Source organism: Papaver somniferum, unplaced genomic scaffold (assembly GCF_003573695.1).
Source record: "Papaver somniferum cultivar HN1 unplaced genomic scaffold, ASM357369v1 unplaced-scaffold_10, whole genome shotgun sequence".
NCBI lineage: Eukaryota > Viridiplantae > Streptophyta > Magnoliopsida > Ranunculales > Papaveraceae > Papaver > Papaver somniferum.
This window is the reverse complement of record NW_020618825.1, coordinates 17472998-17545086: the sequence shown is the minus strand read 5'-3', so window position 1 is coordinate 17545086 and position 72089 is coordinate 17472998. Positions and strand designations below refer to the sequence as shown.

Sequence of the window (72089 nt, the reverse complement as noted above, 5' to 3'; positions counted from 1 at the left end):
TTAGGTTACCCCCTTATCCAAAATCAAGGGTCCGTATAGCAAGTATCCTCTGGGGCATTTTCCGCACTTTTTTCGGGGTTCCTCCGGGGTATTTCTGGGATACTTCCGGTACACTTCTGGGGCGCTTCCGGCACTCTATCAACGGAGGTCCAAACGCCGCATTTTCAGCCAATTTCGCCGCAAATCCTTATTCTTCTAAAAACACCTACAAATAAATAAAATAACCAAATAAGTATAGAATCGAGCACTAACACTATATACAATAGATATATATTAGACACATAAATGCGTCTATCAGTATATAGGTAGACAAAGCCAAAGTTGACCTTATTAAAACTTTACAGGTCCCAAAAACCATAAAATATATTAGGTCATTCCTAGGGCATGCAGGTTTTTACCGTCGATTCATTAAGGATTTTAGCTTGATTTCTAGACCTCTTTGCAATTTGCTTGCAAAATATGTTAAGTTTGTCTTTGATGATGCTTGTTTAAGAGGCTTTTGAGAAGCTTCAAACTTTACTCACTACTGCCCCGATAGTCAAGGCACCTAAATGGAACCTACCCTTTGAGATTATGTGTGATTCTTCATATTATGATATAGGCGTCGTTTTAGGACAATGAGAAAACAAATTACTTCATGTGATTTATTATGCTAGAAAAACTCTGAATGATGCCCAAATGAATTACACAACTACCGAGAATGAACTTTTAGCCGTCGTGTTTGCCTTGGATAAGTTTAGGTCCTAACTATTAGGTTCTAAGATCATAATCTATACAGATCATGCTGCTTTGAAATACCTTATAAGAAGGATACCAAAGCTAGATTGATTAGATGGATCCTATTGTTACAGGAATTTTCCCCAGACATTAGAGACAAAAAGGGTGCAGAAAATGTAGTAGCAGACCACTTGTCTAGGCTAGTTGTTAGTTCCCTAGTGATTCCCTTCCTATAAGGGATATCTTTCATGATGAACAATTGTTCTCTGTTTCCCAATCACCTTGGTATGCAAATATAGTGAATTATCTTGTTACTGGTCGAACCCCTCAACACTGGGGTAAGCAAGATCGTTCTAGGTTTTTAGCCGAGGTTAAGCATTTCTTTTGGGACTATCCTTATATGTTTAAGTATTGCCCGGACCAGATTATTAGGAGATGTGTATCTGAGAGTGATCAGTCCAGTATTATCTCCTTTTGTCATGAACATGCATGTGGGGGTCATTTTAGTGCTAAGAAGACTGCTGCTAAGATTTTGCAGTGTGGATTTTACTGGCCTTCGTTGTTTAAAGATTCCCATAGTCATTGTGTTTCTTGTGAGTGTTGCCAGAAGTTAGGAACCATTTCCCGTAGAAATATGATGCCTTTGAACCCTATTTTAATGAGTGAGGTCTTTGATGTGTGGGGCATTGATTTTATGGGTCCGTTTCCTATTTCGTTTGGTTATCTTTACATACTTGTCGCTGTAGACTATGTGTCTAAGTGGGTTGAGGCGGTTCCGTGTAAAACGAATGACCACAAGGTCGTAGTCCAGTTTTTAAAGAGAATATACTTACACGTTTTGGTACGCGGCGAGCTATAATTAGAGATGGAGGTTCACACTTTTGTAATAGACCGTTTGCTCTTTTAATGAAACAATACGGTATTACCCATAAAGTAGCAACCCCATATCACCCTCAGACTAGTGGTTAGGTAGAGGTTTCCAATAGGGAAATTAAACGTATTCTAGAGAAAACAGTTAATCCAAATAGAAAAGACTGGTCGTCGAGGCTTACTGATGCCTTGTGGGCTTACCGTACTGCGTTAAAGACACCCATTGGAATGTCACCTTATCGTTTAGTGTTTGGCAAGGCATGTCACCTGCCTGTTGAGTTAGATCATCGAGCTTATGAGCTCAAAGAAAGCTCCAGCTCAATGAGTTGGACGAGATTCGTATAAATGCATACGATAGTGCTAAGGAGTATAAGAACAAAATGAAACTTGTGCATGACAGGAATATTTTACGAAAGTCATTTTCTCCAGGTCAAAAAGTTCTTCTGTATGACACTCGTTTGCATCTATTCCCCCGGGAAGTTGCACTCTCGGTGGACCGGTCCTTTTGTGTTCCGTATTGTTTTTCCTCATGGAGCTGTTGAGATTGAGACACCAGATGGTAGTACTTATTCAAAGGTTAACGGTCAGCGATTGAAGCCCTTTTTAGAGCCTTTTCCTACAGGTGATGTTGAGGAGGTCCCTTTGGAGGACCCTGTTTACCTTGATTGACCATCGAGGCGATTTTGTATGTTGTACAATATTTTTGTAGGTTTTTGGTTACACTTCACCTAGGTACTATCTTTCCGACTTATCTCTTTACTATTTCCTCATGTTACTTATATTTTTGGTACTGTTCTTTGATTAGAAACATTGAGGACAATGTTAGATTTAAGTTTAGGGGTGGGGTAGAACTTTTTGTTACCTTTTCGTTGCAATAAATAAACTCCAGAGCCTAGAAATTTATCCCTATTAAGGATGGCACTAACCAATCTAAGTGGATGGAAGCATTTTGGTTGTAGGAGTTGAGGAACCAATCTGACTAGATGGCAACATCTAAAGAGTCTATTCATAAAGGCACATAGCTCAGGTGTTAGAAATAACATGATAGTTTCACCATATTTCGTTGAGTCCTTTTCACTTCTGTTTTTTTTGTTTTGTTTTTAAACTATGTTTCTCTAAGTGATTACGTGGGGCTCATAATTCAAGTTGTTACCAATGCTAGGGTGAATTAGAGTGATTGAGATACCGAACAACTGGAATAAATTCAATAAAGTCGACCACTGGAAGAAAAAGAGACCAGACCATCAGACCAACTGGAATAAATTCAATAAAGTCGACCACTGGAACCCTTGTATATGCCAGTGTGTTGATATTAGTCAGACCGGCATCTCAGTCCATTAGGATAGGTTCATTTTGGCGGAGGCCTTCAGACAGATATGAGAAACACCGTTCACCTAGTAAACATCAAAACCATCTATGTTTTTTTATATCCATCTTCTTGATCTATCCATGTGATTTTTTTTGACTCCGGATATTGATGTCCATAGTGCGACTATCTGAGTAGAGCTCTGTCACTTCATATGAATTTTAGTATGCTTGAGTGCAAACTCGTGTACAACAATTGGAATTTCTCATCAGGGTACTTCCTCCTTTAGTCAATAAGTATGCCAACCAAGGAGATTCTTTAGTGCCTTCCAAGGTTCTGTGTGGATAGTTAGGGTCTGGAGTATAAAGGTTTTGTGGGTATACCTCTGGTAAGCCCTCCGGAGACAACACTCCGCCACTAGGGACACCTAGGGGTTTAAAGGCTTATTACATACGCTAAATGCAATCGACGATGCCTGCGACAGTGAGTTAGGATTTTATTTCTATTTTATTTTTGCTCGAGGACTAGCAAATAATAAGTTTGGGGGTATTTGATAGACACATTTTTGTGTCCTATTAGTCTCGATTCTATATATTGTTAGGGATCATTTTTGTACTTATTATGGTGTTTTATTTTTTTGCTAGGTATTTTTGGCCAATAAACATTTTTGGAAAAAATTGGCTCGAAAAGTTGTCGGAAAGCACCCGGAGGACATTTGCTATTCTGACTCTCACTTTGGATAAGGGGTAACCTAATTACTAAGGGGAATCCCATTTCCAGGCAGTTGCTAATCGCACCCCTACTCTGGATAAGGGGCAACCATCTTCAACATTTCAAAAACCAGGTTTTTGGCGGGAAAATAGTGCAGTGAAGAACAATTTTGGCAATCGTGATTTGGAGGAGTTTGAGGTCGATTAAACCTCTGATTTTCATAGGATAGACTCCTTATGTGTCTAGGAATCTGATATGGGTGTTTAAATCGAATAGACTGGGCTCAATCGACGGATTTTTCTCACAACAGAAAATATGGAAAGTCACGTGTGTGACCTGTTTTAGGGAATTTTAGAGAGATTGAAGCGCTGTAAACCTTCCCAAAGATTTGTATCTATCTAAGGAAGAGTTTAGAATAAAAAGGAAAGCTCAGAAACTCGTAGAAATTCTAAAACGAGAAATTTCCGCAACTTGGCCGTGAAGAGAAGGAATGAGATTTTGGAAGATTTGGGAGAGATTTAATCGGTATTTTTGATATAAATAGATGTCTTGGATCATATAGAAGAGGTGTCGATAGTTTGGGAACCTAAGGAGAGCCAGATAAGAAGAAATCAGAGCTTTACCAAACTCTGTTTCTGCTGCTGCTGCTGCTGAAGAGGAAGAACGCGAAGAACATTGATGCACAGGAAACAGTCGCAGAACAGTGTCGTTGTTTAACAGCTGAAGAACATTAAGTTGTGCAGGGCAGTCGTATTTTAGGGTCTTAAAATCAGCGACAAAGCAACAGTTTTTCTGTAACAGTTCCATTGTAACAGCTGTTTTGCAACACCAATACACTGTTGCAAACAGTCTGTGTTATTACTTTTCACTATTTTAATCATCTTTTGAGCAACAAACACATATTTTGAGATCATGATTAATATGAGGAGCTAAACCCCATTGCTGAGGCGATAGAGGAAGCTATTTTTCCAACAAAAAGTGGTATATTCTATTTTATCTTTTTATTTGCAATAATTATATGATTATTTGCCTTGAACTATTATTGAATATGATTTTTATTTGAGTGATTGTGATCTATTTTGATGGAGTATGCTTAGTTTTAAGACTTTTGATGCTTCATACTTGGTATTTACAATTATTACTTTTGAAAATCTACTTGTTGCAATATTTTAGAATCAAATTAAACAAGAAAATTGCATAAATATAAGTATTGGTTTAATCACTTTGAACTTGGAAAATAGTGGAATCTTAACCTCAGTGTTTCTTTTAGTATTGATATCATCTTTGATTGAGTTTTCTATAATTTTTAGTGAGTTTTCTATTTTAATATTAGAATTTAAGTCTAATTAATATCCTTCACAAGTCTGAGAATCGAACCACTTTTACCACTATCTACAAATCACATCAGGAGGCTGAGTAAAACCTCAATACAAACCCCTAAGATTATTTCATAAGTATAACAATTTCTATTTTGCAGTAAATAAAATCAAAAAGAAGCAGTAAGCACCCTTCTTAGTGTTTCTATGGCAACCTCCATTAAGTTTTCAAGATATAAACACCTCAAATTCGCTTTGTCTCGAGAGGAGGTAAGTGCTATGGAGAGTCTCGTGCGTTCTCTATGAGCCTTGGCCAGATCAGACCTTAACTTGGAGATGGTAAATTGATGTGACTTTTCAGATTCGCAAAAAAGGCATATAAATTATTATAAGGAGACAATTTCGCAGCAACAAGATTTGAGTCATGAAAAGAGGAATAAACTGAGGCAGTCAGCTCAGTGTGACTACCTTCCCTCTGATAAATGAGGTATTGAGATAAAGCGAGACCACTACTTTTCCAATTGTCCATAACCTTATCAAAATTATCACCTACTAAACCTTGGAGACGAGACCGATGCTTCTTTTCATCTTGAGAAAGAGAAACCTTTTCCTTTAAACGGATGTCATAAGACCTCTTTAGTTGTGTTTGTTGTTTTCGGAGTTGGTTCATTTTCACAGTCAAATTCACCTTACTTTGGATGATTCTCTCATTCTCCAAGGTTAATTTCTTCATAGACTCATCATGCTGAACTCTTAACGTACGAAGAGATTCCTCTTGATCATCACAAATCTTCTGAAGAATAAGATATTGACACGTAAACATCGCCTCTTTCTTTAAGAAATACCGCTTCTCTGCGGCCAAGACCTGGTTCTCATCTGATAAAGTTTGATGTCTTAAATCAGTGATATGCAACATTCCAGAAAGATGAGATACTTGGGAGCCCAGAGATTCATTTTGATTAATTAAGCAAAGATTCTCATTTTTCAGGTTTTCAATCTGGTCAAGCGAATTTGAATAATTATTAATTAATTGATCTATTTGATTCTGCAATCTCTTATTATCCGCACGAGCATCTTCAGCAGAATGTTGAAAATCAAATCTCTCCATAACGGGATTCTGATTTAAATCTTAACAGACGCACGAAGAAACTTAAGACGTAAATATAAGTACAAGATTCTTTTAAATGATTAACAAGATAAAGATAAGCATACCTCTCAGTTCTTGATTCTTAGTGCGAAGATTTTGGTACGTAAGAGATTCAACTTGAAGAGCGGCCTTCAACTTAGAAACCCGATGGTGAAGCTCTTGGATGGTATTGCTAGACTCAGAAAATCCCTCATCCTGGACTAAGCAGCGACGAGAATCCTAAAAAAGGAAATAATTTAGATAATAATATGAAAACACCAACAATTAAAACAAAAAGAAAATGACGAGCAAAAGAATACTTACCAGAAGATCAAAATCGAGATTAACACTTGAATCCAGTTGTGAGAAGATTTCTCTCCTGGCAGACTTATATGGAGGAGAATCACCTGGTAGCTTGACAAGAGCATCACATATGCGAACTTGGGAAGGATCGTTAACAGAAGAGCGAGCAATAGGGCTGTTCATGGTCTGTTTCGGCTCGGTTTTAGGAAAAACCAAAACCGAAACCATTACTTTCGGTTTCTAATTTTCCAAACCAAAATGGTACCATTAACCATCGGTTTCGGTTTGAGTTTTACCATTTGGTTCCGGTTTTTCCCACTCGGTTCCGGATAACCGATTATTCCATCAGTGCAACAAAAAAAAAATCCATTACATTCTGGTAAGTGCAACAGCGAAAAAATTCAATTACACGTATATCAGGTATAATCATTTGAAATAAATCTCCACTAAGAATTAACTTGCAATTTGGATTCTACATCATACAGTTAGTTGAAATTCATACTAAGAATTAGCTTCCTTTTAAGAATCAATCTCACAAAATTGAAAGTAAGATATACATCATATAAGCAAAAAAGGTTCCCAAAGCGTCTTCACATAATAATCCACTCCCTGCAACCACACAAAATCCATATCATCAGTCAAAAGAAAACCAAAATCTCATGAGATCAGATCTTTCCTAAGATCCATCATCAAATCGAAATTCAACAATTGAATTAAAACAAAAGTAAACAAGCCCATGACTTATATCATCAGTAAATTCCTAAATCCACATCAGAAAGATTATGTCACCATACTTACAAAAACAAAATTGAATCACACATATCTGTTATTAATATAGATCAAAAGAACAAAAATAGGGTGGAAAATTGAAAAGCCCCTTACCTTTTCACCTGTAAAATTGTTCCATGTTCCAACCTAAACCCAAAGTTCTACTGATAATGATGTAGTCTTATTCTTGATGGTTCGTTAACACATCTTAACATCAATAAGGAGGAAGATAGTTCTGTGACTGTGAAGAACAGGGGTGAAGAAAAAACCTAGAGAAGAACCCACCGGAATAAAAAAAGGTAAATAGTAGTTGGGGGTGGGAGTGGAGACGTTCAAATTTAGAGAGGAAGAAAGAGAGAGGAGAGAATGATGATAACTAGGGTTAGGTGTTTTTATTCTCTGAATTAACGGCTATGATCAAATGCATCTATAATCTACGGTCAAAATTAAGTATAGAAGGATAATCGGTTTCTCCATTGGTTTTTGGTTCGGTTTTATGATCACACCAAAACCAAAACCATTAGCTCGGTTTTTAAAATTTAGAATCCAAACCAAACCATTAGTAAATGGCTCGGTTCATTTTTCTCCTTATCGGTTTGGTTTGGTTTGGTTCCATCGGTTTTCCGTGACCATGTACAGCCCTAGCGAGCAATGCTAATGATTTTCAAAAGAGGCTTGACATCATAAGGAGAAGAAGAGACCACGGAATGAAAAAGAGCGGTTATTACAACATCCGTAGCGGAATCGGTAGTAGTACCCTCGAAAAAGGTGCAACTATATCTCCCACAGATGCGGTTAAATACGCTGAGGCAGGAATATTCACAAAAGTGGTGAAAAAGTGGGGGTCTAACAACACCATCCAATATTTCGCTTAACAATCTGTATGGACAAACTCGAATATACTATTAAGAGAATCAACAAGACTCAATCAATTAAAAGTACATCAACGAGTTTATATCTCTCTCTCTTGATTTGATTTCCTCAAACAGAAACTGCGAGTACTAATCAAATTCAAGGAATAACTTGGATGGTACCAAAGACCAATATCCAAGGATCAATCAGTGACAATCAACAACCAAAGGTTGTATTACTATAATTGATGATCTAACGCACAACCTGTATTATTTCAATTATAAAGATAAAACAATATAATGCGGAAACTGAAATAACACAGACACCAGAAATTTTGTTAACGAGGAAACCGCAAATGCAGAAAACCCCGGGACCTAGTCCACATTGAACACACAGTGTATTAAGCCGCTACATACACTAGCCTGCTCCAAGCTAACTTCGAACTGGACTGTAGTTGAACCCAAATCAGTCTCCCACTGATCCAAGGTATAGTTGTACTCCCTATGCCTATGATCCTAGCAGGATACTACGCACTTGATTCCCTTAGCTAATCTCACCCACAACTAAGAGTTGCTACGACCCAAAATCGCAGGCTTTGACAATAAACAAATCTGTCTCACACAGACAAGTCTATCAAAGGATCAATTTGTCTCCCACAAAAAAACCTTAAAGTTTTTGTTCCGTTTTTTGATAATAATCAAGGTGAACAGGAACCAATTGATAATCCGGTCTTATATTCCCGAAGAACAGCCTAGATAAATCAATCACCTCATAACAATCTTAATCGTATGGTAGCGAAACAAGATGTTGCGGAATCACAAACAACGAGACGAAGATGTTTGTGACTACTTTTTATATCTTTCCTATCAGAGATATTAATCTCAAGCCAATCAATCTGATTGTACTCGTACGATAGAATATGCAAGATCAGATCACACAACTACGATAAAAGTAGTATCGGTCTGGCTTCACAATCCCAATAAATTTTTTAAGTCGTTAACCTGGTTTTAGAAGAATAAAATCAAAGGTTAAAGGAGAAACTACTCTAGCACGCAAACTAGTATCACACGTGAAGTGTGGGGATTAGTTTTGCACAATACTAGATGTCTCCTTTATATAGTCTTTCAAATAAGGGTTTCGCCTTGGTCACAAAGAAAACTATATCCACCGTTAGATGGAAACCTGATTTAGATTCAAGCTAATATTTCTCAAGCGTTAGATCGAAAACTTAGCTTGTTATGCACAAATGAAATGCACGCTTCTAGGTTTGTTAATCGTACCCAAACGTGTAAATTGTTGGTTCAACAATAGTTAACCAAAAGCTTAGCCATATGAGCATTTCATACCAACCATATTCTTTTTCACCGTAGCTAGTTCTAATGACTTCAAATGAACTAGTTAGAGAGTTGTTCAATTGCAAGAAAATCTTATGTACTACACAAGACACAACTGAAGCAAAGATGATTTGATTCACTCGAATCGGTTCATGAACTTTATAGCCACGGTTTGCAAATTGCATTCCTTAGTCTTTTTAAGTTTAAGTTCAGAAATCATCTTCAGATATATAAACTTCTTAAGTTCGCACACTAGGTTCGCGGACTTAAGCAACCGGGCAGAGTTTACAAACTCCAGCAGAAAATCTCGGCAAAGAATTTCCGCCGGTTCGCGGACTGAGTTCGCGGACTGGTACTCATGAAACAAGTTTATCAACTCCAGCAGAATTTCTCGGGATGAGAAGTTCGGAAGTTCGCGGACTGAGTTCGTGGACTTGGCAACAAGCCATTCTTCCGGTTTCTCTTGATCAACAAAGTTCGCAAACTTTGGTTCAAGGGATAGGACTTATGCACATATGTGTTTCCACAAAAATACTTATGTCCATCATTGGTTATGTAATCTAAATTATCATTCCAACCATTGAAACATTCTTAGAGGATGTTATATAGTTGTTACACCATTTCTGGTCAAAGCAATTTTCAAAGTGATTGAAACATATCATGAATTTCGTCACTAGGTAAAGATAAACATGGTCGAAGTGAAACTCTTACCAACACATATTTCGTGATATAGATAGGCGAGGTATATACTCGACTCGAAATACCAAATGTGTATAATCTAAGTCTATATATAGCATACGACTTTTTGTCTCAAGAAGTAGGAGATAGAGTAGATAGACTTTTGAGTGACAAATAAGTTCAAGTCTTCACATACCTTTTTGTCGAGAAGTTCCACCGGTTACCTGAGTAGTTCTTCTTCTTGTATGATGAATCTCCATGAAGTCCTTGAGCTCAACTAAACTTTATATCATAGTCTGAGACTTAGCTATAGTAGACTAGAAATCAAGACTTATAGTTTTGATCACTAACATTGACAAACATGCTTGAGATAGAAACGCATGCGATTTCGACCGAGCAATGCTCTAACAAGTGGAAACGGTAGAACCACTACTAGTGCAGCCAAAACCGCTCCCTGATGAGTGCTAAAAAGTGCATATTTCTATATATTTTTGTTGGCATTTAACTCATCTTTTGTGCATTAATTCTACATTTTATCCCATATTCTGTATTTTCATTGTTTTCAAGAATAAATATTTTTCTTAATTAATTTTGCATTTTTAGGTAATAAATAAAGTCTGGATAACTTGCGGAGCGGAAAAGAGTTGAAGAGTAGTGAAAAGCCGGAAGAAATTACGCAAGGAAGCCGCAAAGAATGGTGCGCATAAGCCCAAAAGACTAGAAATGGGCTCAAGAAGGAAGAATTGTTCTTAAAGAAGATATGGGCTTGGCATACCCAAAGCCCAAAACCCTTACCCAAACCCATTTTCTATATCCATACCCGCCTCCATTATCAACCGTTAGATTGGATCCAACTCATAATCCTACGGTCGCTCATTCATAGATCATCAAAATCTGAAGTCTCTGTCAAACACCATAGTGCCTAAATTCCAAGCCTTCAGATTAGATTGTAGTTGAATCCAACGATCGCTTCTTTGCCTGCGCATCAAACCCAGATACTTCCGCTTAACACTACAACACCTAACTCCATCTGGCGCCGTTAGTTCGTTGTATATCTGCATCCAACGGTCGTGCCAGCATCTTCACTTTTATCCGTTAGATCAATCTTCATCTCACACCCCACGGCTAAGCATCGCAAGACATCGAAATCTGATGAGCCCGCCTCACACTCGAACAACCTAACCCTATACCCATCAAACCAAACAGACCTTACCCAAATTCTCATCTTCCTCCTTCGAGCAGTCGAGCTCTGCTCCTGCCATGTCCGCCACCTTACCCTGCCCCGCTCAACCACCACCTCAACCACCACCATCTCTCTCAAATCACTCAACAACCCTAACCCACATCATTACTTCCCCTTCACCAACTCTATGTCCTCCTAATCACTCAATTTCACGCCTCTCCCATGTCAGGAACCCTAGAGGTGAAATTGACAAATTAGGTGAAATAGAGTTGCAATTGGAGGCGTGGATAACATCAGGAGAACAATTAGAGGCGTGGGTCGAAGTCAGTAGCGTGTAATCACATCACTATGGGTAAGAATTACCAAACCCTAAATTTTCTGATTTGGGGGAATTATTAAAGAACCCTAATTTTCTGTTAGGGAGAGTATTGGAAGATATGGGTCTGATTTGTACTGTCAAATAGGTAGAACAATTTACCTAATTTCTGTTTGATTTTAGGGATTTTTTGTGTAGAACCCTAATTGTGCTTGTAACTATAAATAGATACTGTGGGTGTGATGTAAAAAACTTATGCCTGGAATAGCCGGCGTCCAGAACTTAGTTCTGTTAAATGTTCATTTTGCTGTTCACTGTTTATCCATTTTAATGTTTTGATTTTCTCCATTTTATGTCACTGTGATGTTGTTATGTGTTGTTCCTGTTATGAACTCCACTGTTTTGTTATGTTTGTTCTCTGCTGTCACTCCCATATTCCTGTTATGTTATGTTTCTGTAATGTTTGTATCATGTCTCTAATGTTCTTGTTATGTATGTTCTAAACCTCAAATGCTAGGACTAGATGAAACCATGAATCAATAAGATAGTCTTCATCATGTGCAGCTCTTGTCCAATGTTGTTAAGCCCTTAGACTAGTTGTACTTTAATCAGACAATTAGTACTTTGGTAACTATTTTAGCTGTGAGTAGAATATCCCTTAGGTTAATGGTGGATTCAACATCCTAGTGTTCTTTCATCACTCATGTTTACTGTTTTGTGTGATTGTTAGGCTAAAGCCTTTAGAGCATTGTGTTGATTGAGCAGTGGGGAGAAACTAGTGCTCACTAGTGACTGTGAGAAAACTAGTTCTCTTCCCACTCTAGTTGTATGCCTAGGCTCTCTTGTCTTGTCAACTGTTTAGGTTTAGTTTTGTGTTTAATCATGTTTTGTTCACTGTTAGTGGCAGAGGTTTAGCTTTGAAGCTTTGGATTGATTGAGCAGTGGGGAGAAACTAGTGCTCACTAGTGACTGTGAGCAAACTAGTTCTCTTCCCACTCTAGTAGTATGCATAGGCTCACCTTCACCATTTCACCTTCACCATCTCCCCTGCCCTTGGCTAAAACAGCCTTGGTTTGTTCCATTTCCTCCATTGTTTCCTTGTTACTTTTGTTTTCCTCCACTGTCATTGATGTTCTTTGTTTTGTTTTCTTTGCTATTTTGTTAGTCTTCTTTACTTCATTGTCTTTGCTTCTTTACATTTTATTTATTGCATTGTCTTTGCTCCTGCTACTTCAACTTCTCCTGCTGCTGCTCCAGCTTGCTTCTCTTGCCCTGTGCTACAGCCACTGCTGCTGCTGCAACTGAGCTTGGCTCACGGCTCAAGGCCCAGCTCATCATTAGGTTACCAAGCCCAGTTCTCAGTCATTACAAAGGCCCAGGTCACTTTTAAAGTAAAAGCCTGATTCAATCAAAGCCTGAACTCAATTAAAGGCCCAGTCCAATTCAGGTTTAAGGCAAAAGCCTAATTCAGTCCACCAAAGGCCCAGTTCACTGTCAAGGGTACTCAAATCCCATTGACATTCAAAGCCCAGTGCACTTCAAAGGCCAAGCCTAGTGCACTTCAAGACCAACTGAGCCCAAGCTCAGTTCACTTCATTATCAAACAAGCCTATAATCCAAAGGTACCCTAAGCCCAAAAGGCTTCATAGTTAACCAACAACAACTTAGAAGCCCAAAATAGCTAAACACTACAAAACACACCCAGTCTCTGTGGATCGACCCGTACTTGCACGAGCTACAACCGACGACCGTGCACTTGCGGTATTACTGTAGGCCCGTTTCATTTCGCTTCAATTTTATACGCTTTTCCGGGCCCACCACTCCCTTAGGGGTAGATTTTTCCTTTAAAGACGCAAAAGCATCCAAAGAGGCTGAGGCAATGAAGTCTTGTGAGGGTGCGTCAACAGAGGCCTCAGAACCCTTCTTCGTATAGTTGAATTTCGATATTACAATAGAAATGTTGACCGTGGAGGATTTGAGAACTTCCTTAACCTTTTTCTTCTTCTCGTCATCAATCTCGCTCTCAGTATCCTACGAAGAACAATGCAGATAAGAAACAGAGGCAACAATATTGTTTTACATGAAAAAGAGTATTCTTACTGCTTTGTTATGCGAAGGCTTCCTCTTGCGAGACTCATCATCTTTGATACTCGAAGAAAATTTAGGATTTGGAACTATAAAACGAATGTTACCAGAAGAAGAATCCTTACTGAAAGAAAACTAGTATGGGAATATGAAGAACAGTAGTATAACAGTAACAACACAGTTGCAAATCAACAATAGCAAATTGAAAATTCAAGGGAAAGAAAAATACGAAAAGTAACAAAAGCAAAATATATTAACCTCAAATGAGAATCCATAGAGCTCAGAAAATAACAACACTGGGTAAATCTTTATGAAGAAATAACGAAGACTTCGAGAAGATGAAGATTTGCAGATAAGATGAAGATCAAATAAAGATTATCTCTCCTAACTCTGGTCATTAAATAGGAAAAAGAAACAACCGGTAAACTCAAGACCTGCCGGTTAAAAAGGGAAAAAGTCAATAGATGTAGATGTTTAAGCCCAATTTACGGAAACATGTCGGTTGAGAAGAATACGAAGAGATGAACGGGTGCGGCAAAATAAATCAGAATTTCTCATACCGCTCTTTTTACCAAAAGAACAATATGAGAAGAGGCAAAATGTAGATACAAAATACCACACACTCGTTTAGTATGCGAAGTAACTCCGTAAGTGATAAGAGAATACGATCGCATACAACATATTCAAGATGACGAACCAGATGACGAGTAAAATGTGAAGATCTGTGCGGCAGTAAAGAAATCGTGTAGCAATGGTAAATCCCTATGCAACAGTGACGCACGTCAGATCCGAAATAAGGAGCTTTGTTAGCTGTCTTCCACTATGTAAACTCGTATATAAGGAACCGAGCTCCTCTGTAAAAGGGAGAGATCTTTTGAGAGAACTTAGACAAGAAATTTAAGAGAGAGAAAGCTTATTTGTTTCCCAAGTGAGGGTTTTCTTATATCTTTGTACTTGTTCTAAGATTTTAATAAAAGTTCTTGAGATTCTTATGATGATTTCTCCCGACTACAAAGAAAGTTCCAACTTAAGCACAACTATTTGCCCGTCTAGCTATTCTTAAATACATCTCTAATGTGGATTACCTGTATAAGAAAGGCTTTCAGATTCAAATAACTAATTTCTCCTGATGCATTGGTGTACAAAAACATACCAGCCACATTCAACTTCACTGTCAGTTCTCTAAAGACAGTAGGGATTATTTCATTCTCTCGGTGGACTCAGCTTGAGTACATAAGGTTGAAATAAAAGATCAATTCCTACTTTGTCATACCAATACCTGGAAAATTTAACTAAGAAAATTCTCATATATTTTTGCTTTTGCAAACTATTGAGCCTTATGGGGAGAACGAAACAGAAGAGTCTCGTATATCATCAAAGAAATGAGGGAGGATCCATTAACAATTTTATATGGACACCATCCGTACAAAATTGAACCAATTTTTATTTAAAGTACAAATGTTAATGAATTTGAACCAAATATTCTAATGGTATATTATTCTTATTGAACCCTATGTTCTTATCAAAAATGAGCATAATTCGATATACGAAACCTCACCATCTACCGATTTTAATTTCGTCCGTTAATTCTCAACGGTTGATTTTCAAAGTGATAGATGATGATGTTATACATTTCGGATTGTGCTCATTTTAGGTAGGAATCTAGAATTTAATAAGAGGAACATATCATCAAAGTATTGGGTTCAAAATCATTATCATTTGTACGGAGTGAGGATCCCAATGGGCTTCACTAACTTTTTCTTTGTTCTTTTTTATTTTTGATAAATTTTATTATTAGATACAAAGTATTATTACAAGAAACTAGTTGGAAGCCTAATAAGCCAAGCTCTAAAAACAAACTACTACATTAGTTGAATATGTTGCCGTGCTAGCCTACCAGCGAGCCTCATGAGGAACCAACCAAGGGAGCTGAATTGAGAGGCCAGAATTCCTTACATAAGGGCTAAATTTTGATTGTAGTCTTGGGCTCAAATTCTGGGCGTAAGTTAATTGTATTTGGGCTGAGCCTGAGGTAGGCTCAGCTGCATTTTTCTCTTTTCAATAAAATTTTAGCCCTTTTCATACAAAAAAAGAAACGAAAAGCATATTATACGCCTTGAGCCAAGGACCAAGTCACCAAGGTAAGCATATCAATTGCACGCCTGACGCTTCGATCCAAGAGTGTACACTTGTGATTTTTTATTTATTTTTGGTACTCATGTACACTTGTGATAGATCGGTGACAGTAGCCAGAAAGGTTAAAATTATTTCCAAGAGTACGCACTTGTGATCGACTGGTGTCTGGTGAGTGGTGACACTACATGCATGTTGGAAATTTTGGGTTAAATAAGAGGATGAAAACAGAAACAGAAAATGGTGTATCCCTGACTTCAAGGCTCTTTTGATTCTTTTAAACAATAATTCGACCTTTCCCAATGAATTTGGCGAGTACAAACGGTCTCTCGAATTATGCCTTCAGGATTCAATGAAGCCCTAACACCGTAATCGAATTCAAGGATTGTATTTCCTTGACCCGACCAAGAATCACACTGTATAAGGTTCTGATGATGCTTTTTAGAGAAGAAGAAAACAGATTGTTTTTTTGATGATCTTGGAATGGGAGAACATCTTTGCTACTTATAGTGATATTCATGCATGTTGGTAGTGTCGTTTCATCACCAACAGACGCTTCCAAAATCCATTAATGGTGGCTTATGGGAAGAGACGCGTCTGTTGAATTTTTAATGGGAACTTCTAGGTTTTACAAACTTCTAGGTCGATCACCGTATAACTCTGTGTAGCGGCAAACCTTGAAAATATCCAACATTCTCCCCCTATTTTCAAAAATGAGAAAAACACAAAAACACAAAGTAAAAAAAAAAAAAATTAAATCAGAGTGGATGCATCACTAAAGTGACTGCCTACGTACCCGAGTGGGATCAAGCCAACGTAGTTCACGCTTAGTTTGGGAAATAAGCATCATCGTTGAAACCAATACATAAATGATCGATATCTTTTGGATTTGAACCTTCACTTAGTGTAAGAAATTCAAAGCCTTATCGAGGTTCAGTGGTGAAACTAGTCTTGAACCAAGTACCCCTAATGATAAAACCGGAATTTCAACACATATTGATTTCTGAGAATAGTGTGTTCTGTAGCTCGCACATTAATGGCCATGTGCTTAAATCCTGGATTCATGAGTCTTCTTTAGAGAACGGTCTTCTTCTCTTAGGAAACGGCCTGATTTCCATACTCATATAGGTAAGTCTCGAAGGTATTTCTGCGAGACACCTTGTGATAAAAGTTAGACTTATTAAGGATTTTCATCCATCCTGTTTTATTGCAGAAAACCAATACTAATTAGAAATGGGAAGTTTTGTATTAGTGCTCCATAATCACCTTCATAACTTGTTGGTACCACATTGAACCTTGTTTATCCTTTCCAAAACATAGGTTGGGTTTCTGCTATGGGCGATCAAACTTCATTCACAGACCTTAGTCCCATTTCATTACACTTTATTGAAACCACTGTCTTTGGTAGACTTTTTGTAAATGGGTCTTCCAAGTTCTTACTTGTTTCAATATAGTTTACTGCAACTACTCCTCTTTTGAGTAATTGTCTTACCATTTGATGTCTAATACTTGCATGTCTTGACTTTCCATTATAAGTCTTGTTAGAGACATTATAAATAGTTGCTTGATTATCACAATTAATCAAGACCGCTGGACATGGCTTCTTCCAAAATGGGATTTCAACAAGTAAGTTTCTAAGCCATTCCGCCTCCTTACATGCATCGGTTAACGCTATCAATTCTGACAACATTGTTGAGTCAGAAATAAAGGTCTTCTTCTTGTAACTCCAAGACACAGCAACACCTCCTAATGTAAATATCCATCCACCAGTCGACTTGGATTTGGATTCTACATTGTTCCAGATAGCATCACTGTATCCTTCTAATACAACGGGATAGCCGTTATAATGCAAACCATAGTCAATGGTTCCTTTCAAGTAAGCCAAAACTCTTGAAACTTCTTTCCAGTGTTCAAATCCTGGGTTACTTGAGAAACGACATAACAATCCCACGACATGAGATATGTCCGGTCTTGTGCAATGCATAACATACATAAGACTTCCAATAATACTAGAATACTCAAGTGGTGCATGAGTACGCCCAGTGTTCTTCATTAAATTTATAGTAGGTTCTAAAGGAGTAGGGGCTGGTTTGTCATCAAAATGACCATACTTCTTGAGAAATTTCTCAATGTAATGAGATTGGGTTAAAACCAACTCATCTCCCTTTCTTAGGATTTTGATTCCCAAGATTACATCAGCCTCCCCTAAGTCCTTCATATCAAATTTAGAGTTAAGAAACTTCTTTGTTTCTTCCACACGAGATATGTCATATCCAAAAATAAGCATATCATCAACGTACAAACAGAGAATCACACATCCAGAACTATCATGCTTACTATAGATACATTTATCAGCATCATTTACAACAAAACCATGTGACAAAGCTACTTTGTCAAACTTCTCATGCCATTGCATGGGAGCTTGCTTCAATCCATAAAGAGATTTTACCAACTTGCAAACCTTCTTTTCTTGGCATGGCAATATGAAACCTTCGGGTTGTTCCATATATATATATCTTCTTCTAAATCACCATTTAGAAAGGCGGTTTTGACATCCATTTGATGTATAATTAACTTCTGTGTAGAGGCAAGTGCAATTAAACAACGAATAGATGAGATGAGAGCAACAGGAGCATATGTATCAAAATAGTCAATTCCATGTCGTTGTTTATAACCCTTAGCAACTAGTCTGGCTTTGAACTTATCAATGGAACCGTCTGCATTCATTTTTCTCTTGAATACCCATTTACATCCTATAGGCTTTACGCCAGGAGGTAAATCACAATATATCCAAGTACCATTAGACAAAAGTAAATGTTTTTCATCATTGATAGACTCTTTCCAGAAAATAGCATCTCTGGAACTCATTGCCTCAGCATAAGTTGTAGGGTCATCATCAACATGCATTACATATCTAGTCATACTAAGAATTTCATTCTTACTACCTTCTACAAGATATTGTACCCATTCTGGACCAAAGCTTTTCGCTTTCCTTGCTCTCTTACTTCTTCTAGGTTCGATATCTTTTATACTTTCAGAAATATCTTGTATGTTAGGAGCAGAATGTTCATCATTGTTATTAGTCTCTATATATTCTAGACTAGGTAACAATGGGTTTTCTATGGGTTGCATTTGGGAACTATTCCTATTCAAGTTCTCAAAAAATTCCACATCTACAGATTCTATAATCTCAAAAGTGTCAAGGATTAAAAATCTGTAAGTAATACTGTTAAGTGAATAACCTACAAAAGCACATTTATACGCCCTATTTCCTAACTTAGGTCTTTTAGGATCAGGCTTCCTAACATATGCTAAGCAACCCCAAACTTTAAGTCTTCTCAAATTTGGTTTCCTATTAAACCACAATTCATAGGGAGAAACATTCTTCTTTTTCAAAGGAATTCTATTCAAAATATAACATGCAGATAACATAGCTTCACCCCACAAGGAATTAGGCAAATTAGAACTAATAAGCATAGCATTAACCATCTCAACCAACGTTCTATTTTTCCTTTCCGCAATACCATTTTGTTGAGGTGTATAAGGTGCAGTAAATTGATGAATTAAACCATGCTCTTGACAAAAAAATTTAAATTCATTAGGAAAATACTCACCACCACGATCAGAACGTAAAATTTTAATTTTATGTCCTAATTGTATCTCCACTTCTTATTTGTATATTTTGAACATATCAAAGACTTCATCCTTAGATTTCATCAAATAAAAGTAACATAGTATTTGTTTCCACCACGAGTCATATGATTTTTTAAATCACCAACATCACTATGTACTAATTCAAGCAAGGAAGAATTTCTAACTACAGACTTAAAGGAAATTCTATGTATTTTTGCTTGCACACATATTTCACACTTAGAGATATTATCAAAATTTCAATCAGAAATTAATCCTAATTTTCTCATGTTTTTAAGGGAACCATAATTCACATGTCCTAATCTACCATGCCATAAATCAACGGAGTCAATAGTATAAGCGGAACCATTATTTATTAAATTAATCTTAATCATCCCATTACAAGCATATCCTTGTCCAACAAATACACCATTTTTGGACAATACAAACTTATTAGACTCATAAGTCATCTTGAATCCGGCCTTCATAACGAGGTCTCCAGAAACAAGGTTTTTCACAATGTCAGGGACATGTAATACATTAGTAAGAGTAACAGTCTTTCCTGAAGTAAAGGAGAGATCAATAGTGCCTTTTCCAATCACTTTGCTGTGTAAGTTGTTTGCAGAGACAACTTCGTTTCCTTCGCCAGTAAACGATTCATATGTCTTGTAAAGATGCCTGTCTTTACAGATATGGACAGTTGAACCATTGTCGTACCACCATCCACTCTCATTGTTAGAAACGGGGTTGGCGGCTTGCACTACAATAACAAGTTTGTCATCGACCATATTTGCCTCCTTTTTCTGTCCTTGTTGTTTTCTTTTGAGACGACAGTCACGAGAAATATGGTCGGGTTTATCACAGAAGAAGCAAGGCCCCTTCTTCTTACTTTTCTTGTTGGGATGTTTCTTCTTAAACTGAGTACCATTATTAGGTTTCAAAGCATTTGGTGTCTTAGAAAAATCTACACTGTTAACCTTAGAATGATCCTCAGTTTGCTGACTATCCTTAATTTCTCGTTTACGAGAGTCCTCTTCTATACGAAGATGACGCTGTAAACCTTCTAAATCATAGTCAGTCTCAGCATGCTTAAGTCTTCTTAAAACCATTCCAAGAAGGAGGAAGACGAGAAATAATGACTCCGACAATAAAGGCAGAAACAAGTTCAATTCCAGCATCCTTAAGATGATTAACAATGAGTAAAAGTTCACTGACCCGGAAAATAATTGACTTACTGTCAACCATTTTAAAATCCATGAAGTTGCAAATCAGGAATTTCTTGTTGCTTGCTTCAGAAATCTTGTATTTGTTTTCAAGCGTAGTCCATAATTCCTTTGCAGACGAAATACTTCGATGGACATTGTAAACACTAGTTCCCAGGGCGTTCAAGATATGACCATGACACATAAAATCATCTTCCTGACGCTTCTTTCTTCTGGCCTTCAAATCATCAGTGTCTTTGTCTGATGGTGCAGGAATTTCATCCAAACCGTCTTCAAGTATGTACCACAACTTGATGGTGATCAGGAAAAATTTCACAGTCTCTTGCCAACGAGTAAAATTATGACCATCAAAACGTTCCAATCGAGTTAGGGTTTGGTTCATCACTTGCAGAGATGGAGCAGTTAAATTCGAATTTGAAGATTCACCCTCCACTGTCAGAAATTTATTGTCTAAAAGAATCGAAAGAGCCTTGAAGTCAGGAGTACACCATTTTCTGTTTCTGTTTTCATCCTCTTGTTTAACCCAAAATTTCCAACAATGCATTGTCTTGTTGCAAATGCTAAATACCAAAACACGTACGTATATGCATATCATGTAGTGTTCTTCTCTCCTAGTTTGCAAGTACTGCAATGCCAAATTAGAACTGTAATGAAAAGAAAACAGATCATATGAGAGAATTAATATCTTTCTTTAATTTCATTCACTCATTACTTAGTTATATGTTTTGAAATCTAATTCTATAAATAGAGAAATTTATAGCCAATAGACACCAATATTCTCTTCTTCACCAGTATAATAGATACAAACATACGGCCTTTTTTCTCGGTAATATACAAAGATGGAGATGATTAAATTCAAGCCAGCAGTAACCGTAATCATCATAATGTTAGTGCTTTCAGTGACATTCTCTTACTGTATGGGAAAAGCGGCCGATTCAGGTGAAGATATTGGATTGGACGCAGTATCGAGCAATCTCAAAGCACGGAAATGGCCAAAGATTTCCTTTCCTTGGGCAATTCTTTTTTTTGCAGTTTCTTCACTGTCTTCACCTGGTTGAATACAAAAAAAGAAACTGCAAAAAAGAATTACCCAAGCACAACGTTCTATCCACTGCATCTAAAGACTTAAAGACCTAGATAAATAAAGCTTCCACGTTGAACGGTGAGAAAACTCTCATTTCTTATTGGTCGAAATAGGTCTTTTTTGAATTTTGTGTAACGAGCATTTTGGTGAGGACACTTGGCAACGTATGATTGATTTAACAAGATAGGAAAAAGATACAAAAAAGGAAACCAAATTCAATTTGGAATTCATTAGTGATATTATTTGGGTGAGTACACTTGGCAACGTGTAATTGGATTAAAATCGAATACCTACCATATTAGGACACTTTTTTCCTAAATTAACATATAAACGGAAATACACATATTTCACACATATTCTCTACGAAAATAAAAGGAATAAAAAAATAAAATCTACACATATTTAATGTATTTGCCTCGCCGCAACAAATAAAAAATACACCGCCACGGAGCGGGGCACGTCCCGCTCACACCAAATAAAAATATATCGTCACGGGACGGGCAAAGCCCCATGTATACCGAATGAAAAATGGCTCGTCACGGGGAGGGGAAAAGCCCCGCCCACATTAAGTAAAAAATGCATTGCCACGGGACGGGACGAAGCCCCGCGTACACCAACTCAAAAATGCATGGTCCGCCTTTTATCAAACTTAACATAAAGGAGAAAAAAAATCCACATATTCTCTACGAAAATAAAAGGAATAAATAAATAAGATCTACACATATTCAATGTATTCGCCCCGCCACAACAAATAAAAAATACATCGCCACGGGACGGAGCGAAGTCCAGAGCACACCAAATAGAAAATGTATCGCCACGGGGCGGGGCAAAGCCCCGTGTATACCAAATAAAAAATGGCTCGTTACGGGGCGGGCACACTACATAAAAAATGCATTGCCACGGGGTGTGGTGAAGCACCTGGCACACCAAATCAAAAATACATGGCCACGGGGCGGGGCGAGGCCCCGCGCACACCAAATCAAAAAATGCATGACCACAGGACGGGAAGCTCCCGGCACCCCAAGTTAAAAGAAAAAAATGCCCGGTACATAGCACGGGAAAAAATCTAGTATGGTCTAATATTCAGATGGTAATTTGTACGCTACTAGTCATCAGACGTATATCACGAGAATAATTATAATAATATACTAGATGACCGCTGTCACGGTGGGACGACCGATCGAAGAAATCGGCGCGAAAGTATCATTTTTCCTGACACAATCCGAAAGTATCATTTTTCCTGAAACGGCGTGAAAGTATCATTTTTCCTGACACGGGGTGAAAGTATCATTTTTCCTGACACGGGATGAAAATATCACTTTTCCTGAAACGGAAAATTAGCCGATGCATAAACCAAAATATGGCTGCATAATGTGTTATGCATCCTTTGTGATGGTTTGCAGAATGGCTATGCATTCAATTTTCGAAAATTGTGCCTATACTGAAAGTATCACTTTTTTTGAAACAGAGAGAGTACATCGTTTTATTAGTTGTGACAGAAAATAAGCTGATGCATAAACCAAAATATGGCTACATAAAGTATTATGTATCCTTTGTGGTGGTTTGCATAATGTATATACATTTAAGTTTCGAAAATGGTGCCTAAAATGATAAACACCTCCAAATTTTTGGTAAAAAACTCTAAATTTGATATTGTTGTTTGTACTCATTGCATAGATTTTTTTAAAACCATTTCAGCGAGATAAAATTTGTAAAATTACAAAACACGGATTTTTAGATATGGGATATTAAAATTTGACTGCCAATTATATCCCTGGAAAAATGGAATACATAGAGTTATAGTAATTGGAATAAAAAGGAAGGGCAATTTGGAAATTTGAAGGATATGACACCAAGTTGGAAAAAAAATCATATCGCACGTGAACACAAAGTCACCATAAATAGAGTCTTCCGTCTAATATTTTTCTTTTGATGAAAATGTTATCTTCTTCCCCGTTGAATAACAATTTTTATAGGAAAAGACTTATCCTTCAATTTGATGAAGACCTTCACAATACATACTCGTTCTATATACATATCAAGTATATCACTCAAGCCCAAAGCCAATATACAAGAACCCAAAAACAGATCCAAATTAGAACCAACCAAAGATTCAAGATAGATTGATCGTGTAATCTCAGAGGAGACGTTCGTGGTTTCTGTCCATCCATTGGATGAGTTCCTCCTCACTCAAATACCCAAACAGAGAAACAATGTTAGGTTAATTAATTAAAAACCCTGATTGACTAGAGTACAAAATTAAACATAAGAAATGGAGAAAAAAGAAAATCAAGCTAAACCCCATTCTCAGGATCATCTCAATCGTGTGAACCAAATCTGAAATCCAGCCTTGACAAACTCCGAAATTTCAGAAATTATGAAATCATGATTTAGCAAGAATCACTTGATTAATAAGAAGAACTAAAAAGATGATGATGTTTGGAGGTGGTGGTGGTGATGCATCATGCACTGGAAGAAGAAGTTGATTGATGTACTTAATTGAAGAAGAAGAAGAAGAGTACTGTTGTTGGATCCCTAACTCTAGCTGCTGCGTCGTTCAAGTGAAGGAGAAGCGATCGATTAATAAAGATCAGGGCTATAAGGATATTTTTGTAATTACAGCATCAATAATTGACCAAAGTAAATGAAAATTGACTTATCTGGTGGGACCTGACAGGGAATGACGGGTTTCCTAACCACATGGCTATTTTATTAATAAATGATTCTTAACACACCGCCCCAAAATCTCACCCAAAACCATCATGTGAGAGAAGATGGTGGGACCTATGGTGAGGGAGTTAGCAGGGGGTCCCATTAAAGTGGGAGCTGGGCCCACCAGCCGAGTCTAGGCAGTTTTGGGGGGCGATCGGTTAGGAATTTTTGTTTATTAAATACGAAAAAAACGTAGACATTTTGTTAAATGCATTTTTCCATATGGGAACTTTTTTTATTTTTCATATATAAATCAGATGGCCAGAAGATCTTATTATCACCATCTGCTCTGGTGTTTGCTGTATCAACTTTGACAAAAATAAATACTTTAAACTTTTATTTTACCGTTAAAACTGAAATTATGGTTCTTTTGTTTTACCTTAATTAACCTGGCTAAATTGGGGCCTATGCCACTTAATTGGGGCCTATAAGTACATAACAAAATAGGGTCATTATGAAGTAATTTGTAGAAACCCCTTATCCACTATTTTTGTTAATGTCTAATATACCCTTATTAAATTAGTGATGATTAATTAAGTTAATATTTGTTAAATTAACAAGTGTTTTAGTGGAATTATAATGTTTGGATTAGAGCAGAAATTCATTTTCTTTTTTAAGATTTGGAGGGAAAGAAGTAGAGGGAAAAAAGGAAAAAAAACTAGGGTTTATGATTTTCTTAGCAAAAATGAAACTTTATAGTGACGATGAAGACTCTAATAGTGATGAAGAAGTGGGTGCATCAGATTATCATGATTTCGATCCTACCGAATTGGATAATTTGTTGAATGAAGAAGAGAAAGTCAACAAAAGAATGCTTGAGGATATTATTCAAGCACAAGAACAATTTCGTCGGGATGAAGAACATGATAATGCTTCTAATAAACAGGTATGAGTTGTAACGATCTACAAACATGTATTTTCATGTCCCAATCGCCCAAAAAGGGAAAAAAATTTAACCCAGAATCGGTTTAATCGATAGCATGCCATAAACTGATTCTGGGTAAAATCCCTAAATTGGGTACAGAAATCGGTCTTTGTTCATCACCACATAAACCGATTGTAATAAATTTTTGGCGCGATGGGTACGTGACGAGAATCGGTTTTTGTTGGTGATGTGCATAACCCGATTTCTTCACTTGAATAATCACGTTGAATACACGAAGTTAAAAATCGGTTTATTTTCGTATATATGTAATCCGATTTTGGAGAAAAAAGTTCCAGGAGAAATGTGAACAACAATCGGATTATATGACACGAGACATGATCCGATTGTAGACTTTGAAATTTTTCGACAATTCTTTAATCGGGCTTTATAGTTGCACATATAATCCGATTGTTGAAAATCGGTTTAATCGACTGTAACATATAAACCGATTTTGAATCATAAACTTGTCGATATTTGTTGTGGCGTTTGAAGAAGATCAACCCAAAGCCGTATCTCTGTTTGGTCCTGATACCTCTGCCCACTATTTCACCGATTTGGAATGGGAAGGCAGAAACGATGCAAAGCAATGGTTTATAGACAAGGTAATAGAGATCAAATGCGCGTTAGTTTTAGGCCGTCATTCAAGTAAAGATCGTTTGGAAATTGTTTGTGAGAGAGGTGGAAAGCAAAAAAGTCACTGGGCAAAGGAAAGAACGTACATGAAGAAGACGACAAGGAAATACATTACTAAATCAAAGAAGTATGGTTGCATGTTTAAGATTATAGTTAATGGACCCGAGAGACCCTATGGTAGTAAGGTATACAAGCTCTCTAAAGTGCTGAATGGTTGTCATAATCATGATGACCAGAATCTCTTGTTGGCCACGCGGCCGTTTGTGGGTTGAAACCACATCAATTGGAAACGGTGAGGTCGATGAAAGCGTGTAAATCATGTGACGTCCTTAGGAAGATTAAAGAGGATGATAATAATAACTTGTCCACTTTGAGGAAAATTTACACGGCAAAAGCAGCCTTTGGAGGTGGGAATGGGATGGTAGAGTGGTTATGGAGTATTACTCGAAACTTCCTGAAATCATTAAGCCATATGTGTTATCCACCGACGACGTGGATGCAGATGGGAATTGTGGTTATCATGTGGCGTCGGAACAAATAGGCCATATAAGTTTGGCGGACGATGAGAACCTAACCCAATGCCAATACTTTAGAAAGATGATGGCCTTGCGCCTACAAAAAGACAAGGAATTTTACATATCGATGATGAAGGAAGGAAAAACAAGACAAGACAAAAAAGTGATTTTTGAAAAATTGGTTGCTAGAGTACAAGGGCCAATAGAGAATGGACCAATTACCCGAGATCATTGGATGCGTATGCCTCTATGTGGTCATCTCTTGGCGGAAATGTGGAGTTGCGTTGTTCATCTATTTGGTAAGGGATCATGTTATACATACGCACCAAAATACACCCACTACACCATTTTTCCATATTAACAACAACTTTTAAGACGTTGCTAATTCGCAACTAGTTTTGCAACAGCTGAGAAATTCGCCATTGCTTTCTGCAGTTGCTAAATTTGCAACTGCTCTACGGCTGTTGCAATTGGCAACTGCCGATCCTACCACATGTGCTGCCCAACCGCGTGCAAAGTAAGACCTAATTTTATTGTGTTGTACATGTGCGACGAGTTTGAGTGGATGGTCACACTACCTTCGATGGTTAAGATTAGTTGGATCAAAAACTCAACCCTATCATTATCCCAAAGAAGAGAGACCACACCTTGTTCTTTTCGCCTCTATCACTCGCTGTCTCTCTTTATTCTTCTCCCCCACCGCCATCAAACTTCTTCTTCTCCCTCACCATCATTAAACCTTCGAACACATCCCCTTTCTACAAGATCAGTTAACTATTTTCTGTCTCTTTTCTTTCTCTATCGTATTGACTATTTTCTCTTCCACCTTCTCGTGCAAAATTTTCTACAGGATCAGTTAGGGTTTTCAGTTTTAAAGTTAGGTTTGTAAAACAAAAAATTCCCTATTTTTGTTTTTCATTCTGGTTCCTCTTGGTTTTTTTATTGGTTTTCATAATCAATTGTTTTTGTTTGTTAACAGGGTTTTAAGAAGATCATTCAACTGGTTAAGCATTTTCAATTGATCTCGAAGATCATGAGGTATAATCAATTCACTATGAAGATCATCATATTTGTAGTTTCTAATTGTTTTGGGAGATTCGATATAGTTCAGTTATTCTCGGATTTTGATGATATTGGTTTTGGTTTGTGTTAGATTCAGTCAATTCTGATTCGATATAGTTCAGTTATTCTCGGATTTTTATGATATTGGTTTTGGTTTGTTTAGATTCAGTCATATCTGATGTGTATTAGGTTTGTTCATGATTTTGTTTTCGTTTTTGGCGCATTTTTGATGAATTTGGGGATTGGTTTGCTTGTTATGTATCGTCTTGAGATGTGGATTTGTTTTGGTTTTGAATTTTGATTGGGGTTCAATTTTGGGTTTAGAGTTTTGGGTATTTTTGTGTGTGAAGTGTTGATTCAATAATGACTGAATCTTATTGTTTGAGTTTTTTGAACTTGTTTTCCAACTGATTGTGTGCATATTTACAGAAAACGACACATCCAAGTCCAAAAGTTTGTTCTTAATATTTCTGTTGGTGCATCTGGAGATCGTCTCACCGGAGCTGCTAAGGTATCATTGACAACCTATACACATCTATACAATCTCTTGGATCTTTCAATACTGTCGATATGGTTATTGCATCCTGTGGATATATATCTGATAGACGAGCCGAGTGCTTATCTTGATTCAGAGCAGCGTATCGTTGCCTCAAAAGTCATTAAAGAGGTTTATCCTCCACACAAAGAAGATTGCTTCTGTCGTTGAGCATGATTTCTTAATGGCGACTTATCTTGCTTATTGGGTGATTTTGTTTGAGGGAACACCATCTATCGAATCTACTGCCAATGCTCCCCAATCTTTGTTGACAGGGATGAACCTTTTCCTATCCGTAAGTTTCATTTCTATCTTGTTAAGTTACTTTACATATTTGTAGTTCAGGTTATATATATGGTTGGTTTGGGGTAACAGATCATCAGTAAAATAAATTGACATCTTTTAGACTTGAAAGGTTACAATAAGCTAGAGAAAATTGTAAGCAACCATATAAGGTTATTAGCACAGTTATCTGCTGAAATTATTTGATACTCTGTAGAAATTCTTTTGATTCCACCTAATATATTTTCTCCCCACTTCTTTGATCGAAGATTAATGCTTCTACTAATACTAAATTTTGGTCAATGTGCAGCAGTTGGATATAACATTTAGACGGGACCCTACAAATTTCAGTTCGCAGATTGACAAGTTGGAGTCCATGAAAGACAAGGAGCAAAAAGCTGGTGGGACCTTTTATTACCTCAACTAAGGCATACCAGAGGTTAAGTTCCATGTAATTTTAAATTGTCTATCATAGACTCACAGGTCACCTTGACCTCCGGTAATACTAGATATTTTGGTTTGTTCTTGGATTTAAGTAAGCCGTTTTCTTGTGTTTCAAAGTTACTGCATTTACATGAAATTTTTAGTTCATGTTTAATTGTGAATGATCTGTGTGTTTGAATGACTTAGGTGCTGTTACACTTCTTTGACTCAATAAGTTTCTTGCAAACAATCATTGTTGAAAGCTTAAACTGAATCTCTGACGAGTGGAGTTCTGTATTTGCAGTGCTTGTGGTATAGCTAACCAACTTATTAGCCTATGAGAGACAAATGCAAATGAGCAAGATGGGAAGTGGCAAAGTTCTCAGGCGACACATCAATGAATCAAAAATGATGCATCACCATCTTCATGCTCTGTAATCCATGTGAATTGATTTGATGGAGCATCTAGTCGAGGTGGCTACTACTTGTACCTGCTATAGCGATTACCGATAGAGGTGAATACCTAGTCCTTGACCAGTAGTAAATCTGAACTGATCTGTTACTTGTGTTATGTGTATAACTTTTGATGATGCTAAATTGATCTAGACAGACTAAACTTGGAATCCATCATCCTAAATCTTAACTTGTGTATAATTATTTCTGTAAATCTTTGATACTTAATCCTTATTAGTATATCAATTGCTTGTCATTAATGTGAATTTGAGAGACATACCTTAACTTGTGTATATTGCTTTTTCTACAGGAAGTCATTGGTGTTGAAGTGTTTTTGGTTTTTTCCTCAAAATTGTAGCTGCAATTAGGTATATAGTTTTCATTTACACTGTGTTCTTACGATCTTCATTCATTTTTGGTTATGATCTTTGCATATTGTGCAAGATTCTTGGGAATGAACATCCTTCTACTCAAATCTGTTTTGTCATGAAGACCACCAATGCTTGGTGAATTCCATCAAAACTGCATGTGATTGAGTTTGGTACTCAGCCAGGTATGCTAAAGAACAACCCTAAGATCAAGGTCCTTGTCCACCTATATTTTACAATTAATCATATATGAACTTAAAGACGTTTTTTTGGTTGTATTTCATTCTTTAGAAACTTGAGCAATGTAATCTGAATTTTTTATTAGTAATAGAGAACTTCTTTGTTCAGTGCGACGTGGATGTGTATCTCAGGAGTATTCGGCCTGAAAATGTTGCAGGGAACTCTTGACTAGGTCAACAATAAGTTTTCCCTGTTGCAAAACTTTAGCAACGGCGGGGTGCAGCTGCAACTGCTCTGTAGCAGTCAACAGTTGCTAAACATATTCGCAACATCCCAAAGCGTTGCTAAGGCGGAGAAAACACCTGGGTGAACCGAAAATCATTGCGAAAAAAGTTTCGCCACGGCTTAGAAGCTGCTGCAAAAATTATGCAACGCCATATTTCCCAACGGCTATAGACTGTTGCAAGTGCCTTTTGCAACTGGATTCAGCCGTTGCTAATCCGGAAAAAATGGTGTAGTGACCATTTGGGATGAATCGCTCAAGGATCGGAGAATTGTTTTATTCGACTATAACAACATACATTATATCGGTATTAGAGTACGTGATGATTTTCCAGTACCACCGGGAGATAAGTTTAATGAGGTCACGGAGGTCACCAAGGAGTGGCTAAAAAAATACGATCCCAACATGAGGCGATGGAATGAGTTGATCGAGCCGGATCAATTCGATAGTCTCCATTTGTTGGAATGAGATTTTCCTTATGTTAAAAACTTGATCTATCGGATGCTTATATTTTGTCGCTTTCTTATACTGTATTTTGCGAACTTGAACCAAGCTTAATGCATGAAAGTGGTTTTCTTTTTTTGGGTAACTTGGACTCATGAAATTTGTAACAGAATCAGACTTCTAATAAATTTATAAAGTCCGATTCTGGAGGTAGTTTATTGCAGCTTTTTCAAAATCGGTTTATATGGACGATAATGTAATCTGATTGTTGGTACTAACTACACAATCGGATTACATATGGTCCAAAATGATCCGAACAAGAAGCCAGAATCGGTTGATGTGTATTAATGTAACCCGATTATAATTGATGTTCATCACATCAACCCAGAATCAGGTTATGTAGGTTCACATAAAAAATCAATTAAGTTTACAATCAGATTACTTTGGTGAACATATAAACGGATTCTGGGTGGATTTTCAGAAAACCTGATGAGTGAATTTTAAAGATTTAGAGGTAAATCATTATAGAGTATCTCTTAGAAGAAATGGTTTAAAGGGATTTAACTCAATCACTTGAATTGTCTGTTTTTGGGTTTTCTTTTTATTTAACAAAAGGAAATTAGATTTAATTGTTGTTTGTGATTGATTAGGATTTAGTTTTAATTTTGATGGAAATTAAAAAATAAATTGAGTTTTTATTAATGATTTTTGTATTTGTTAATTAAGTTATGATTTTGTATTTGTATCTATGTTAGAATAATTAAGGATTAATTTAGTATTTTTACAATCTTTTAGACACCCCTTATCATTCTCTATTAGGTGGATAAAGAAATTCACAACTCCATGCCCCAATTTAGCCAGGTTAATTAATGATACAAGGCCAACATGAAGGTGCCAAAAAATGCAACCAAGCATGCATCAGTGCTTTTAATACGGTTCGTTGTTGCCTTACTAATACTTCTACGAACGAAAATTGCCGTGTCTTTGACAGCGGTGAATTTCTAATTTCAGAAATGTGCACAAAATCTTGTCAAAATCAAATAATTAAGAAGTAAAACAATTAACACTTACTTATTTGGAATCCGATGACGTACCTGATTTACGTTATCTGCAATTGAACTCAAAAAGAATATAGTTATGATCAATATCATTCACAAATTGATAAACAAGTGATTATAAACGTTGATGTGCAGTTAATGTAGATTATACATACCTTGTCGTTGTTTGGCATCACAGGGCACAGAACACTTTCCGTGATAAAAGATATCGCCGTATCCATCTGCTTTGCATTTGTCATCACATTCTTTCATACATTGTTTATAAACTTCACCTACACTGTCAGCTTTGCAGAACTGAAAAGCCACAACAAAAACTAAAATGCACATAAGATACAACACTGCGACATTCTTAGTTTTGATTGCCATTTTGAGAGAAAGAGAGAATGTTTATTTAACAATGTAAGGCTGGTGAATCTCTCTCGCTCTTCTTTTCCTTGGTTCTTTGAAAACTGTTCAGATTTTATAGTCTAAATTGGTTATTTATCCTTGGAGTAGCAAATTTTAGGGTACCTAAAATTGATCATGCCAACATTACCGTAAATTGCTAAATTTGGATGCTTTAAGAATCTGTGGAAATGTAAGTTATGTAACACAATCAGAATGAACATTTTAAATTTGTAGTAAGTTTTCATTTAGACAACTTGGTGAAATCAGCACATTCCCAAGAAAAATAGATAAGGATTTTTATTCCAGCATTGTTGACAGTTTTATGCCTCAAAGAATCTATTCTTACTTATTGGAACAACAAAACAAATATTAGTACCTAACTCTCTCGTTAAAGTAGAGACATCATATCTAGAACAATTTCCAATGTTTCAGTGTACTAGGCATATGTTTTTGTAAGTTCATCATATGTTGTTGCAGTACCATGCATAAAGTACTATTGCATAGCATCAATGATATGAGGATCTTCATTACCTTGCTCGTGCTGTTGTTGTTGTTAGTGCTATCCCAAGGGAAGCAACTGCACCAGAACCGTCATACACTTCAGGTGGTGAAGATTTTCTTCAATGTCTAAATGTCAATCATGTTGCCAAGACACCAACAATTCCAATCTATACCCAAAACAATGTATCTTACAAAAACATCCTTCGATCTTCTGGAAGAAACTTCAGATTCTTATCCACTACAAAACCGAAGTTTATAGTCACACCAACCCATGAATCCCATGTTCAAGCATCTGTTATTTGCTGCAAGAAATATGGTTTAGACCTTAAAGTTCGAAACGGTGGCCATGATGCAGAAGGGATGTCTTATGTATCCGATGCTCTATCATTCGCCATCGTTGACTTGACTCATTTTCGAAATGTGGCTGTCGATGTTAATGGTAGTACTGCATGGATTCAAGCTGGAGCTACCCTTGGTGAAGTTTATTATAATATCGCCAAGAAAAGTAAGACCCATGGATTTCCAGCTGGGTTTTCTCCCACAGTAGGCGTTGGTGGGCATATTAGTGGAGGTGGATTAGGTGCCTTGGTGCGAAAATATGGCCTTGCAGCTGATCGAGTCATTGATGCCTACATCGTGGATGTTAATGGGAAAATTCTTAACAAGAAAACTATGAGTGAAGGCTTATTTTGGGCAATTAGAGGAGGTGGAGCAGCTAGTTTCGGGGTCCTTCTCTCATGGAAAGTTAAGTTGGTTCGCGTACCAGCTACTGTAACTGTTGCTATGGTCCAGAAAACACTAGAACAAGGTGCAACAGACATCGTTCATAAATGGCAATTCATTGCTGACAGGCTCGATAAAAATGTCTTTATTGGACTGAAGATATCTTTGGTCAGTAACAATAAGATTAATCTTGGGGACGAAAGAACAGTGCAAGCTGAATTCTCAATCTTGTTTCTCGGGAATGGCGGTGTCCCAAAACTTCTCCAACTATCGCAAGAGAGCTTCCCTGAGTTGGGTTTAACAGATAAACATTGCTCTGAAATGACTTGGGCTGAATCTCATCTATACTTCTCTCATGAACATGGAAAACCGTTAGAATTCTTATTAGCCAGGGATGATCCGTCAACAGAGAACTTCTCCAAGTCAAAATCTGATCATGTCAAAGTCCCAATATCAAAAAATGGATTGTTAGAGCTATGGAGAAGGTTGCTAGAACACGATGATATTATGCCTACATTGATATGGACACCTTATGGTGGAAAAATGAATGAAATCTCGGAATCTGAAATTCCATTCCCACATAGACGGGGTAATATTTACAATATTTTTTATGTCGTAAGCTGGTTTGAAGACGGTGAATCAGAAAAGAATTTGGATTGGATGAGAAATTTATATGAATATATGACTCCATATGTATCTAAGTCTCCAAGAACTACATATCTTAACACAAGAGATCTTGACTTGGGGGCGTATGAGAATGGTCAGTCTATTAGTTACTTGAAAGCTAGAGAATGGGGTAGAAAATACTTCAAGGATAACTTTGAAAGATTAGTACAAGTTAAAAGTGAAGTTGATCCTGGAAATTTCTTCAAGAACAAACAAAGTATTCCTCCAATTAGACTTATTTTGATGGGGTTAGAAATCATTGTTCGGTTTGAATGAATATTATTATATGCATTCTAGTTTTTGTTTAGTTTTTCGTGTGTGGGTGTGTGATTTTGAAACCTAGATAACATATATATTTTTTTTGACCCTTAACCTGGATAACATATATAAGCAAGTCCTATGGTGTTCAAGTTCCATCTTCCAAACTTGTTGCCACGCCTCCGCACTTGGAATAAAGAATGAAGTGCAGGTGTGCAACTTTTATAGCCGATCTTCCAAAAGCGTCAAGTGACTTGCCTCTCCATCTTATAACCACAATCCACAAGATATCAAATTTCAACAGTAAGATAAGCAGTGGCAAGTGATTTGATTCTGCTGCAAAGCGTTTGGATTCCAAGGCTTCACACTTTCCTAGCCTTTGGATTCCAAGTGTTTGTTATAAAATATGAGTGTATTTTATGTTTCTTATTGGTGTGCTCAATGGATCTATCTTGGGCAACCAACAACAAGCAAGAAAAAAGGGAAAGATTCGACTTATCGTGAGGTAAACTAGCAATATCTTCTGAGTCTTCTGTCGGTGTATAATTCTAAATAGTTGTAGTCTACCAACTCTTTTTTGAATTTTGCATTTCAGTACTGATAAGCACTGTAGTTAAGAGCTTGTACTGTCCCTGCAGGCGTTCACTAAAGTTCGTAGTGATTCATACTCATACTAAAATCTTGTTCTGTCGACGCAATATTAGTCCTTGCAGAAAAGAAACATCATTGTATTAGAAAGAGTACCGACTTTCTAGATCATACACTGTTCCATTTTGCCAAGTGTTCGCGTGACGGTGACGTGACCCAAACAAAATGGGTTATGTACGTAGGCGAAAATCTACTCCTCTAACGTGACCCGATAACTTTGCACTGGGATGTAAAATCTGTAGTACCAGTTTACCACTCCTGTTACTCTAACGTGCATGGTGATTTAAAACCTTAAAGACTGGATCGTTACTCTACAGTAGGAATCAAAATGTACTACATGACGTAAAATATAGGTCATAACTCTAGATCATTGTGATCCAAAAACTGCACTGCCTTCTCACCTAAAATTTGCTCTGCAGTTCAATAGTTGCACCACAATCGAAAACCTTCAGCTACAACCCAAGTTTTGTCACTTAATCCAAGATGGGCTTTTTGACCAAATCTATCTCATGGTCTGAATTCAGGGGCAAAGGCCTAGGAATCTAGTTATGAGGACTAGGGGTGAGCATGGGCCGGTTTTCGTCTCATCCGCAACCAATCCATTACACTATGGATTGCAAATTTGGCATCCGCATCTAATCCATATCCAATGAATTTGCATCCAATGGATGCACGGATGGACGGATTGGATGCGGATAATCCAATGGAATTGTTTTAGTTAAAATTTATAGCAAAGAAAATAAAGCTAACCTAAATGACTCCTTATAAAACCTACGTATCCTATATATGTATATAAATATAAAAATGCCATGTCCAACACCCCAAGCAAACATTTTAAAAATTCCTAAATGATTCATAGTATTTTCTAGAATTATATAAATAGCCTTAATTTAATAGATATGGATGTCCAACGGATTTTCATGGTTGCATCCGGGCCCGATCCGTTATCCGTTGGATTTCAAAGATTCCTTCCGCATCCAATCCATTAACGAACGGTCCGGGCATCCATTCGCAAAAGAACGGTTGGTCCCGGTTAAATCCGCGGATTACGGGCCAAATGCTCACCCCTAATGAGGACTGAGGAGGCAACAAAATTTTTACGAGGAGGCAGCAAAACTTTTGATTAGAAACCTGTTTTGAGGCATACAAAATCATTTTCCTATAGAGGATGGGTTTATAAGGAGTATCCTAATAGTGGGTAGACTACTAAGTTACTTTCAATTATTTAAATTCCCTTTACCTAAATTTAAAACATAAATTTAAACTAATCAAAATCAATAATCATTTTTATTCCTAACCTAATCTAGTCACTATCAAACTGTTTTTATTTTTATTTTTCGTCGACGATTAATTGTTGATTCATGATTCTTTTATGATTGATTACCACAAGTATAAAATGAGTCGTGTGGAGCGTTGCACAAGAGATTTCGATCCGCATGATAGAACCAAGATAATTGGTCTTTGTTGTTTTATGTTTCAGAAGAACACTTTGGCGAATATTGAAATATCACGTTTTCAGCCGAATACTGTTTGTAATGAAGAAAATTTTTAGGTTCGGCTGACTATATATGTGATATATTATTTTCGATAGAACCTTGTTTATTTCGGATCAAATACATGTTCGGCTAGTTCGAAAAGATAGATTACTAGACGAACCTATAAAAATGTTCACCAAGGCTTCGACTGATACGACATCTATACTGCAAGATGAACCTTTATTTTGTAAGGTTCGACTCATATCAGAAATGCAATTGTATATCCGAATCTACACTTGTATTTTTACAATACCAGGTTCGGTTGTATCATAGTAACTGTAAGTCACAACTTATAAAAAACCAAACTACAAAGTATAAGTTCGACCAACAACAATTGTCGTTCGAATACGCCGAACGGCAAATAATTTTTTTCACACACTTAGGTTCGCCTTTAGAGATATCAGTCGAACGGTTCTTCCCAACAAGATTCAGTTAGTAATTCTATAGCTGAACCCAGCACTAAACATCCGAAAAAGTTTGTAAATTAAAATTAAACTATTTTAAGAATTCAACATAAAAAAGGGAGATTAAACATATCCTACAAGTATACCTGTGAATATGATTTAAATTGCACATTTTGATCAATTCTAATCATTAAAATCTCAAAACCGAGATTTTTTTCCACTTCTTCTTCTTCTTCTTCCTCTCAAAAACCGATCTCACTCACAAAAATCTGATTTCTCTACTAATAAATTAATTTTAATCAATCAATCATTCATATTGCTAGTTAATCATTAACAATAAGATCTAATCATAATCATTAACACTAATTATGTAAGTACATAATTTCCATTATCAAAAAAGGATGAATGAAGGATATTAGTGACCCTATTTTGGCATCATTAGGCATGCCTCGAAACATTTGAGTATGCTTTAAAACAGGATAAAACCATTAAGTGGTGTGATGGTTCTCATGTTCCCTCCCACTGCATAGGTAGGGGTTCCACCCTCGTAATTGCCAGAATGCACTCCAATTTAAGGAGTTTGGAATTAGTCTAAGGACCACTAATCTAGGGTATCACAAAAAAAAGGAAATTCCTTAGAATATGATTCTTTGAATATTAAGCAAGATGGTAAAAATGGGCTTTAGAGCCCATACATAAAAAAGTTACACTTAGGAGCCAGCTCGACAGAAAGTTTGGCTTAGGAGCCAGCCCGACAAGTTAGGCAACTGCCTGCCCTTGCCATGGGATGATCCATCTTTGTCAAATTCGCCCCATCATCCAAAATCATCCGCAAGTCGTAAAGTCCCCGCTGCTACTCAAAATTGACTATATGAATTAAAATTTGCAGTTTGATCCATTAACTTGCGATATAATCCACTATCTGCAACGTGAACAAAAATCTACCATGTGACCCAAACTTTCGCCCAAATTACCTTGTTGCACATGATCTGCCAAAGGGAAACTTAGGGGAAGACCCAAAAAAAATAATATTCTCATTGTCAGGCCCACAATTAATTTTGGGTACCGTGAGACCCATAATTATTTTCGTGACACCCATAATTATATGAAATTATTAAAAATGTATGCATGATGGATTATGCATCCGCATGACAGGTTATGCATCATGGGTATAATTGGCAACGTAACTTGGATATAACATATCTAAAAATCCGTGCCTTCGAATTTTACAAATTTTATATCGTTGGAAATCTTTTTAAAAGAGCTTCGCAACGAGTACAAACAAGAATATCAAATTTTTGTTTTTCACGAAAAAATCGGAGGTGATCATCATTTTAGGCAAAATTTTCGAAAACTTGATACATAACCATTATGCAGTAACCAAAAAAGATGCACAACACATCCTGCAGACGCATAACGAATTATGCAACCATTTTTTCCACTGCATAAAAAATTATGCATTTGTATAACAAAGTTATGCATCTATAAAAAGTTATGTAACCATTGTTTTGGTTGATTTTAGTGCGTACAAAAAAAAATTTGATGCATAATGCAGTATGCATGCATATTTACGGATGCATATCAGGTTATGCATCTATTTTCTCGATGCATAAAAGATTGTGCAACAATTTTCTCGATGCATAATGCATTATGCAGTCATATTTTCGGATGCATAACATGTTATGTAGATATTATTGTAGGTGCATGACAAGTTATGCAGCCTTATTTTTTGTTGCTTTCAATACTAAGAAAAAAGTAGCTGCAAAACGTGTTATGCAACCGTATTCTAGACTGCATCTGCATAACAACCAAATCTTCTTCCAGGCAACGGCTCACAATAGCAACACCAACTCCCATTGCAACTCAACTCAGACACTGTCACAGCCAAACTCAGTCTATCACCTGTAATTCCATTAAACCTGGAATGTTTATTACTATATATCAAAAAATTCGCTTACAAAAATGTTGCTTTTACAAACTATTTAACTTGGCTAATGTAATATCATTTATGCTTGAAAACATCGCTGGAAGAGGACAACGAAATAATTCCAAGTACTGCTCCACCGAGGAGAAGGTTTCAGGAATTCTATGTACCTAATAAGTAATAAACAAACATTTTTGATCAGCCAAATAACAGCTGTTAAACGTAGAGTTACACCAGGCTAGTACAAATAGCATATAGATCAACTCACCGAATGCAAATAGATTAGTTAAAACGCCTGACCTTCTCTCCATAGAAGTGGTCATCTAATACATCATTGAGAGTCCAAGAGAAGACAGTACGTATCAAATAGGTTATGCATTAGGGTATAATTGAGAATGCAACTTGGATATAACATATCTAAAAAACCGCGCCTTGGAATTTTACAAAATTTATATCGTTGGAAATCTTTTTAAGAGAGCTACACAACGAGTACAAACAACAATATCAAATTTAAGCTTTTTTGCGAAAAAATCGGAGGCGATTGTTCTTTTAAGCAAAATTTTCAAAAATTTGGTACGTAACCATTATGCAGCCACCAAAAACGATGCATAATACATTATGCAGACACAACAAAAGATGCATAAAACGTTATGCAACCATATTTTGGTTCATGCATCTATTAATTTATGCATAACATGTCATGCATACATTTCCTTGGATGCATAAAAGATTATGCATCAATGTTTTAAATTTAGTGCTTACAAAAATATGGTTGCATAATGTTTTATGCATCCATTTTCTAGACTGCATAACGTGTTATGCAGATATTATTGTAGGTGCATGACAAGTAATGCAACTTTTTTTTTGTTGGTTTCAATACTAACAAAAAGGTAGCTGCATAACGTGTTATGCAACCATTCTCTGGACTGCATAACAAGTTATGCAACTATTATTGTAGGTGCATGACAAGTTATGCAAATTTTTTTTTGTTGGTTTCAATATTAACAAAAACGTTGCTGCATAACGTGTTATGCAACCATTTTCGTGACTGCATAACAAGTTATACAACAAATTTTGTAGATGCATAACAAGTTATGCAACCGTTTTCGTAACTACATAACAAATTATTCAACCATTATGAACCAAAGAAACTCCTACGAAAGTACACGCTTTGACGCAGAAGCCAGTAGATTTCGAATCCATACCTATTAACATGATCACACTGAAGTGGAATCCGGTTAAAGTTCACGCTGTGAATTAAAATAAAAATATAAGAAATTTACTTTGCTCATCTGTTGCTGGTCATGACGTACCATCTAGCCAACGAATCGAGAACTTCGCAGCTTCTTCAACACTCATTTCGTCCATCTTTCCTCCTTTTTACTGTCATGCCACCATTATCCATAATAACAGCTACCCGGTCCTGGTCCCCAGTCACCTCATGAACCTCTCCTAGCTGCGCAGTTAACAAAGGTTTGCAAGAGTGTCAAATGATGGAAAATTAACTGGATATCAAATGACACAAAATTAGCTACAAGATCACTCTCCTGGTCTACACAATCAAAGATCATTTTAAAATAAAATTTAGAAAAATCTTAAAAGAGAAACAAAACCCTTTGTCTTAAATTTCATACCATTCCAGTATTTTTTTAAGGAAAAAATGACTACTGAGAACCAAAATAAAAATCATAGACCTTTACTTGAAATTCAAATTAACAAATAAGACATCAGAAAAACGTGATTGCACTAAACTGGCCTACTTCCGATATCAAGGCTTTTATTTTAACTCTAGTAAGCATGACTCTCATAAGTCATATCACTGTCTCTTTAAATTTTCTTTTTTTCTTTTGCAATGGCTGGATCAGTAGTCAACACCCCCGAGAACGGCAGCACTGCCAGCAACAGCAAGTATGTAGATGGTGCCATGAGCTCTACTAGCAATGCTGATGGTAGTACTAATGCTGATGATAACCATACATCTATTCCTAATCAGTATTATTTACTAATGCCATATGTCGTGTTGACCATACAAGCTGAAACCCCATAATATCAAACAAAAAGATTTAACAGTAATCTTCTGTCCAAAACTAGGACTTCATACAAAAGAGAAACTTATCTGGAATATTAAACTGAAAGTAAGATAAACCCAAATCATAAATTTGGGATTTCACTAATGAAAAACCAAAACTTCTACCTTGTAAGAAATCACATACCATGAAGAACACAATCAAGTAATACCATGATTTTTCCTGAGAGAAGAAATCGAGAGATTCATCTGGTTTTTAAATGGAATTAATTCAATTATTTCCAGAGTTCGATGCATGTTTTTTGAAGACCTGCAATTCCGCTAGCTAACCATTTTTCTTCGGTCTTCAATTCCGACTCCAACCATTATTTTTCTTTCTTAGATTCTCTGATGTGAACGATGGTGATGAGGGAAATTGGGATCTCCGTGTATTTTTGGTGCGTGAGAAGATCGAAAATCAATCTACAAATGTTTCTTATTTTGAAGAAAATTCTGTTTCCTGTACCTCTACCTGGTTTCCTTGATAAAAAAAATAAAAAAATAAAACGTAATTTTAGAAAACTATGGGTTTGGGAAGAATTTGTATTCAGAAAATGGGGGCGAGAGTCAAGTTTTACGCGGGTGGGTTTCACAGTGGAGAAATCCCAGAAAATGGGTTTGATAGTAGTTTTCACTTAAAAGAACAGAACCAAATTGTTGCAATAAAAACCCAAGTGAATACAGATTAATATTGAATAAACAGCTCCAGTCTTTGGATTACAAGGCTTTTTTTCGATCAAAATGAATTGCTTACAATTACATATATTACTTATATATATATACATGGTGAATCAAAAGGGTCGGAAATACAAAATCTGCAGCTACCTCTTTGGCTTATCAGAGTACTACTCTAAAAGATAAGTTGCAGCACAAACAATGGACGTCATTTTTCATTTTTTCTATCAATATATAGTCTCATCATGAAAGTGAGTGAGATCTATCGTGAATTGTTTTTTTCCTTTGCTAATAACATTGTGAATGACTAAAAGAGAACTAAAGAATAGGAGAAGAATCAATAGGGTATCTGAGTTAGCTAGTAAAAATGAACTCATTTTGTGTTTGATGGTGTTATCAGCACAATACAAACACATATATGCATATATATCCTAAGAAACTTGACTTTATTGAGATTGCTTCTTGCATCTTGTTTTGTAAAAGTTCACATCAACAATGGTCTTAATTGTTAGCAGTTCAGTACTCAACCTCAAATTATGTCATCTTTGATTGATTCCCTTCCAAAGTTGTTCGCAAACATCAGCATTGAATAATTATTAATTTCACAAGTTATATCCGTATACTGTTTGTTGTTGAAATGGACAAAACTACATGAGGTGGTAGTGACAGCAGAGGGTGCATAATTTTATTATTATAAAGGCCAAAGGGCCGGTTTTATTGAAAAGCCCCAACAATTTACTTTGTTTTTGTGTCTCTTTTGGTTGGATACGTCATGTAATAAAACAAATGAACATGAGGTGAATGATTAGTTATTCGCCAATTAAAGGTACCTCCGGTTAAACCTTTCTGAGATATGACTTGATCTATGTTATGAATTCATGAATCACAAGGTTTAACTTTTCAAGTGAAAGGTGAAAATTTTATAATGGATTGATTATAAGTTATTGTGTATAAATAAATTGATCAGATCATTGTGTTCTGCTCCGATTTGTCTCATCGACTTGATGACGAATAAATGAGAAATGACTATATATTTAGTAGATACATGCAAATGTTCTGATACAAATATATACACTTTAGTCACCTAAAAAACGTTCACTAATTCAATTGTCAACTGGTTGCATTCAAGTGCGCACGGAACCAGATACGAATAAGTGAGGATATATTTCAACTGATTACCAAAGTCTATTTGTGCATATCTTTAAAGCTCCCCTGAACTTTATCTTTAGTTCCTTGTTTGTCACAGATTAGGATCTTTTTTTAAGTTCTTTTTTACATCTGCCATTAACTGCAATCGCTATAATTTACCTGGCCTTACTTCGAATCCTCCCTCAGGTCGCTTCACAAGAGTGTAAGGCATGTGTGTCCCGAGCAATTTATCCCAAAATATGAAAAATGGTTGTGAATAATTATACTTCACTCCTCTTAGTCCATAATGATGGATATCATGGTAAGCAGAGTTGTTGGGGAACACAAGTTGGAAGAGGTTATAACCAGGCAGCCAAAGCCCGGAATGATCGTCGATAGCTTTCATCATAGTAAAAGAAAAGAAGAACACAGACGTCCGTGATGTCATGCCTGAAATCAAGAACGAGACAACACCGCGAAATGTATCGAGGAAAAGACCCTCTAATGGGTGGCTATAAAAGGCCCCAAATGCATAAGGCACGACCACCTTGTGATGTTGCGAGTGAATATGTCGATAGAGAAACTTGTTTTGGTGCATGTAACGGTGCACAAAGTACTGCCATGCATCCGTGACCAACATGGCCACAATAAACTGCAAAAATTGTACCGGAAGAGAGGGCTGCACCACAACTTCAGATGAGCTCAACAACATACAGCTATTTCTCTGTACAAAAGAAGTGCCAGAGGTATTACTATCAACACGAAGGCATTCCTCAAATTTAAAAAATTTGCATTATTAACGCACATCAAACCCCGTTGACTGGAAAATTGCAATCGATATAGCAAATAGAATTGCGAAATTAATGTATTTTAAATACTAACCAAGAACAATGAATATGCCACGGTAGCTTGAATAGACTGTTGTAATAGAACGCCTTTAATCACAGTAGGAAGTGGAACTACGTTTTTTGCGTCTTTCTCTTTTCTTGTATGCAAACGATAATGATCTAATGGAGGTAATAGGTGATAAAATCCAGCATATAACCAATACACGACTACCGGGGCAATTATCCCCATCGCTTCGTCACTCAAATAACCCTCCCAAAACACCATCTTGTAACAAAATGGTTTCATCAGCTCAAAAATCAATGAAATGCAATCTTTTTCTCGAAGTCTTCTGCTTCATGTACAACAAATTTTTTGGAAATGAATAGACGATGTCAATCATCGATGATCATTAGCTGTGTTGTAGTAATTGATAGATTTACTACTGAACTAGCATGTATTAGTGTTCCAACTTAGACCAAGCTTGATATATAGAATATCATCCTGAAGTTGTCATAAACACAGTGGGAGCCAACTGTCTCACTAGTGACAATATAGGCCAACTGATGTCGTTATGAATTCACGTTATTGTTGAAGCAAAAATTATTTTCCTTCTGGTTCACACACAAATATATACAACTTTGAGCGTCAAATACAGTTAGTCGTTGGATGATGCAACAGGAAACACGCAAGTAGATTCGGTTCGGATCATTGTGGATGTACATGAATGATCCAACAAGGGCTAAGCCCAGTCCGCCAGGAGCTTAAGTCTCGTACTTGAGTAAAGAAATCGAGTCTCCACTCTAAGAGCTTCTCCAATGGAATGTGTCTGAAGAAAAAAGTCTTCATCCACATAGGATACACAACAATTTTTACAAAAAATCATCTCCAGCCCATTAATGTGAAGATGATGTTGGCAAAAAAGAAGTTAGACATCCTCTAAGTCAACCTCTAGTTTTAGACATTCACTTAGAGGATGTCTTCCCATCCTAATCACATTTTTGTTAATAAAACTCATTAAAAACAAGAAAGGAATAATTTTAACCAATTATATGCCTACAAATAAGTAGAAGGATGATACAATATTTTATGGGTTGGAGACAAAATTTATTTTCTCCAAATATTTAGAATTTTATACCTAGATGATGTCTTAAAAGTGATGCCACATATGAAAGATCCACAATCACCATTGGAGAAGCTCTAAGAGCCTGGGAATCTCATAAGAAAACCCATTCCAATGTGTCCCGAAAAATGGAAAGAAAAGAAAAAAGAAAGAAAATAATGGGCTTTAGGAAACTAAGAAATTATTAAGGGAAAAATTAGGCTAAGACCCAAACAAATATTATTCTTATTGGCTGGCCGAAAATATCTTTTAGTATCCTTGAAACCCATGATTATTTGAAATTATAAAAAGTGTGGATCCTATATAGATTTTGAATATTATTTAGGGCCGAGAGGCATCCCCAAATACTTGAAAGGAAGCTTATCTGTTGCACAACCCAATTCCTCAGCCTAAATGTCGAGAGTAGGAACATCTGCTATATATAGATACTAATCTTGTTTTAGAGGAATTCACCTTCAAACCCGATATGTATTCAAAGCACTGTAGTGCAGAGAATAAGCTATGTGGTTCCTCTTTTTTAGCATCATGAAAAAAGATAGTATCATCTGCATGGTGTAGATGATTAACTATAATACTTGTGGGTGAAACAGAAAAGACAGAGAAAAGATTTAGTTAAGCTTCTTTGTCAAGATATCTGGAAAAACCCTCCATAAAAATGTTGAATAGTAAAGGTGAGATACGACAACCTTGCAGGACACCTCTACTCCTTCTGAAAAAACCAAATGGTGAACCATTAATGAGAACTGAAAAAGAAGAAGTAGAATAACTAAACCTCGGCCACCTGCATAGTTTTGAAAAGACTCCACCATTTAGTAAGCTGGGACCGAGTTCGTTCGAGTTTCCGGTCGGCACACGCCGTGGAAGCGGTCATATGGTCTAGTTACTTACTTCACTGATATCCAATTTACTAGACCTTTTCCTTTACTTTCCAGATATTTATCAAGGAATTTTGTTTGTGGTTGTAGCTTGTATTTTGTGTAATAAGACATAATTTGATTTTATTCAACGTTGGTTTTCAATTGACTAGAAGATTCGAAACACATATGGTATGTTGTCCATTTACTCAGCTGGAAACCAGAATTCTACTGGGATGATTATACATGATTTTTGCATATACATTAAAACATCTATAAAATAATAGGTTTGGGACCATCCAGATCCTATTATTTTAAAGAACGCGCAATTGGGAATATCAAAACTAATTGGGGGATAGAGAAAAAAGACAAAAATTGGATCCAAATATCAAATCAGGGTCACCCCTTATCTAATTAGTTTTATAATTCCTAATCTACTCCTCACTAATTAGGTTTAATGGTTAATTAAAATTAGTAAAAATCTTAAGTATTTGGGGATGGATTAATGTATATTTTTATTTGTGTTTGGGTGAGTGAGGTGAGACTAGAAGGAGGGAAAAATATATTTGAGAGGGAATTTTTTTTGTGAAAATGAAGAATGATTGTGAAGAGAAAATTGCTGTTAAGAGGTTGAAAATTTGATTTTTTTTTTGCATTGAATCCACCATTTTTGCAGCTGAAAAAGCTCGGTGCCGGCATAGTATTCAACTCTTTATATGATAAAAACTTATCTCCCCATTCTGGTAATGTTTCTTCAATCTGATTTCCTAAACTTTTCCCGAACTTCATCTCAGGGACACAGATCAGATGAATTGGAATAATATTGAGGTGAAAAATAAATTGCAGGAATTAAGCTGATACGAATTAAGAAAACAACCGGTAGGGAGAAACTTATATATATAGGGCGGGAGAAGTGATGCAATATTCAACTGAATACAAGAATTTTTCTTTATTTTTTCTGATTGGTAAATACAAGAATCTTGTTTTTATTGGAATTTGTTGTCATATGTGATAAGGTGGTAATTTCAATGACTCCAGGGATAACATTTGACTTTTGAATCTGTCAGTGATATAATTATCAAAATCTGCTTAAAATCTCAACCATGAATTTGAATTTAGTGATATAATTAATTGATATCAAATGGAACTTTTATATTAATAAATCTGCTTAAAGTCTCTAATACAGTATCCACGCTCAGTAGTAACTAGTAATGGACCTAATGTAGATCAATGTAGTTGATCTCGGATTCCGGTTTGTCTCGGTCCCGAACGAGACACTGGTACAACGTTGTCTCGGGAAAATTCCGTTTCCAAATCTCGGTGTAATCTCGGTTCCAACTTTTATATATATAATTTCTACCTATATTATGATATAATGAAATACGATCAACCCAACAAAAAACGAACAAAAAAAAGATGGAAGACAGCTACAACAGATAGGATAAACAGCACAGTCTTAAGAAATGGCGCAACTATTATTTAATTATAGCCTCCCAACTACACAAACTGCATGGTTAACGTTTGGGGGACAGAGCACAGATAATGGCATGGCGTATCATAGCAGGATAAAATCTGGTGTTTAGCGCTACACAGAAGTCTAAAACATGATGTTTAGTGACTAGTAATTTTAATGTCTTATGGTTTTTAAGATCTTGGTTAGTAGCGAACAGAAAAAATTGTTTGATATTGGATTCCTTGCTAGTGGGTAATAAAACATAAGAGCTTAAAACATAAGAGCTTAAAACATGATTACATAAATTAAGAGAATAATATCGGATCACACACGCTGACACGTACATCTTGTCAATAGAAAATACAATCAACCAAAACTTAGTTACTACTACTAGATTAGATAAAACTGGTCACTTACGTCTTCACAAATGCTCCAGTTAGATGCCTCATCACCAACAATCAAAAGCTTGAAACTGGGAGGATCAACATTTTTTTGGTCTGGAAGTGCCTACAAAAACGAGAAATTAACAAGAGTTTAAGGAAAATTAATGCAAGGTAAATGATCTTCAACAGATTAAACCAGCAGACTCATAATTGAAATTATTAACAGATTAAACTAGCAGAGTCACCATTGAAAAGTGTCTCTGCTAGTTGAGTAATAGTAAAGAATTTCATAAACATCTGAAGATGATAAGCACCATGCTGCAGTAAGATGAAAACCATGCATACCATAACATCTCAAGCTTATGGCTTCCATTAGTGACCCTTCTACGATAAACTACTAAGAACTGAATTACTAGTCAAAATGCTTACATTAACTAGTAAGACTGATTCTACTAACTAATAATTAGAACAGTCACATAACATAACATCTCCAGCTTATGGCTTCCATTAGTGACCCTTCTCTCGCTCTGGAGCCTAATGGTTGGGATTTATGTCTGCAAGTTAACACTGTTTTCCCTGACAATCAATTGGATAGTCAGGTGAAAGTTAAACTCAGTGACCTTAAAATTATACATCAAAATATTTGAAGAGAACTTACTGCATCTTTCCCAGAGATGATACGCTCTTTTTCGGTTCCAGCTGCTAAGGTCCCACCACCTTGCCCAACTCCTTCCGCATTGGCGTCACAAGACTCACAATCATCTACCAACTACTGATAATGATTAATCTGTATCTTGGTGGATTCCTCTTCCAACTACTGATAATGTCAAATTCAGTATCTCTATCTATTTATTTGAAGTTTGAATGAAAATATTGGAAATATAACAAGTACAATGATTTTTCTAAACACAATCAGAAACAAAAATTGGTATCATACTATCATATATTAAGCATCTTGGACTAAATTGATTTTTCTAAACACAATCAGATATAACAACATCTTGTCTCTGACTTACATGATGGAATCCAGATAACAACATCCTAATTCTGAACAACAATTCACAATTTCAGATAAATCCTAATTACATAAACCCTAAATTTAAGAACATCAATCATCTCAACTTCGATTATAATCAATAAAAACATCATGCAACAGTCTATTTTAACAAAAATAAAGAAAGGGTTTGGATTACTTACTTGTTTTCTGATTGAAAACCTAATCTTCTCTGATTGAAAACCTAATCTTCCTGAAACTCTTTGTCTCTAGCACCCGACCAAGTCACCAAACTCTCTAGTCTCTATATCGATCTATATCTACTTCTCTCGCTGGAAATCTTGCTCTCGCGATCTAACTCCCTCTCTTTTTTCTTCTCTCGATCTCTTTCTGGTTTTTTTTCTTTCTCTGACGGTCAGAGAAAGTGATGTTAAGTATTAACTCGAACCAATTTTTCGAACAACTTTATTTTCTTTCTGTGTATTTTCTCTCCCGGAATTCCGGTTTATTATGTCCAATCTCGGCCGGAATTTCGGTTATATCCCGGGCATTTTCCGTTTCGGCGGAAAGTTGCATTTCGTGTTACGTTGGTCCGGAAACGGAATTTCCGGCGGAATTCCGGCCGAGATGGCCGAAATTGACTACATTGATGTAGATACCAAAAACCATACTCGACATGTGGCGCCAAATGAAGACCGAAGTAGTATGATATCCCTAGGATAATCAATATAGTATCTTAGCTTAGTTTCTTTGATTTGTAAATAAAGGACATTTTTGTATGACATACCTAGGATAATCAATATAGTATCTTAGCTCAGTTTCCTTAATTTGTAAATAAAGGACATTTTTGTAAATTCATTTGCACTCTCTAGTACTTAAGAAAATATCTAAGAGAGAGAGAGGGATCAGATATTTTTTTCTCCTTATCTCCTTCTTCCCAAAACTAGATCTACAGCTCCAAAAACTCATTAATTAATGGAGTCTCATGTAAACCCCAAAGTATTATAGTGAAAATCATGGATGTAGATCCATTATGGATCCAACCATGTAAAATTTGTGTGTGTTCTTTATATTCTAGCACTATCATCATCGTTTTTGTGTGAAAATATTTAGATCTAGAAATTGTTTTATGGTTTTGAAGTTGAAATGAATCAAGAACATGAACTATCTCATTTGGGTGTAGATATGGATTTTCCGTAGTTACATTTTGCCGCTAAAAACAGGGATCGAAAGGATTTATCCTTGAGAAAAAACAGATCTACAAAGAATGACTGAATTCCTTGTGATACTTCGTCAAACCTTAGAGAAATCATTACCAGGAAGATTGAAAAACAATACAAATACTATAGTGTTATATTTCATTTCGCAAAGTAGAGGCAGAACAATTGGTGAAAGTGGTGTATACTAGCAGCAGGTATCAGGTTCAATTTCCATTTGTGCATCATTTTTCGCATATTTTCCTTCAACTGCCAAGGGCGAAGGCAAATAAGAGTTGGGTGTCGTTCGTTTCTTTGACGAATAGAAGTTGGCACAGACGGCTAAGGGCTTGTATTGCGAGGTGCAGAACACGATTTCGAGTCTCACTTCGGGCAGGGTTTTTGCTTATATGCACATCCCGTAAACATTCCCTTCGTGGAACTTAAAGCTACTTCGTGGGACTTAAAAATTACTTCGTGGAACTAAAGCTATTTCGTGGAATGAAAGCTACTTCGTGGAACTAAAGCTATTTCTTGGGACTTAAAAGCTACTTTTGTGGGACTTTTGTGGGACACTTCGTGGGAGGCCAACGATGTCGGGAAAACCAACACCAGCAAAGCCTACTTCGTCATCCACCTCCAGCAGAAATAAATCCTTATCTCGTCAACTAACCCATGAGAGATACAACCAAAAGGATGTGTTCAACGAAGACGAATTTATGGCTTACTTGTCCAGCATTTGGTTAGAAATAACGAAGGAAGACTCGGGGTTCAACTACTTCGGAGCCAAACATTCAGCTAAAGAGCCGTGATACTCAATAACTTTGTCGAAGCTAAAAGAAAGATAGGGAAAATGGAAGGGAAGTCGACAGAAAGGGGAGAAATCAATCGATTCACAAAACGAGAGATAGGGAAAATGGAAGGGAAGACGACGGAAAGGGGTGAAATCAATCGATCCGAAAAATGAAAGATAGAGAAACAAAATGAGTTACAAGACAGACCATTGTATAAATGGAGGTATGAATCTCTACCCTTTACTTGCAGGGAAGGAATTACAAGCAATCCAGTGACCCAATGACTACCACGCTCTCATATGTGATTAGTTAACAAAGGAGGGTTCGAACGAATAGAATTCAGTTCGTATGTGTTTGAGGGTGAAAACGGTTTCTGCTGATTTCGGTAATTTCAGGTGTGTGGGTAAGAAACGAGTCTAAACCCTAAACAATGTACTGCAAGGGAGTACTTTAGATTCAAGAGATCAATCTGTACAAATCCGGCTTAAACCAAGAAATGGTCGTTCCAGCCTTGCTTCAGTCACAAAAAGGAGGACAAGGGTTGGTTTTGGGGAGGGAAGCGAAGAGAGTGTTGAGACCATAATAGTTGATCCTGGAAGAGTAGTTGTTTTGTGACTTGCATCAGAAAGTGGGAAGCTAACAGATGAGAATGCTAGCAAACGTTTTCTGAGTGTTGTATGCTCCTGACCAGAACTTGTTGTTCGGTGGAAATAGGTAAGACCTATTTATAAAAGTCGAAGTGAAACGTACTCTGGTCTCGTAAGAAATGGAAAACGGATGAGTAAACGGGAGGAGGTGGTAACCGGTAACGCTTGGAATTGATGTCCATAAAAGAAAGCGTTTTACCATTACTCCCTGTATTAACTAACCGCCTCATCCTTATGACACTGTCTTGTAACGGGCGTAGTGTACGCCGCACGCTGTAAAACGCCAAACTAATACCTAATGAGCATCCCCCAGTTTGTGACATGTGTTTATGCCTAGAGTGTTTTCGTAGAAAACATGTAGCATGTTGTTGTTGTTTGGCAAGTTGAGCTTGGGAGAGTTTCTGTCTCGGTGGTGACCTTCAATGGTCGAGATTTTGCATCTTGAGAGGAAGGTTAGCCGTTGATTATTGCAACCCTTCGTTTGGTAGCCAGTGGCATGAAAGCATGGCCGGCATGGCTTTAATATGGCCTAGTTTAGGCGTGGCCAAAAGCTAGGGTTTTGGCATTGTTTGGGCGCGACCAAAACTAGGGCTTGGAGTCGAGCCAAAAGGTTTCCCTGCGTTAGCTGGTAACCTTGGACGGCTAAGATCTGCGTCTTAGATCGAAATGTGACCGTCGATTGTTGCAATCCTTAGGTTTGGAATCCGTGAAGGGAAGGCCGACATGGTATGGTTTAGGCGCAGCAAGGTGGCTGGCACGGCATGTCATTGGCAAATGTGGCATGGTCAGCATGCCTTGGCGCAGTTTAGGCGTGGACAAAACTAGGGTTTTGGCGTTGGGCCAAAGGTTACCATGGGTTGGTTGGTGACCATGGACGTCTAAGATTTGTATCTAAGATGGAAGGGTGGTTGTTGATTTTCGCACGCCTTCGTTTTGGCAGCCGTGAGGGGAAGGCCTGCATGGTATAGTTTAGGCGCGGCAAGGTGGTTGGCACGTCATGCCATTAGCACATGTGGCATGGTCGGCATGCCTTGGCGCGGTTTAGGCGTGACCAAAACTAGGGTTTTGGCGTTGGGCCAAAGGTTACCATGCCTTGGTTGGTGACCTTGGACGGCTAAGATTTACATCTAAGATGGAAGGGTCGTCGTTGATTGTTGCAAGCCTTCGTTTTGGCAGCCGTGGGGGGGAGCCCGGCATGGTATGATTTAGGCGCGGCAAGGTAGCTGGCACGACATGCCATTGGCACATGCGGAACGGCATGCCATTGGCATATGTGGCATGGTCGGCATGCCTTGGCGCAGTTTTGGCGTTGGGCCAAAGGTTACCATGCGTTGGTTGGTGACCTTGGACGGATAATATTTGCATTTAAGATGGAGGGGTGGCCGTTGATTGTCACACGCCTTCGTTTTGGCAGTCGTGAGGGGAAGGCCGGCATGGTATGGTTTAGGCGCGGCAAGGTGGCTGGAACGGCATGCCATTGGCACATATGGCATGGTCGTCATGCCTTGGCGTGGTTTAGGCGTGGAAAAAACTAGGTTTTTGGCGTTGGGCCAAAGTTTACCATGCGTTGGCTGGCGACCTTGGACGGCTAAGATTTGCATCTAAGATGGAAGGGTGGCCGTTGATTGTTGCACGCCTTCGTTTTGGAAATCGTAAAGGGAAGGCCGGCATGGTATGGTTTAGGCGCGGCAAGGTGGCTGGAACGGCATGCCATTGGCACATGTGGCATGGTCGGCATGCCTTGGCACGGTTTAGGCGTGGCCAAAACTAGGATTTTGGCGTTTGACAAAAGGTTACCATGCGTTGGCTGACGACCTTGGACGTCTAAGATTTGCATATAAGATGGAAGGGTGGTTGTAGATTGTCGCACGCCTTCGTTTTGGCAGCCGTAAAGAGAAGGACGGTATGGTATGGTTTAGGCGCGGAAAGGTGGCTGGCACGGCATGCCATTGACACATGTGGCATGGTCGGCATGCCTTGGCGCGGTTTAGGTGTGGCCAAAACTATGGTTTTGGCATTGGGACAAAGGTTACCATGCGTTGGCTGGCGACCTTGGACGGCTAAGATCTGCATCTCAGATGGAAGCGTGGTCGTTGATTGTTGCAACCCTTCGTTTTGGAAGCCAGCGGCATGTGCGGGGTCGGCATGGCTTTGTCATGGAATCGTGGTTGGAATGGTTTTCCATTGGCACGGTGGCGTGGATGGCATGGTTGGCATGCCTTGGCGCGGAGGTGTGGCTGGCACGGCATGTCATTGGCACATGTGGTGCGGCTGGCATGGTTGGCATGCCTTGGCTCGGAGACATGGATGGCATGGTTTTCCATTGGCACGGTGGCGCGGTTGTCATGCTTGGCATGCTTTGGCGCGGAGACGTGGCTGGCACGATTTTTCCGTTGGCACGGTGGCGCGGATAGCATGGTTGACATGCTTTGGCGCGGAGACGTGGCTGGCATGGTTTTTCCATTGGCACTAGGGTGCGGCTGGCATGGTTGGCATGCCTTGGCGCGGAGACGTGGCTGGCATAGTTTTCCATTGACACGGTGGTGCGGCTGGCATGGTTGACATGCCTTGGCGCGGAGATGTGGCTGGCACAGCTTGCCATTGGCACCGTGGCGCGGATGGCATGATTTGGAGCGGAGACGTGGATGTCATGGTTTTCCATTGGCATGGTGGTGCGTCTAGCATGGTTGGAATGCCTTGGCGCGGAGATGTGGCTGGCACGTCATTCCATTGGAACATGCAGCTGGCATGGTTGGCATGCCTTGGCGCGGAGACGTGGCTGGCATGGTTGGCATGCTTTGGTGAGGAGACGTGGCTGGCATGGTTTGCCATTGGAACGGTGGTTCGGCTGGAATGGTTGGCATGCCTTGGCACGGCATGCCATTGGCACATGCGGCTGGCATGGTTGGCATGCCTTGGCGCGGAGACGTGGCTGGCATGGTTTACCGTTGGCACGGTGGTGCGGCTGGCATGGTTGGCATGCCTTGGCGCGGAGACGTGGATGACATGGTTTTCTATTGGCACGGTGGTGTAATAATTTAGGGTTTGGTGTACGAAGGTGATGTCGGTTAATACTAAGGGTTCTTCCGTGGAACATGACACATATATATGTAAACAAAAGGTACCCTGGTAATTCTTACGTAGGCGTGTTGAATAATTCAATAAATGCGCTAGTGGTCCTAGTGACGTCATGTCATATGTAAGGTTTTACGATTTTAATCCTAAGCTAAAAGCCACCATCAGCATTAAGTCCCCTGCTTAGCTCGGAACATGAACATTGTTGCGAGGTAAGCATAATATGGTGATAGGCGAAGACAAAATCGAAATGACAAGTCGTGAAAAGATGGTCAAGAAGACCCGACTAAACTTTTTCGAGAGGTAAGGAGAGTTCATGATTCTCGTGTAGGCGGCCTTGCATAGATTCTACTTGTGGTGTTGTTGGCTAGACCGCAAAGTGGTGAGATATAGATTTTCGGCTTGGAATGGGAACCACAGGCGTTGGTCGGCTTGGAATGGGAGCCGCAGGCGTTGGTCGGCTTGGAATGGGAGCCGCAGGCGTTGGTCGGCTTGGAATGGGAGACGCAGGCGTTGGTCGGCTCGGAATGGGAGCCGCAGGCGTTGGTCGGCTTGGAATGGGAGCCGCAGGAGTTTTTCGGCTTGGAATGGGAGCCGAAGGCGTTGGTCGGCTTGGAACGGGAGCCGCAGGCGTTGGTCGGCTTGGAATGGGGGAAACTGGCTTCAGTCCGCAGAATGGTGTAAACTAGTTTCAGAACTTCGGGTACCAAACGATGGTGATGACGCTGGAACTTTGGTTATCAAATGGTAGTGATGGCGCCTGGCAACTTTGTGGAAATCAGGGTTTGGGATGCCGAATCCCTAATTAACGCTCCTTACTAAAATCGTTGTAGAATTCTCGTACGAACTCGGATTTTGACGGTCCTCCCATCCATCTTACCGGAAAATAATTTCCTATCTCCTTGCGCGGGAATTTTTGGGTTTTGAGCTCGTTTAGGAGGTGAAAACGACCCGACAGAGAAACTCAGGAAGAATTCAGGAGGGATGTTGCGGGCCCGGGGTAGCATACTCGCGCCGAGTCATCTGTTTCTGTTCATGGAGCAAGAATGGAAATTTATTCTGTGCAAAACTCTAGAAACTCCGTCCGTATGAAAAGAGGTATTGACCTTCTTCTCTTTTCTGTTGCTCGTTTGTATTCGCGCTTTCGTCTGCAGTGTCTCTCCAGTGGATTCCAAAATTTACCAAACCCCATTGCATTCTTGGGACGGATTGATGGAATATATGATCGGCATCGATCATGTCAAGGTTAATATTGGAGATTGTGGTTGCGGTGTCGGTCCATCCTCGGCTTTAGGTTATTCAGTGCCTGGACCTTCTGATCATGATGATGATGTGCTGTGAATGCTTGTATGGTCGAAAACTTCTGGCGCCCCCGGATGAAATAGGGAGACGTTTCGTTGCGGATGTGCTTCTATCAAGTCTTCCAGGACTTTGTTCCAAGCGACATCCTTCGAACCATCTTCTGAATCTTGGACTATCGTATGGAATGAGATTTGGTAAGAAGTCCCTAGTTATACTTCGGTTTGATCCTATGGCATGGATGAATATGTGAATGTATCTTTGTGGCTTGCTCTTGAAGTCTTCGGTGTACATGTACTGCTTTGTGTTGAGAAATTCCTACGGCTCGTGAAACTTCGACAATGATGATGTTGAAATCAGAAATAACCTGGTTGAGGGGAGTGAAAGTGTCTCATGCTGGTAGTCCCCATGTGTATCCTATTTTCACTGCATCGCCTTGAATCCACGTCCACGTGATTTGATACAAGCTTATCGTACTCTTCTGGATGTGACGCTGGGATGCTCAAGATATCGCATGGACGAAATATTCTGGATAGCGAAGATGTAGGAATGAGAGAGTTATGTTGTTTATCATGTCTCCCTCTGTTTCTTCAAGAAAATGTTTTAGATGCGTCTCTGAAGTTATCTCATGAGTCTTTGATGGTCGTCGATGGACTGCGAAGATAAGTCCCCAGTCGCATTTTTCTTCAGTTTCTGAAGTTGTTTTCCTCTGAGAAGGCTTGGGATCCTCCGCGCCCTCGTAAAGTGTTGAAGGCGTCTTCTAGACAGAGAGGTGATGATATTCTTGCGTTGCACCCTTGAAGAATATATGACCTTGTTGCGGCTATGGCATTTTGGTTGACTGTGTCTTCTGAGATTTGACAGTGAAGGGATTCCGTGTATATCCTCAGTCCTCAAGTATGGTTTACATATTTCCATTTTTGTAGTGATTGATGTTATGGTGAAGCTCTGGATGGTATCAACAAATGAACGGCAACAATTCTTGGTAGCAGATGTAATCAGAAGAGACTACATTGTCATGGTAACAAAGTAGGTTGGATGGAATTATATGGGCATCCGTGGAAGTAAAAGGATTGGCTGGAGTTGTACGGGCATTCGTGGAAGTAAAAGGATTGGCTGGATGTGTAAGCGAGCAAACTGTCCATGACTACGAAGATTGGTTGGTTGTGATCATGATTCTTGACATGGGGAGCATGGTGGTACGACTCTTTGCAGTAAGAAGCGTTGTTGAAGCAGCTTCGGCTCTTGGAGAAGATCTTGAAACGTAAGAAGCCGAACGCTGAAGCCTCGTCTTCGGATCCTGGAGAAGCTTATGGAGAGAACGCTGAAACGGATCAGCTGCTGGAGCGATCGTTGAAGCAGAGCGGCTGTCGGAGTGATTGTTGAAGCGGAGTCACTGTTGGAGGATGTTGAAGCGGGGCGGCTGCGTTAATCAGTGTGTTGTCAAACTGGACACCCTTCAAGCGAACAATGGTTAGGAATCCCCAGTTCCATATATCAATAATGCTTTCCAGGAGAGGTTGGGGTTTGGGAACGTCTTCTATGGTTGGAAACAGCTGCTTCCCTGATGCAGTGCGGTTGAGGGCTGCAAATATGCCTTGGCGTTGCGCCTTGGGGAAATATAGAATCTCACATAAATGTTTCTTCATAGAATGCACGATTTTGAGGGCGAAGTCCCCAGAAATCATGCATCTCCTGACAGGGAAAAGAGTCTTTGTGAACTCAGGGGGGTTGCTGATTTTTCTTTCTTCGATTTTGGAGAAGTCGTTCCTGATCTTTTCGTGTAATGAAATTAGATTGTTGATTCCCTTCTACTGGGCGTTCAAGAGAAACGCTTGAAGGATGCAAGTTGCTGGCGCAGGGAAGATGCAAGCTGCTGTAAAGATGCAAGATGTTAGCGCTGGAAGATGCAAGTTGCTGTAAAGATGCAAGATGTTAGCGGTGGAAGGATGCAAGTTGCTGGCTGGAAAGATGCAAGTTGTTAGCGCTGGATCGTCTTGGAATGGGCGCTGGCTTGGCGTGGACGATGGCTTGGATTTGGTATGGCGCGGACTGTCGGCTGGGCATGGCGCGGACTGACGGCTGGGCATGGCGCGGACTGTTGGCTTGGCACGGCGCTGGCTTGGCGTGGCGCGGACTTGTTCTTGCGTTCCCAATTTCCTCTTTCCATACGTAGCTCAAATAGGAAATCATTTCCTTATTCAAATTCCAAAAGTGTTATGCGTATGAAAGGGGTTGGCTCTCCTTTTTATCTCGTATCTTTGTTCTCATGTCCTAGTGTTAGCGGTAACGCGGTAGCAATAAAGTGGGCAAGAATATTCTAGTTATGTACTCCAACGTTTCTCTTTCAATTTGTTTTCTTGTTTTCTTTTGTTGGTGCAAACCCTAGCCATAGGTATGCCTTCCATAAATCTGTAGAAATATTAATTGTTCTTCTGAATTGGTGTAAACCATAGCCGTGGGTATGCCTTTCATAAACTTGTAGAAACAGTTCGTCATAAACAATTCCTCTTCGAATATCACCGTAGTAACGTCGGCTACCTCATGAATAGTGACGGGTAATCACTATTATGCAAAGTAAGCACGTACGGGTAGGTGACTGTTTTTTTTTTTGAAAGGCAAACAAAGCGCTTGGTTTATGGTTTTGATTTTCCGGATTTTTGGGTTGATAGACAAGTATTAACCCTGAGGGTTTTGGATTATTATTTGGAATAAACTGTTTTAGAATATTGATGTTTTTGGTTATGAATATAAGTGTGCACGAGTACCCCAGGGAAGTCATGGAATTATGAATGTTGTGCGATAGTAGAAAGCATGAAACACGGGAAAAATATGACTCTCGGTTTTTTATCTCCTTTGTGAAGATTTGAAGTAGTAGACCATGTATTTTTTCTAGCAATACTTACTCGGTTTTTCGGATCTCCTGATGAAAAGGAATCTCCCGGATGTAAGACCGAGTTTTGTGGGAAGCACCACCGTGAATGTGGAAAGTCCCCAGTCATCTCTTGTCGTGTCATGACTGGTAACCGGGCCGTCTGGTAACTGGGTCGTCGATCCCTGGGCTGGTCGTTTGGAAAGTGCAACAAAAAAAAAGTCTGCCAAAAAAACACTTAAAATCGTATAAAACGTCTGCTTACGGGAGCCCTAATATTGTAGTCTTATTTCTCAAAACGATTGGTCTTAGGAGCCCTATAAGTTTTTAAATTACGTCTCCCTTAAACAGTCTGAATGTTAATACTGATATACACAGTCCTCTCACTGGATCATATTTTATAAAATAAATAAATTGATTCAGCTAGATTCCAAAACTGACCCAGCTGAATCAAATAAAATAGCAAAGAACAAGAAACTAAACTTCAATTTACATTCAAACACAACCTGAATTCTTAAGTTGAAATCACTCCCATTCAATTAAAGTTAGAATTCATTATACGTACAACGCACTGATCATAGCTTGGATTCATAATCACCAAAAAATTATAAACAAAACCTGAATAACCAATACAAGCTCAAAGTTTTCTTAAAGATAATTAAGTACAAAATAACAAAATGATAAACTATCTTATGACGAACTGAGCCGCACAGCTCAGAATCGCATACTTGCAGCAAAAATAAGCTTGTGCATTAGTTTACAAACTAATTTCAACATGACAAGAATGGACTCTGCTAGAACTGGACTAACCAGTAATTCCTACTAATTAAAAATGACGCCCTAGGGTTTTAACACCAAAACTTCATTTTCTGCTCCTTTTAGCGCAGCCGTCTTCTCCCTCTCTACTTTCTTTTCTGTCTGCTTGCTTCTTCGGTTTCTTTTCCACGTGCTTCTCTCCTTTCTTTTTTTCTGAGCTTTCTCTTCCCATCTCTACATCTCTATTTTTCCGCTGTGATTTTATGGAAACGTTTCAGATATAATGGGATCGCGTTTGTCCCATGTTGAGAGCGCGCTCCCATCACGTATCTCAATGAGGATCGCAAAATCGCGATTTTCAAGGAGTGATGGGTTTGGACGCTCCTGGCTACTAAGATTTGAACCCAAGTTGCATATATTCGTCTTTTTTTTCACAAAAATGATTACCGTAAGAACCTGCGTTCTTATTGTCCTTGACTACATCACTAATAACAACTAACCATCGAGCTGAGTGTTGTTTGTTGGTTAGCATATATATATATTGCCGAAGTTGGATTCATGTGGATCACAAGTTGAATTTTACCATTTAATGTCCGAGTTTTTAATGCGTTACTCTAATACGTAAAATAAATATAAAATTGGTTGAATAACTCTTGAAATCAGTTTTTGCGGGTCTAAAAAACGAGCAAAATAAGGTACTGTTTAAATACCCATACACTTAAAAGATACCTTTTTCATTTTACTAGTATTCCACCCAAAATTTTCGTATTTAATATTTGTACGATGGAATAAATATTATCCCTAGCTAGTTTAATATTCTTGTTGTAGTAAATTTATTTACACATTACAGCATACACTGAATGAAGAAAATATTTCATATATATCATACTTCGCCAAAAATATATCGGAGGAGTATTGGGAAAATGCTAGTTTCAACAGTTGGTATTAAAGAAGGATCCTTCTCACACACTCAACGAAACCCACTACTGCTTCAAAAAGATAGTGACTACATATAGGGTCCTCAGACTTTTTAACTAAAGCTTGGAAGGAAGCATTCAACCCCAGATCTAAAGTAACTTCCTTGTGTTCACTGGAAAAACTTCCAAAGATCTTTCTTCCGTAGTAACTGAAAATGCTGGGTACCAAAATACACCACCATCTTTTTCTTAGGCAATCTGTATGGACAAATTCAATACAATTCCGAGAGTTAAACTCAATCAAGGAATAATATCTAGAGTTATCTCTCTCTCTCTCTCTTGCGATTATAATGTTTACAAAATCAAATCCGTGAACCTAATCACAAAGAGATAACTTGGACAGTACCAAAGACCAATGTCCAAGAATCAATAAAGTCGTACCAAACAAACTAGGTCGGATATCTCTACTATGATTGATCAATGCACAACCTTTGATATTTCAATTATAAAGATAAACAATATAATGCCGAAAAACAAATAACACAGACACCAGAAGTTTTGTTTACGAGGAAACCGCAAATGCAGAAAACCCCGGGATCTAGTCCAGATTAAACACCAAACTGTATTAAGCCGCTATAGACACTAGCCTACTACCAACTCAATTGAAGACTTTAAACCAAATCTTCCTCCCACAAATTAAGCCTATATAATTGATTTCCTTTTACAATCAAACGAGCGGGGGTCTAACAACCTCACTCAATATTTCGCTTAGCAATCTGTATGGACTAACTCCAATATACTTTCAAGAGAATCAACTAGACAGTTAGATTCAATCTTTAGAAAAGTATATCAAAAAGTTATATCTCAATCTCTCAATTCAATCCGCAATCAAACAAATAAGAATTTGCAAGCCTGATTGAATATAAGAGGAATAACTTAAACGGTACCAAAGATCAATGTTCAAGGATCAATCACTTTCAATCAACAACCAAAGGTTGGATTTCCCAATTGATCGATTCAAAGCACAACCTGTGATATTTCAATTATATAACAAAATATAATGTATAAAAGAAATAACAAAGACACTAGAAGTTTTGTTATCGAGGAAACCGCAAATGCAGAAAAACCCCGCGACCTAGTCCATATTTGAACACCACACTGTATTAAGCCGCTACAAACAATAGCCTACTACCAATGAACTTCAGACTGGACTGTAGTTGAACCCCAATCAATCTCACACTGATTCAAAGTACATTTTCGCTCCTTACGTCTCTGATCCTAGCAGGACTACGCACTTGATTCCCTTAGATGATCTCACCCACAACTAAAAGTTGCTACGACCCAAAGTCGAAGACTTGATAAAAAAATTTGTCTCACACAGAAAAGTCTATTGAATAGATAAATCTGTCTCCCACAGACATACCTACGAGTTTTTGTTCCGTATTTTGATAAATCAAGGTGAACAGGAACCAATTGATAACCCGAACTTATATTCCCGAAGAACAGCCTAGTATTATCAATCATCTCATAATAATCTTAATCGATTAACGAAACAAGATATTGTGGAATCAAAAACGATGAGACGAAGGTGTTTGTGACTACTTTTATGTCTTGCCTATCGGAGATATAAATCTCAATCCAATCTTACGATTGTACTCAATCACGATAGAAAACAGCAAGATCAGATCACGCGACTACATAGAAAATAGTTGGGTCTGGCTTCACAATCCTAATGAAGTCTTCAAGTCGTTAACCTACAGGGTTTCGTGAAAAACCTAAGGTTAAAGGAAGAATCGACTCTAGATTATGCAACTAGTATCACATAGGAGGTGAGGGGATTAGGTTTCCCAGTTGCTAGAGTTCTCATTTATATAGATTTCAAATCAGGGCTTGCAATCAATGTTAGCTTAGTTACAAAGCATTCAATATCCACCGTTAGATGAAAACATGATTAGGTTCAAGCTAATATCTTTCAACCGTTAGATTGAACTTATCTTGTTATACACAAATGAAATGCACCAACATTTAGGTTTAAGTAACCGTACATAAACGCGTTCACTTAGTCGGTTCAACAATAGTTAACCAATGGTTAGCCATATGAGAAATTTCATATCAACCTTATTCATCTTCACCATAACTAGTTCAAACGACTCAAATGAAACTAGTTATAGAGTTGTTCAATTGTTTAGATCTCATAGGTATATACAAGACACAGTCGAAGCAAAATCGTTTTTGATTCACTCGAATCAATTCATGAACATTATATCCACGATTTGGAAAGATTCCGTTCCTTATTATATAAATGTTTTAGTTCATGAACAAACCGATTTTAGAGAGTAACCTGCTTAGGTATGCAAACGGGTACGCATACTTAAGTGTCCGGATTGATTTTTTTTCACTTCAAACTCCAACAGAAATTCATGGACGTGAATCTTCCGCCAGTATGCATACAGGTACACATACTTACCCGGATTCCCTACAACCGCCAGTATGCATATGGGTACGCATACTTTAGGTTCCCGGTTTTGGACTTACACAGAAATGTGAGAACACCCTATATTTATATTCAAACATGGTTACTTGTTCTAAACTCTCATTTCAGTCATTGAAACTTTCTTAGAGGATGTTAAAATAGTCGTTATCCACAAACTATTTTCATCAAAGCGATTTTCAAGATATTGAAATAATGAACATGACTTTCGTCACGAGTAAAGATGAACTTGGCTAAAGCGAAATCTTACCAACACATATTTCGAGAAATAGATAAGCGAGATAAACTCGGCTCGAAATAGCAAATGTGTATAATTGAAGTCTATATACCAATACGACTTTTTGTCTCAAAATAGGAGATAAAGTAGATAGACTTTTGAGTGATAGATAAATTCAAGACTCCACATACCTTTTGTCGATGAAGTTCCGCAAGTTCCCTTGAGTAGTACTTCGTCTTCATTTGATGAACGCCGTGGAGATTAGAGATCAACTACACTGACTATCCTAATCTGAGACTTAGCTATAAGTAGACTAGAAATCAAGACTTATAGTTTTGGAAACTAAACTTGACAAACAAGATTGAGATAACAACGCTTGCTAGTTCGATCGAGCAATGCTCTAAAAATCTCCCTCTTTGTCAATTTTAGTAACAAAATTATCAATATATATGGATTACAAAATTAATAAAACTTTGTATCTTCTCATCCAAATGCTTGATCTCCTTGGTTCTTCAACATTACTCGAAATCTTCGTTAATTTCAAGTACTCCCATGATTCCATAGATGTTCAATTCAGCATCATAGTTGTTGAATATCCATAGCAATAACAATGAGAAAGCAGTAGCTCTCAATCATTGTTATCAGTGTCATAGTATTATTACACATCATCAAAGTTCAATTGTATCACAACTTCGACAACAATATTATGGTGATATGTATCACTCCCCCTTAGTCAATACTTCATCTCACATGAAAACCACTCCCCATTACATAATGATCCGAAAAACATATGTATTTGTAGTGTGAATTACACATTAATTCCCCCCCTTTTCGTCAATAAAATTGGCAAAGGTACGAAAATTAGTGGGATCCTAATGAAATTTCGATAGAGATATTTCATGACCAAAAGAAAAGCACATATCAACTTTTTAGATGCAATCATATAGCCGAAACTAAATGCATTCATCAAGGAGTTTATAAAGATACAAGATAACGCCTATAATATTCCACAGCCGCACTCCCCACAAATATTTGGCAATCAAGCACAAGTTCAATTCAGAACTCTCCCCCATAAAATTTCATTCCCGAAAGAACAACAAGAGCGACCTTACTTTCACAAGAAAATAAAAAATTTCTCGTGGACATTAACAAATCACATGAAACATGAATTTGTATCCAAAAATCTCAACTAAATTGACCACAAGAGAACCCATGATTAATTTAATCGGAAATGCTCACATAAGAAAACTTATGGAGCCACAAAGTATTTACATAAAGATATGGATCAGGGAAGATCAATACTGCGGAATAAACAAAGATTCATTCTATCTTTCAGCACCATTTTCACAATGACATGTATTAGACTTGATCTTTGTAAACAAAATTTCATCCTATCTTCCATCAATATTTGCATAATGACACAATAGGCTTAACTTTTGTTGTCAAAAGTTCATTCTATCTTTTATCAATATTTTCATACCGACATATAATAGAGATAACTTTTGAACAGTTTTATCTGTATTTCTTATGGATTATCACATTTAGCAATTTTAATTGAAAGAAAAATCATTCAAGGCTAAAATATCATAAAAGTTATTACAACCATAACTATCAACATAAGAAGTTTAACAGAGATACTAAAGCAGAGATCAATGTCTTCTCGCATAATAATCTCTAGAAATTTCATAAAATTTCTCGATTATATTTGGATGTTCTGCTTCAGCATACTCCAACTACTCTTTCATACAGTCAACTTCATGTCGAAGACGGATAAGCTTAGTGTTTGCAGTTGCAGAAGTATTTGCTGGGGTACTAGTTGAAGAATGTTTCATCTTTTTAATGCTTGCCTCACTCAGAACTTTTGGACCACCCAGATCGGATTCAACAGGAGTGATGCCAAAATGACCACAAATCTTTGAAATGAGGCAAGGAAAGCCATGAGTCTTCTTTGAAGTCTGTTTCACACTTATCACCTGGTTAACAATAAGTCCACAGAAACCAATGTCTATCCCTTCGACAATATAACATACCAATTCAGCAAGAGACCTGGTCCACAACATATTGTCAATAGTTCTTGGCATCATATTGGCCACAATCAGTTTTCCAACAACTTTGAGGAACAACCCAGCACCATGAACATCAATCTTCCCATCTCTCCGAGAGACATCTCTATTAGAGATACGATATATATGACATCACTTGAGAGTCAATCTTTCATTCTCATGAGGAGGAAATCGAGCACTACCAACATGAGATAAATCCAACAGGTAAGCAATAATATGACGATCCACAGTAAAAGTAATACCTCCTACCATAGTCTTGAACATGCAGTTGGCAGGGTCTGGATCATGTATATTTGCATAAAATTGTGCATTCATCTCAATACGAGAAGTTCCTAATGGTTTGTGAATGATGCCACATGAGTGAATTTTGAAGAACTTAGTTAAACCTTGTACCACAATTTTTGACTCATTATAGTATGTTTCAAAAATTGGTTGTTTGTTCTTATACTCCAAATAGAGGGCACGAGCAGCAGGGTTAATAAACCTGGTCACGGATACTGGGGTCGTAGAAGAAATTATCCCCAGCTTGACCACTTGAACTCCCGACATGACTAGTTCTGATATGTGGCATTGTTGAAAAGGAATTCTCAAGAAAAAGTTGAGAAACTTACTTGGTTCGTGAACAATTGATAATGGTGGAATTCCAAAACTTTGACAAAAGAGAAAACAGTTCCCCAACATACACGAGCTTGTCCTGAGTCCAATGAATAAAACCAAACACAAAACAGTGATGAAATGAGATGGAGGAGAAGGGGGGTTCGTGAACAGTTGGTTTTTCTTCTTCGTACACGAACAGAGAAGATAAAGAAGAAATGGAAGAAGAAAACTAAGATATGCCCCCTCTTTTATTGTGTCGAACGGTGGACCAGAGATGGTTCGAATACGTTCTGGAAAAACATTCGAAACCTTATGAGAACCGGGTCCAAGGTGTGTGAATCGTACGTGTGCAAGAGGGAACTTGTTTGGTTATGCAACAAAACAAGGTATTTGGAGTATCAACTCAACAAATGTTTTCCTTGATTAATTTTTGTATGGTCGGAATGACATAGCACAAAAAAAATATAGCACGCCATGACACCAAGAGAGAGTTTCTTTCCAAAACCTCTTACATCTTGTAGTGTTGAGAAACATCCAAGAAAATGTTTTTATAAGTCTGTCAAGGAACTTCAAACACCCAAATTTGTGTTTCTGATTTCTTGGTTTTCTACTTATAAAAAACAACTTCCGCAAATAGTTTTTAGTACTGCGAAGGGAAACTCTTTTGATAAAAAGAAACGTCCCGACTTCTTCATAAAAGAAGGTAGTACTACTATTTTGATAGGAAGTATCAGGAATTAATCAATGAATTGATTCATGCTTTGAGGTGATGCACTCAGATGACTGAGATTTAGACTCTTCTTGTAATACGTTTAGTTTGTTACAACTAATTGGATTACACAGAGGAGGAACATTGATCTTACTGACTAGAAAATCAATATCAACCTCAACATAAATACTATTCATTATGACTTGATTTATCCTTTCAAGGGACTCTTGATCTTTCTGGAGAAATAAATCAACATCAGCAGATAAGCTTTCAAATTTCTTTTCAATCCCTGAAAAAACTTTAAGGTATTTTAAACCTGATGGAGGTTTAGATAGAATCTCTTCTACAGATTTTATTAAATCAGTCATGGAAGAGAATTCTGGAATCCTAGGATCTGGTGGTGCATGTATTGAGATAACACTACTGTCCATATTCAGTTTGCTACAAAACAGACTTATGAGGTCTTAAGCGTGTTTTCCTTCTCTGATACCAATTGAAAAAGCGGGGGTCTAACAACCTCACCCAATATTTCGCTTAACAATCTGTATTAATAACTACAATATAATTTAAAGAGAATCAAGTAGACAGTTAGACTCAATCTTAAAAAAAGTATATCAAAGAGTTATATCTCAATCTCTCAATTCAATCTACAATCAAACAAATAAGAATTTACGAGCCTGATTGAATATAAGAGGAATAACTTGAACGGTACCAAAAACCAATGTTCAAGGATCAATCAATTTCAAGCAACAACCAAAGTTTGGATTTCCCAATCGATCGATTCAACGCGCAACCTATGATATTTCAATTATATAACAAAATATAATGCGGAAAAGAAATAACACAGACACCAGAAGTTTTGTTAACGAGGAAACCGAAAATGCAGAAAAACCCTGGAACCCAGTCCAGATTTGAACACCACAATGTATTAATCCGTTACAGACACTAGCCTACTACCAATGAACTTCATACTGGATTGTAGTTGAACCCCAATCAATCTCAAATTTATTCAAGGTACAGTTGCACTCCTTACGTCTATGATCCCTGCAGGACTACACACTTGATTCCTTTAGCTGATCTCACCCACAACTAAGAGTTGCTACGACCCAAAGTCGAAGCCTTGATAAACAAATCTTTCTCACACAGAAAAGTCTATTGAATAGATAAATCTGTCTCCCACAGACATACCTACGAGTTTTTATTCCGTATTTTGATAAATCAAGGTGAACAAGAACCAATTGATAACCTGGACTTATATTCCCGGAGAACTGCCTAGTATTATCAATCACCTCACAATAATCTTAATTGATTAACGAAACAAGATATTATGGAATCACAAACGATGAGACGAAGGTGTTTGTGAGTACTTTTCTATCTTTCCTATTGGAGATATAAATCCCAAGTCAATCTTACGATTGTACTTGAAAATGCGGGTGTCTAACAACCTCACCCAATATTTCGATTAGCAATCTGTATGGACTAACCCCAATATACTTTCTACAGAATCAACTAGACATTCAGAATCAATCTAGATAAAAGTATATCAAAGAGTTAATATCTCAATCTCTCGATTTGATCTATACTCAAGCAAATGGAAATCTTCGAGTCTTTATCAAATACTAGAGAGATAACTTGGATGGTGCAAAAGACCAATATCCAAGTGTCAATCAATTTAAATCAACAACCAAAGGTTGGATATTCTACCTGTGCTATTTCAATTATATAACAAAATATAATGCGGAATAGAAATAACACAAACACCAAAAATTTTGTTAACGAGGAAATCGCAAATGCAGAAAAACCCTGGGACCTAGTCCAGATTGAACACCACACTGTATTAAGACGCTAAAAACACTATCCTACAACAAACTAACTTCGTCCTGGACTGTATTTGAACCCTAATCAATCTCACACTGATTTAAGGTACAGTTGCGCTCCTTACGTCTCTAATCCCAGCAGGATGCTTTGCACTTGATTCCCTTAGCTGATCTCACCCACAACCAAGAGTAGCTACGACCCAAAGTCGAAGACTTTCATAAACAAATCTGTATCACACAGAAAAGTCTACAAAATAGATAAATCTGTCTCCCACAGATAAATCTAAGAGTTTTTGTTCCGTCTTTTGATAAAATCAAGGTGAACAGGAACCAATTGATAACCCAAACTTATATTCCCGAAGAACAACCTAGAATTATCAATCACCTCACAATAATCTAAATTGTATGGTAGTGAAACTAGATATTGTGGAATCATAAACGATGAGACGAAGATGTTTGTGATTTCCTTTTATCTTGCATTATCGGAGATATACTCTCAAGCCAATTATTCAGTTGAACCTGTACGATAGAAAATGGCAAGATCAGATCGCTCAACTACAAGTGAAGTTGTTTCATCTCGCTTCACAATCCAAATGAAGTCTTTCAGTCGTTAACCTACATGGTCTCGAGAAGAAACCTAAGGTTAAAGGAGAACCGACTCTAGCAAAAGCAGAAAGTATCACACAGGAGGTGTGGGGATTAGTTTTTCCAGTTGCTAGATGTCTCCTTTATATAGTTTTCAAATCAGGGTTTGCAATCTAAGTTACCTCGGTAAAAAAGCATTCAAAATTCACCGTTAGATGAAAAACCCGATTTAACTAAGCTAATATCTTTCAACCGTTAGATCGAAACTTAGCTTGTCACACGCAAATGAAATGTATTTCATTTAGGTTTGAGTATCCGTAACTAAATGTGTACACTTAGTTGGTTCACAAATAGTTAACTAATGGTTAGCCATATGAGCACTAACCGTATTCATCTTCTTCAAGACTAATTCAAATGACTTCAAAAGAACTAGTTGAAGAGTTGTACATGCATTTTCAATTGCTTAGGTCTTTATGAATATACACAATTGAAACAAAATCGCTTTGATTCACTTGAATCAATTCATGAACAATATAGCCACGGTTTGCAAAGATTGCGTTCCTTATTGATTTATTGTTTAAGTTCATGAACTTCCGATTTGAGAAATATAACCAGCTTGGGTACGCATACGGGTACGTGTACTTAAGGTGACTGGTTTACTAGTTAGCAAACTTATACACTCAGCAGAAATTTTAGGTTCAAAAACTTCCGCTGGTACGCATACCCAACCTGTCTCGTTCACCAATACTGTATGCACACATATGCACACACTTGGTTTGCGGCACATGGATTTATACACTAATGTGCGAACACACTATGCATGCTTATATCCATTGTTGGTTACGTAATCTCAACTCTACATTTCAATCATGGAAACATTCTTCTATAATGTTATAACCGTCATTATTCACAACTATCGTCATCAAAGCTATTTTCAAGATTGAAACATCATCATGACTTTCGTCACGGGTTAAGATGAAAAGTGATTAAAGGGAAAGATTACCAACACATATATCGAGAAAAAGATAGGCGAGTAAACTCGGCTCGAAATAGCAAATGTGTATGTATGAAAACTATCATACTTATATGACTTTGTCTCAAGAGTAGGAGATAGAGAGGTAGAATTTTGAGTGATAGATAAGGTCAAGTCTCCACATACCTTTTAGTCGAATGAAGTTCCACTGGTTCCTCGTGTATTTATTCATTTTCGTAAGATGATCGTCGTGGAGTCTGGAGCTCAACTAAACTTAACTGTCCTAGTCCGAGACTTAGCTATAAGTAGTCTAGAAATCAATACATATAGTTTTGACAACTAAACTTGACAAAAATGCTTGAGATAGCAACACATGCGAGTTTGACCGAGCAATGCTCTAACAGTACTCAATCACGATAGAAAACAACAAGATCAGATCACGCAACTATAGAGAAAATAGTTGGGTCTGGCTTCACAATCCCAATGAAGTCTTCAAGTCGTCAACCTACATGGTTTCTTGAAAACCCTAAGTTTAAAGGAGAATCGACTCTAGCTTATGCAACTAGTATTACACAGGAGGTGTGGGGATTAGGTTTCCTAGTTGCTAGAGTTCTTATTCATATATATTTCAAATCAGGGTTTGCAATCAATGTTAGCTTAGTAACAAAGCATTCAATATTCACCGTTAGATGAAAACCTGATTATATTCAAGCTAATATCTTCCAACCGTTAGATCGAACTTAGCTTGTTATGCACAAATGAAATACACCAACATTTAGGTTTGAGTAACCATACCTATACGTGTTCACTTTGTCGGTTCAACAATAGTTAACCAATGGTTAGTCATGAAAAAGCAGTGGTCTAACAACCTCACCCAATATTTCGATTAGCAATCTGTATGGACTAACTCTAATATACTTTTAAGAGAATCAACTAGACAGTCAGACTCAATCTTAATAGAAAGTATATCAAGGAGTTAATATCTGAATCTCTTGATTTAATACTCAAGCAAATAGAAATCTGCGAGTCTAAATAAAATCAAGAGAGATAAACTTAGATGGTACCAAATACCAATATCCAAGGATCAATCAATTTCCAATAAACAACCAAAATTTGGATTTCACAATTGATCGATACAATCCACAACCTGTGATATTTTAATTATATAACAAAATATAATATGGAATAGAAGTAACACAGATACCAGAAGTTTTGTTAACGAGGAAACCGCAAATGCAGAAAAACCCCGGGACCTACTCCGGATTGAACACCACATTGTATTAATCCGCTACAGAGACTAGCCCACTACAAATTAACTTCGGTCTGGACTGTAGTTGAACCCCAGTCAATCTCACACTGATTCAAGGTACAGTTTTTCTCCTTACGTCTCTGATCCCAGCAGGATGCTACCCACTTGATTCCCTTAGATGATCTCACCCACAACCAAGAGTTGCTACGACCCAAAGTCGAAGACTTGAATAAACAAATCTGTATCACACAGAAAAGTCTACGATAATAGATAAATCAGTATCTCACAGATAAACCTACGAGTTTGTTATGTCTTTTGATAAAATCAAGGTGAACATGAACCAATGGATAACCTGGACTTATATTCCCGAAGAACATCCTAGAATTATCAATCACCTCAGAATAATCTTAATCGTATGGTAGCGAAACAAGATATTTCGGAATCACAAACGATGAGACGAAGATGTTTGTGATTTCTTTTTATCTTTCCCTATCGGAGATATAATCTCAAGCCAAGATCAGATCGCTCAACTACAAGAGAAATAGTTTCGTATGGCTTCACAATCCCAATGAAGTCTTTAAATAGTTAACCTACAGGGTCTCGAGAAGAAAAATAAGGTTAAAGGAGAATCGACTCTAGCTAAACCAACTAGTATCACAAAGGAGGTGTAGGGATTAATTTTTCCAGTTGCTAGAGTTCTCCTTTATATAGTTTTCAAATCATGGTTTGCAATCTTAGTTACCTTGGTAACAAAGCATTCAATATTCACCGTTAGATGAAAAACCTGATTCAACAAAGCTAATATCTTTCAACCGTTAGATCGAAACTTAGCTTGACATACACAAACGAAATCTATTTCATTTAGGTTTGAGTAACCGTACCTAAACGTGTACACTTAGTTGGTTCACAAATAGTTAAACAATGGTTATCCATATGAGCACTTTCATATTAACCGTATTCATCTTTCTCATAACTAGTTCCAATGACTTCAAAAGAACTAGTTGAAGAGTTATTCAATTGCTTGGGTCTTTATACATAGACACAATTGAAACAAAATCGGTTTGATTCATTTGAACCAATTCATGAATAATATAGCCACGGTTTGCAAAGATTGCATTCTTTATAATTTATTTTTAAGTTCATGAACTACCGATTTGAGATTAACCAGCTTGGGTGCGCGTACGGGTATGCGTACCTTAGCTACCGGGTTTGAGTTTGTTTTGGTTTCCAAACTCAGCAGAATTTTTCGGGTAGAAAAGTTCCGCTAGTACGCGTACGGAGAGTAGGAGATAGACTTTTCGAGTGATAGATAAGTTCAAGTCTCCACATATCTTTTAGTCGGATGAAGTTCCACTGGTTCCTTGAGTAGTTCTTCGTCTTCGTAAGATGATCGTCATCGAGTCTGGAGCTCAACTACACTTAACTATCCTAGTCTGAGACATAGCTATAAGTAGACTAGAAATCAAGATATATAGTTTTGAAAACTAAATTTGACAAACAAGCTTGAGATAGCAACGCTTGCGAGTTCGACCAAGCAATGCTCTACAATCCATATGAGCACTTTCATATCAACCTTATTCGTATTCACCATAACTAGTTCAAATGACTCAAATGAAACTAGTTAGAGAGTTGTTCAATTGCTTAGATCTCATAGAAGTATACAAGATACAATCGAAGCAAAATCGATGTTGATTCACTCTAATCAATTCATGAACATTATAGCCACGATTTGCAAAGATTGCATTCCTTATTATATAAATGTTTTAGTTCATGAACAA

The 72089-nt window shown here is 37.6% G+C and overlaps 3 protein-coding genes and 1 long non-coding RNA gene across 5 annotated transcripts; 2 read left to right on the top strand and 2 right to left on the bottom strand.

Moving 5' to 3' along the window:
* Window positions 1–19715: 19715 nt before the first annotated feature.
* LOC113326661 lies at window positions 19716–31921 on the bottom strand. 2 transcript variants are annotated; one of them, XM_026574352.1, is made up of 3 exons: window positions 31664–31921; window positions 31522–31558; window positions 19716–21195 (listed from the first exon to the last, which is right to left on the bottom strand). In XM_026574352.1, exons 1-3 carry the CDS (start codon window positions 31872–31874, stop codon window positions 20418–20420), a joined length of 1026 nt encoding a protein of 341 aa, XP_026430137.1. In that variant the 5' UTR covers window positions 31875–31921; the 3' UTR covers window positions 19716–20417. The 2 variants fall into 2 exon arrangements, with proteins under 2 accessions (XP_026430137.1, XP_026430138.1); XM_026574353.1 differs by having other exon boundaries at window positions 19716–21176; window positions 31545–31558.
* On the top strand, window positions 28085–29227 carry LOC113326662. Its single transcript, XR_003348459.1, has 3 exons — window positions 28085–28312; window positions 28613–28738; window positions 29027–29227. It is a non-coding gene; the product is annotated as an uncharacterized LOC113326662 (long non-coding RNA).
* A 397-nt stretch (window positions 31922–32318) lies between the features above and the next one.
* Window positions 32319–34061, top strand: LOC113326477 (berberine bridge enzyme-like 22). The gene is made up of 2 exons (XM_026574200.1): window positions 32319–32347; window positions 32453–34061. Exons 1-2 carry the CDS (start codon window positions 32319–32321, stop codon window positions 34059–34061), a joined length of 1638 nt encoding a protein of 545 aa, XP_026429985.1.
* Window positions 34062–42591: 8530 nt separating this feature from the next.
* Window positions 42592–43535, bottom strand: LOC113326140 (sphinganine C4-monooxygenase 1-like). The gene is made up of 2 exons (XM_026573923.1): window positions 43305–43535; window positions 42592–43146 (listed from the first exon to the last, which is right to left on the bottom strand). The coding sequence occupies exons 1-2, from the start codon at window positions 43533–43535 to the stop codon at window positions 42592–42594; spliced, it is 786 nt and encodes a 261-aa protein (XP_026429708.1).
* Between the last annotated feature and the right edge of the window lie 28554 nt (window positions 43536–72089).

Excerpts from the sequence above, each read along its gene's own strand:
- LOC113326661 (XM_026574352.1), bottom strand. The coding sequence starts at position 31,874 with ATGGCAATCAAAACTAAGAATGTCGCAGTGTTGTATCTTATGTGCATT. Across the intron at positions 31,559-31,663 it reads TGATGCCAAACAACGACAAG|ATAACGTAAATCAGGTACGT; the intron begins GTATGTATAATC and ends GTTCAATTGCAG. Across the intron at positions 21,196-31,521 it reads CGTCATCGGATTCCAAATAA|TTCTAATTTGGCATTGCAGT; the intron begins GTAAGTGTTAAT and ends TTTTCATTACAG.
- LOC113326477 (XM_026574200.1), top strand. The coding sequence starts at position 32,319 with ATGTTTCAGTGTACTAGGCATATGTTTTT. Across the intron at positions 32,348-32,452 it reads TGTACTAGGCATATGTTTTT|TGCTATCCCAAGGGAAGCAA; the intron begins GTAAGTTCATCA and ends TGTTGTTGTTAG.
- LOC113326140 (XM_026573923.1), bottom strand. The coding sequence starts at position 43,535 with ATGGTGTTTTGGGAGGGTTATTTGAGTGACGAAGCGATGGGGATAATT. Across the intron at positions 43,147-43,304 it reads TGGCATATTCATTGTTCTTG|AGAAATAGCTGTATGTTGTT; the intron begins GTTAGTATTTAA and ends TCTTTTGTACAG.